This window comes from Aythya fuligula, chromosome 3 (genome assembly GCF_009819795.1).
Source record: "Aythya fuligula isolate bAytFul2 chromosome 3, bAytFul2.pri, whole genome shotgun sequence".
NCBI classification, from domain to species: Eukaryota; Metazoa; Chordata; class Aves; order Anseriformes; family Anatidae; genus Aythya; species Aythya fuligula.
The window spans coordinates 13250066-13318974 of NC_045561.1; the positions used below are offsets into that span (position 1 = coordinate 13250066).

General features: G+C 53.9%; 2 protein-coding genes across 4 annotated transcripts; one reads left to right on the forward strand and one right to left on the reverse strand.

The window, feature by feature from the left end:
• Nucleotides 1–12046: 12046 nt before the first annotated feature.
• DSTN (destrin, actin depolymerizing factor) lies at nucleotides 12047–22410 on the forward strand. The gene is made up of 4 exons (XM_032184976.1): nucleotides 12047–12103; nucleotides 19268–19575; nucleotides 19799–19875; nucleotides 21055–22410. The coding sequence occupies exons 1-4, from the start codon at nucleotides 12101–12103 to the stop codon at nucleotides 21162–21164; spliced, it is 498 nt and encodes a 165-aa protein (XP_032040867.1). The 5' UTR covers nucleotides 12047–12100; the 3' UTR covers nucleotides 21165–22410.
• A 1737-nt stretch (nucleotides 22411–24147) lies between these two features.
• On the reverse strand, nucleotides 24148–43982 carry RRBP1 (ribosome binding protein 1). 3 transcript variants are annotated; one of them, XM_032185083.1, is made up of 24 exons: nucleotides 43912–43982; nucleotides 38585–39289; nucleotides 37026–37174; nucleotides 36643–36765; nucleotides 36034–36186; nucleotides 35604–35722; nucleotides 34744–34897; nucleotides 32331–32469; nucleotides 31993–32180; nucleotides 31805–31842; nucleotides 31061–31151; nucleotides 30332–30424; nucleotides 29865–29957; nucleotides 29673–29753; nucleotides 29483–29572; nucleotides 28936–29028; nucleotides 28098–28169; nucleotides 27795–27890; nucleotides 27420–27503; nucleotides 26502–26594; nucleotides 25646–25729; nucleotides 25348–25446; nucleotides 24990–25133; nucleotides 24148–24726 (listed from the first exon to the last, which is right to left on the reverse strand). In XM_032185083.1, the coding sequence occupies exons 2-24, from the start codon at nucleotides 39267–39269 to the stop codon at nucleotides 24688–24690; spliced, it is 3000 nt and encodes a 999-aa protein (XP_032040974.1). In that variant the 5' UTR covers nucleotides 39270–39289; nucleotides 43912–43982; the 3' UTR covers nucleotides 24148–24687. The 3 variants fall into 3 exon arrangements, with proteins under 3 accessions (XP_032040974.1, XP_032040975.1, XP_032040976.1); XM_032185084.1 differs by lacking the exon at nucleotides 43912–43982 and adding an exon at nucleotides 43365–43407; XM_032185085.1 differs by lacking the exon at nucleotides 26502–26594.
• Between the last annotated feature and the right edge of the window lie 24927 nt (nucleotides 43983–68909).

The following is a 68909-nucleotide window of genomic DNA, read 5'->3' on the forward strand; positions in this document are numbered from 1 at the left end:
TCACAGAAATACTGACTTTTGATAAAAATCAGTGCTGTCTAACCAAAAAGAGACTGAATTCTGATTCCAAAATCACATGTGCCCTCCTGCCAGCAGTCAAGCCCCAAAAAGTGAGATATTGATACATTTCCAAATGGCAGCCTAAAGCAAGCTGAGGCTGTTTATCTGCCGTCTGGATTTTAAAGCTGTGAACTAAGTTTTCCATTGTGTTTGGTTTTGATTTCAACATCCTATCTGGAACACTCAGCTCATGTTCTCATGTTTTTCTAAGCAACCACAAGGTTTAGAGATTTACTTTTTTTAAATGAGAAAATGGAGATTCTTATGCAATATCTTCCTTCCAGCAGCTGGGAATTCAAGAAAAAATATAGATACAACATCCTGAGACTGCTAACAAGACCATAATGCTTAGTAACCACTACAATATGCCATTAAAAAAAAAAAAAAAAAAAATTGCTGTCCATTTCCCTTCCACAGACAACTCTCTTATTTTATCATTCATTCTCTCTGCCAAAGAGTTTGCTGCAGTCTTTACTGAAGCAGCGTACTGAAATGAACTATCTGTAACTTCTTAAAAGAATTTCCATTAAAGCCTGACTTGGATGGCTCAAAAAGCAAATATCACTGATACTGCACCTGTCACAGAAAAACAAACAACATCTGTGCTTGGATGTGATCAAGGCATTGTTTTATGGAGAAGCAGTGCTCCCAAGACCATCACAAATCCACATGGTGCCTGCGCGTGCCAGATTTTATGTTCACATCTTGAAGTCAGCTCAAACAAGTGGAAAATCACAAGTAGACACAGAGCCCCCGTAATGATTTCAACTGCTTAGAAGAGTCCTGTGCTGTGTTTGTTCTGGCAAGCACGTGAAATATCTAAGCCTCATGAAAATGCAAGTGTTGGACCATGTAAATAAATGAGGACGCAAGTTCTCCCACTCTGGAAGAGCCCTGGCTCTTTGTTGCAGGTGGACATCCACACACAAATGCACTAATATATGTCAATCTTGCTACATGTATGCCCCCAGGTGCACCCTAACTTTTGAAACACTTCCCCAGACCTACGCCAGGTTTACAACTGCAGGTGCCTTGCTATTTCGAAGTACTTTTTCAGAGCAGAAAGCCTTCCAGGATGCAAATCTCTACGCAGGGTTTTAGTGCTGTGATGCCATTGTGTTGCGGTTTTGTTGCAGCAGCAGGATTCCCCCAGGCTAAGAAGCCATTCTGGGATTGTGATGATCACCCAAGATACGCATTCTTTAGATATGCTTTTGGTGGAAAAAAAAAAAAATCCAGAGAGCAACAATGCTTCATGAAAACCTACTTTACCTTAAAGTGGTACTTGTTTAGCTCATAGCTACTGCAGCATTAGAGCCAACTCTCATCTATGCTAAAGATCCTTCATGCCAAAAACAGGACACTTCACGTGGCGCCAGAATAATTCACACCCCATTTAAAATCCCAGCACACTGGCCACTGGCGTAAGAATCAGGATCCGCACCCAGAGCAAGGAGCTCAGCAGGAAGGAGAGGGCTCTGCTGATGAGATCTCCAGCTCCAAGCCAGCTGGTCTGTTCTCCTGGTTTGCTTCTGATGGTTTCTGCTGGTTTGCTTCTCACCAAGAGAAGCAAACTTCTCACCAAGAACCTCCAAGGTTCTTACCAAGAACCTCCAAGAAAAGACATTAATTTCTTTCCCAAATAACCTAGTCCACTGGTTTGCTCTTCTCACCTTCAGAAACATCCTTGTAACCCCAAGTGTCCCTTTCTGTGATCTCAGACCAATACAGCTTGTCTTCAACTAGCATGAGCACAAAGAACACGTTAATTTTCTGCAGCTGACCCTCACATAAGTTTGGAGATTGCTGTGAACTCTTAAGTGCTTTCATCCTTAAACTAAGCAGCCTTCCAGCTCCATGCATATTCCCTTGAAGACCACACTTTCTAAACTAACGTGAGCTTTTACCTTTACCTACAGTCCCCAAGCTCCAAAATTCCTTTGGGATTTCTGTCAGGTATGGGACATCACAGATGAGGGGTGTCTAAGGAAGGATGGAGTAGATTGAGTGAATTGAGAGCAGTTGGAAGGATGGGCCCTTCAATCAGGAGCAGGCAGCTGAGACCCCTAGTATCCAGATTCGTCTCCCCCAGAACACCATGGGGAGGCCATGAAGCGAAGACCTGCTCCTAGACTGACGTCTCACAGGCTCCAGGGCTTCCTCAGGCTCTCAGCATGGGTAAGGGGCAAGGCAGACAGGCACAGAAGGAAGGCAAGACATCACAGCAGCCCCCAAAGAAGAGAGCGTGGTCATTTTCCAACCTCCATGTAGCATCTGGACTGCTCAGTCAGGAACAATTTTCAGTTTCACAATGTAAGCCATTCACCAAACTAAACCAATTACCCATCTTTTCCTCCAAAGGCAGAAGACTTGTCTCCTCAGCAAAGCAGAAATGGGGCAGGGGCAATACATGCTGGTTAAAAGAGCCAGAGTGGGAACAGGAGCCAGGCACTGGTAGGGAGGAGAGAATATGGAAAAAGCCAGAATTAGATTGTCCTGGGGAGTTAATGCTTCAACCCAGTAATTAAACAGGAAAAGTATTATCACCAGTGATTACGAACTCAAATTAGTACAAACTTAAACCTACGGTATGTGCCAACAGCTCTGTGAAGCATAGGTCACAGGTGCAAGGGGAAGTGCCACGTTCCTCTGTAGTGCTGTGTTCTTCTGTAGGGCTGCTTACAGCAAGGGTGTGCTGCAGGCAAAACCTTTCCATTCCTGCTATCCCGTCAGCAAGACTGTGCAAAACCACCAGAGAGGAAACCTGCACTGCTGCCACCAGATTTCCACCTGCTCGCTGTGTTTTTGCTGATCAGTCAGTCTCAACATTCCCAACCTAAATATTCCTCCTTCCATATGAAGCCTGAAATGAAGGTGCAAAATTCATCCAAGCAGTATGATAATAATAACAACAGCAATAATAAAAATAGCCATAATAATAAGGCAGAGAAAACGTGAAGTTCAGCCCTTGCTATAAGTGCTGGGATGTGGTGGAGGCAGTTTTCCCTTGTTGGTCAGCATTTCTTCACCCTTGGACTGGTGTGAAGGATGGGAGCTCTCTGGTGGCAACATGTGAATTTGCACAGGTGAATTTTCAGTGGCCCCACTGCTTTTCCCTGCTCATGGGAAAGGCACAAGAGCACAGCTGAAAAACAGTCCTGTGCTACCCTCTCCTAAAGGAGATCCACCCAGAGCACCTCTCACCAGAGAGCAGCCGAATGAAAGACGGGACAAGGTGATTTTTAGTGCAGGGAAAAGTTGTCTGAACAACCAGAAAGGTTGTTCCAACAGAGGCGTATGTCAAGATGTTCCTGCTCTGCACACTGGAGGCTGGTAGGCTGCTTAGCAGATCTCCTGCTGCTGCCTCATTGCCTTCATCCATCCTTCCCTAGGGATCTGCTGTCAGGAAGAGGACATGAGGCTACATGGACCTTTGATCTGACTTCGGGCAGCTCTGATAGACGTGGAGCTGTCACACCTCAAGTCCTAGCAGAGCCTGTCCTTAGATAACTCCCTCTGCAGCTCCTTCTCAGTCTGAGAAAACATGTCAGGGTCAACCAGGAGCTGATCAAATTTGTTAGCTTAAGCCTCTCTGCAAGAGGTGGTCCCATCAGCTGGGGAGAAACAAGCAGGTGGGGAAAGCCACAGAAAGGAGTAAAAGCCTCATTAGAGAAGCTGGGCTAGAGCAAAAAAGAATGCTGGCAACTACCACCAGGCTGTGTCTGGCTGAGAAAGTCAGGACCGCTCCCCTACAGCTGTGAGGACAAATTACTTTCGTGCCACAAGATGGTGCCCTGGCTTCACGGGAGTGGCCAGCCAGGCCCTGTGCCCTCTGCTCTAGCAGCATTTGATGGGTCCTGTCCTCCCCAGCAGCCACCTGAGGGCAGCTGGAACATCTCCACCCCGACCAGGCTGTCTGGACTCTGAGTCTGGGACCAGAAGGCTAAACTGGGAGAGGAAAGTCAACCGAGAGCCCGGCTGGAGGTGCAGCCAGGGAGGGTGAAGTGCTGTCTGTCAGGAGAAAGCCCTCGGTGACAGGGAGAGCCCGATCCAAGAACTGTGTTTTGGTTACATTCAGTGCTTATGAGCCTGGGGAAGCAGCAGGGCCCTGAGGAAGGATGGCAGGGGAGCCTGCATGAGGGAGAAGTTGTTCTGGCAGGCCAGATTCAGCCCACACACCATCAGCTGGCTGCCTGTGCTTCCTGGCCTCCCTTGGCAATGCAGCCACGGCCATGCCCTGTGCCAGCACCCACGTATGGCTGTCGTCACTGGCCGTCTGAGACCGGGCCACTCTGGCAGTGCTGTGGCTCAGAAAGACACTGGCAGGACCCTGTTTGTCTGTGTAAGCTTCCCCATAGACACTTCTTTGTACAAGAGCAGCCACAACAGGAATGTATAGCTCGCCATGGCCCAGCTGGCTAGCAGAGCAGTAGCTACCGAGCCCCTCTTGACCCCATTCTCGATCTACACATACAGACCACATCCTGCTGGCCGACGGTGCCCACAACACAGACAGAGGTCAGGGATACAGTCAGAGCTTCCCACCCCTGGACTGCTGTGTCCACCGTCTGCCTGTACACTTGAGAAAACACAGCCAGACCCTCATCTCTCCTAGCATCCGTCCCTGTGACAGCCGCCCACTCATCACTTCACACAGCCCATGTGGCAGAAGTGGTAGGAATGTCGTCTGTATGCGCCTGAGGCAGGTTCATGAGGAAAGTAACACCCTTTTTGCTAGCACAACCTGCAGGCAGATTTGTCCTGCTGCCCATGCTGGTTGTGTGCTTACCTCTCCACAGCTGCCTCCTGTAACCCTCCTGACTTCTCAGAGCAGCACCCCGTGCCCTCCCCATACAACAACACATCCTCAGAAATCATATTCAGTGCTCGAACACTGGTTTTGGACAGTTTTGAAGGGAGTTTGGGGGCTTTCATTACTCTCTAGCAAACCTCCTCATAGGCCTTCCCAGCTATCAGGCTGCTGTTGATGAACACCGTCATGCTGACTAATACGGTCTCATTGCTTCCTTTTTCATTACCCCATACATTTCTTATCTTATGGCTAGATAGTAAGCAGATCAGGGTGGGGACTTTCCAGTCAATGCCTGTACAGCACCTTGCACGATTGGTGATGCATGTCGTAGGGCTAATTCACATGCTGCCCGATCTTACCCTCAGAAACCCTCCTTGAAATTAGCTGCTAATTTTAACCACCCCAGCAACAAGAACCCCATTCCCAGACAGGTTCAACAAGTGGCCTCAACCCCAACAAACACAACCAGGCCTGGAGTTTCCAAGTCAGAAGAAACAGCCATCCTGCAGAAGCAACAAGCCGCCACAAGGTTTCGTCATTATTCTGAGGCAGCCAAGTGCAGACGCTATTGTGAAAAACAACCTGCTGCAAAAACCTTCTGCCTGGGTCACACTGTAAGAGTAGCAGGGGTTAATTTCATCTTGAGGAAGAAAAAAAAAAAAAAAAGTTTATTAATGGCATTGCAGATAGATGTCAGCAGCAACCACCTCCACACCTGGAACAAAGCCTACATAAGCCACAAATGCTTATTCTCTAAGAAATTCTTACAGCCATGCTGCCTTCGACAAACATGATCATCTTACAGGCTCAGAGAAGAAATGGCCTAAAGGTTAGTTAGGGTGTTACCCCATAAATGGCAGCAAAGAGTGCATCAGCCCTACCACAGATTTCCTGCCTGGGGCTGGGTGTCACGCAGCCTCCCACAGCTCGGCCCTGCCCCTCTATAAAAGAGGTTGCAGACACAGCGCGATGTCACAGCAAAAGCTCAGGAGCACAACCACGCTGGCAAGGCAAAGCATTCAGATAATACAGCCTGACTGCTTAAACCTTTACCCACAGTTTCGGAGCAGTCCAAGGCCTCAGTGTGCTCAACACACCCTTCCCTTCTCAGGCCGAGGGGGTTTAAGACAATTCAAGCGCATGCAGGAAAACCAACACATAATTTTAAGTGTTGCTTGTTGCCTATTTTGATGGTTTAATTGAGAGATGAGCAGTGGTTAGTCCTTAAGCTGATTCCAGGACGCATTTCATTCTCATCATATGGAGGACTTAGCGCAGGCAGTTGAGCGGCAACAACAGAAAAATAAAATAAAATAAAATAAAATAAAATAAAATAAAATAAAATAAAATAAAATAAAATAAAATAAAATAAAATAAAATAAAATAAAATAAAATAAAATAAAATAAACAAGCCAGTTACGAGATGACACCAAGCTGAGTGGTGCCATTGATACAACAGAAGGAAAAGATACCATCCAAAGGGACCTGGACAGGCTGGAGAAGTGGGCCCATGTGAACCGAATGAGGTTCAACAAGTCCAAGTGCAGAGTGCTGCACCTGAGTTTGGGGCAATCCCAGACAGGAGTGCAGACTGGGAGAAGAAATCACTGAGAGCAGCCCTGCAGAGAGAGACTTGGGGGTTTGGGTGGACAAAAAGCTTGACATGAGTCAGCAGTGTGTGATTGCAGCCCAGAAGGCCTACTGTGTGCTGGGCTGCATCACCAGAGGTGTGACCAGCAGGCTGAGGGAGGTGATTGTCCTCCACTGCTCTGCCCTCATGAGGCCCCACCTGGAGTGCTGCATCCAGGTTTGGGGCCCCTAGAACAAGAAGGATTTGGGTCTGTCAGAGCGAGTTCAGAGGAAGGCCACAAAGATGACCAGAGGGCTGGAACAGCTCTCCTATGAAGAGAGGCGGAGAGAGCTGGGGATGTTTAGCCTGGAGAAGAGAAGGCTCTGGGGAGACCTCATTGCGGCCTTTCAATACTTAAGGGGGTCGTAAGGACTCTACCTGGTTAGATAATGATAGGACAAGGGGGGATGGTCTTAAACTAAAAGAGGATAGATTTTAATTAGAAATTAGGAAGAAATTCTTCATTCAGAGGGTGGTGAGGCACTGGAACAGGTTGCCAAGAGCAGCTGTGGATGTCCCATCCCTGGAGGTGTTCAAGACCAGGTTGGATGGGGCTTTGGCCAACCTGATCTAGCGGGTGGCATCTCTGTCAATGGCGGGGGGGTGGAGTTTGATGATCTTTAAGGTCCCTTCCAACCCAAGCCATTCTATGATTCATTCTGTGAGAGTAGCCTGACAACATTCTTGCATTTTTAAATTAACATGGGGCTGTTCCATTCCTGAGCTGCCTTTTTGTTTTATTCCCTCCTTCATCTTTCTAGTGATGAAAATGCCACCAGGTGGTAATGAAGCACCTGGATACCTCTCCCATTATGCTTGATCCAGAATGGTTCTGATGAGGTTGGTAAAACTAGCTGGGATTTATAGCAGTAAGCAAGGTCAGATTCTGCTCCCGTTGTTCACAGGCTGCAGAGTTTTTACCATATGGGAATTAAGAGGACTGCAACCTGCAGCAACTGTGGAAGCTGAGAGCAAATTAAAATAATAAATTTCTGACATTCAATCTTTAGCAACTTGGGACAGCCTTTTCATTACTGCAAAAATAGCATGTATTTATAAGCAGCATCCAGCTTCAATATCCACTAAAAAATCTCAAATCGCAGTACAGTAACAAGGTTAACACTTCACAAATGAGAAAATAAGGCAAAGAGGTAAAACAGCTGGCCCAGCCTCACCCCAGAGGCCAGGGCAGGGCTTTGGGCCAGACTCCAGGCTCTTGGCTCCTATGCGCTGCCTGCTGGGCTTAACCATATCTTCAGAAAAGGGATGGAGCATCTTTAGGCTCACCTCCTCCCCTGAAATTTCCCTGTAAATTTTGATGCCAGCATATCTCCTAAGCTGAACGTTTCAGCAGTGCACAGCAATGGGTTTCTCATTGCTTTGTTTCTGCCAGTGAAATAGCAATGACTGCAAGGTTTACAGAGACTTTCTGTTCCTGTCTAAAATTATCTTTGCTGAGCCTTGCGACGCCAAGAGCACAGAGCCAATATTCCATAAACCCCGAGAAATATGGACTACTGAATTTCAGGCACGCAGAGCAAGTTAGGTTACAGCAGCATCCATCAGTCATGACCACGGCTCAGAGCCCCCGCCACGCCGTGCACAAGGGGACCACTTGTTTCTTTGCTGCATGAGAGCACACAAAGTCAGGGCCTGATCCTGCCACCCAGGGGCTCCACGGTTGTGGGGGGGTTGTCCAAATGAAGAGGAATCTCTGCAATCCCTGCTTGAAAAGCAGTGAACTGGGAGAGGGGGGCAAAAGGGTATGAAAAGGCAGCAGGTGGGTCTAGACAGATGGGGGAAACGTGGGGAAAAAAGGGAGACAACAGCAATTAGCATAAGCAGCAGCAGCCTCAGCTCACCAGCTGCTTTGCCAATTGTCTGCCTCCCTGAGTTGCAGCAGCAAAGCCAGTCAGTAGCCAAAACTGCCCCTCAGAACTGAAAGTATTGGGGGAAAAAAAATTGATTTCTATGGTACAAAAGCAAGGCTTGCAGGGCTGTCATGTAGGAGTTTGCCTAAGTAAGGCATGGAACAGGCGGCTCAAAACAGCTACCAAATACTTGAGAGCGAAAGGCTAAAAAAGGAAGGTTTTAGAGGAGGAAATGAGTCAGTAGCTTGGAGGACAGGAGGGGGAGTTCACATAGCTGAGGCATATAAAGTAAGCAAGTAGTCACCATCTCAACTGCTAGAAACACAGCGAGGTGGAGGTAGTATTGATCTCCAATGTCTGTAGATGCAGGGGCTCATCCCCAAACAGGAATCCGCAGACAATTTTTTCTATTGACCGTGCTGGGTTTTGAAGTGGCCCTTCAGCCGACAGAAGCTTGCTGGCTGCAGTTCATCCAGCGTTTCAGACTGCAGCCAAGGCAGAAAGCAGCCATGAGCAGCAGCAGTGCTGCTGAAGCTTCTCAGGCTTACTTGTGGCTGGGGGACAGATTTTTCTGGAGGGAGGTTTCAGGTTAATTGCAAAGGCAGCTTGCCTTGAGAGAGGGAGGGGAATTTGGAGGGGGGGGGGTCACATTTTGAGGTGGTTTGTCTGGACATCCAGCTGGAGCTTTCCACCTAGCTTACTCATAGCACTAATACCAGGAGAAAAGGACAGAGTTTATTCAGTGCTGGAAAGAAGCACATAAAAAAAAAAAAAAAAAGCGACTCCATTTCCACAGCACAGTTGTAGCAACTGACGTGTTAATTTCTTTCTCCTTAATAATTTTGCTCTGCATTTATGTCCTGGGGCTGAAGGGGAAGGCCTGGGCTCCTGGGATCATGGCCCACCCAGGCAGGTGAAGGGCACAGCTTCCTCACCTCTGCCCCGGGTATCTGTCCCATCAAAGGACAGGCCCGGCGATGAGGGAATCAGTAAAAAGAAGCCCCAAAATTCCCTCCCCAGACGCGGGAGCTTCCCCTCGGCTCAGGCAGCAAGCAGGCAGCTATGGAGCAGCCTCACAGGGCCCTGCTGCCAGGCCTCTGTGAGGAAAGCCGCAGCGCCGCGAGCATCCTGGGCGATGCTCACGTTCGTGGGGCTGCAGAGAACGGGCTGCTCGGCTGCCGGGCTGGAAAAGCAGACTCCCATTCCCCGTCACGGAAGGTTTCTGTGGAGCAGGGGTTCCCAAGCTGTGACAAACCCGAGCTGTGTTGCTCAGCGGTGCCTGTTCTGTCTGCAGAGCCAGGTCGTGCGCATCCAGCCTCCTCAGAGCACTGCACCTGCTGGGTTTACACCCCGCCGGGCTGCACCGTTTCGTCTTTTTGGGCACAAAGCCTTTAAAAAAGGCATCGTGGCTCTCTGTGACCTGCCCTTCACAGAGGGAGCACATCTGTCACACGAGATGGAAACAAGTGAGAGTCCTTGCAGAAGCGCTTCCTCGCTGAGGCGCCTTTAACTTGTCAGGTACCTTCTCAACCCGTTGCAACGTTTCCAAAAACACAACAAAACCCTCTTGAAACAGCCTGAGCCAAGGGGCCGGTTTCAATTCATTTTCCCTTATAAGTATACAGCATTGAAACAGCCCCGGCCCTGTTCTCATGGCCTTACATCATCCCTTCCCCTCCTCCCCAGGACATCTGACTTCTGCACCCCGCTCTCTCATAGTGAAACCGAATTATCGAGAGTAAGCTCAGAACAACGGCAGACAAATCACCCACATGAAGGAACACCGAAAAGCACAGCTGCCCCAGGTCCCAATCTCCTGCCACCAGAGATGGAGGTCTGCTACGACACCGTGCAGAGGCTCTGGCAGTCAGCGTGTGCCTCAATTTTCCCTCCCAATACCGATGAGCTGTAGCTTTCACCCTCACCTTGCCAACAGCTAGTGTCAAAATTCAGGACCTGAAAGGGTTGTCTAGAGAAACGTACTTATAGGTCTGGTGCTCTGTTACAGAGGCATTTTACCTGACTTGTTTTAGAACTATACATTTGAAAAAAAATGTTCCCACTCAATTCTTTTTACTTTCAAAGACAAAGACTTTGCTCCCAATTTAAACATTCCTTGATTAAATACATCAGAAAGGCGCACAGGGAGGAACAACCCACCCACTCCCATTTCAGTCTAGCAAAAGACTCACCAGTACCACTTAATTTCACCACAAATCTGGTGGAAACACTTGCAAAAGAGACCCCTTGCCAGCATAAGGCACCCAACAATAGAGCCTGCCAGCACAGGACTGCTTTTTCAACACATGCATTTTCAATATGTGATCTTTCAGCAACCCGTATCTTGAGTGAGCGGGCACAACAGCATCTAAAAAGAGAAACGACAGGGGTATGCAGCAGGGAGGTTAAAAATATATATGTGTGTGTGTGTAGCTAGAACAGAGGAATATGGATAAAAACTGTAAGGTACAGCTTACACCTTTGTTGTTGAGGCTTTATGTTAGATGTAAGCCAGAAATATCGCTGCCTCACACCCTGGCCCTGAAAACAGCCACACAAGTCCTGCTTTGTTTTCTGCTTAGAAGCAGGCACAGAGAGAGAGAGAGGCCCAACAAACAGGCGTGATGCTGGGGGTTCTGCGCTCATCGATTCCTGGCAGCACCCAGAAACGAAGCCAAACCACCGCTGCTTTTTTGCATTAGACGCTTCTGCAACCAGCTAACAGCCTGATCACAGAAACCCCGCAGCACGTCGCCCAGAAACGTTAAGGAAACGATGATATCTTTATTACTTTTATTGTGTTTTTTAGTTGTTTTTTTTTTTTTTTTTTTTTTTTTTTTTTTTTTTGCAGCATTTCGGGGCGGGCTCCCCAGCAGCAGCGGCGGGCGCTTTGTCTGGGCCGGGCGCGATGCACAGGGTTTCCTCAGCTCGCCGCGGCCGGCGCCAGCCAATCACGAGTGGCTGGCTGAGATCGCACCAAAGTAGGTAGTGAAAAACCCTGAAAAAAAAAAAAAATGTTAGAGAGAAAAAAAAAAAAAAAAAAAAGCGAGCGAAGCCACCTCCCCCTCACCGCCTCCTCAGCCCTCCGCCCCCGCCCGGCCTCGACCCGGCCGCCTCACGGTCGCTCCCTGCCCCTCACAGCTCCCTTTTACCCCCCTAAATCCCTTTTTTACCCCCTAAAATCCCTTTTTTACCCCCTAAAATCCCCTTTTTACCCCCCTAAATCCCCTTTTTGCCCCTTTTTGTCCCCCTTTTACCCCCTCACCCCCCCCATTTTTGCCCCCCCTCCCTTTTTTGCCCCCCCTCCCTCTTTTGCCCCCCCCCATTCCCTCACGCCCCCCCCCCTCCCGCTGCACACACCTTAGGGCAGGTAGCCCCGCCCCTCTCCCCCCTCCGCGCGCCGCCATTGGCTGGCCGCCCATCCATCACCCTCCAGCTCCTCCTCCCATTGGGCAGCCCACTCCCCACCCCTCCCACCCCTCAGCGGGCGCGCATGCGCTCTGCCTCGAGTGAAGCCATCTGGGCGTTGCCGCGGGGGGGGGTGGGGTCTCTCCCACCCATAGCAACCGCTTCCTCCTCCGGGCCCCGGCGGCCGTGACGTCGCAGCGTTTCCGCCCGGCTCGCGCCCTCGCCGCTTCCCTTCCTGCCGCCGGAGCCCGCGCCGCGCCCAGCCGCCGAGGGGAGCAGCCGCCGCCGCACCGCGCTCCGCCGCCCGCCGCCGCCGCCATGGTGAGGACCCCGCCGGGCTCCCCCTTCGCCTCCTCCCCACCTCCCCGCCTGCTCCCCGCCGCCCTCCGCTCCCTGGGGGCGCCGCGCTGTGAGGCGGCGAATTCCCCCCCCCCTCTATACCCCCCCTCATGGAACCTTCCCCCCCCCTTTAGCTTCGCGGTGGTACGTTCCATCCCCCCCCTCACCCCTCAGAGTGCGCCCCCCCCCCCCCCCCCCATGAGACGCGATGGTACGGCCCGCGCCGCGTGCGCGCGCGGGGGGCTGAGCGCGTCCATTGCGCGGCGCGGGGGGGGGGGACGGGAAGGGGGGGGGGGCGGGACCGGGGGGGCCCCTCCCAGCGCTCCCCGCCTGTGCCGCAGGGCGCGGCCGCACCCCCCCAACCCCCCCCTCACCCCCTTCCCTTCCCCGTTATGGGGCTTTTTTGTAGGTCGGGGGGGTGGGGGGGGCCCGGCAGGAAGCTGCGGCTGCCCCCGGCCGCATCCGGCCGCGCGGCGGGAGCCATCTTCCTCGGGGCTGGGGGGTGCTCAAGGCCGCTGGGGGGGGAGGAAGAGGAGGAGGAGGGGGGTGCGAGCCCTGCCCCGGCCCCCAAGGGGAGAACAACGCCCCCCAGAGCCGCCCAGCCGTTGTGTCCCGGCGGATTGGGGGGGGTGAAGGCGAAATTTGGCCCCCCACCCCCCCTCTGTGTAAGCCGCGCGGCTGAGATTGATGAATTCGCATGAATTAGGGCGTAATTATCTCCTTATTCTCGCGCACAAACGCCTTCCCAGCGCCAGACATCCAGGTCTCTGAGCACCCTCCGTTAGGTTGTTCACCGCCAGCTCTGAAGGGCATCGCAGCCCACCCGCAGCCTTCGCCCTTAGTGCCCCTGGCGCAGGGCGCAGCTCCCCAATGCGCTCCCCTCCCGCACGGCCCCGGCGCACAGGATGTGCTGGCCATCTCCCTGCTTCCTACACAGCGCAGCCGGAGCATCCCCGGGCCGCGGCGTGGAGCAGAGCTAATGGGAGTTGCAGATGAAGCTGCCGAAAGTCTGGCGAGACTTGCAGCTCTTGTTTAAAATAGGCTTGTCTGAACAAGCTAGCTACCACCTCTGCAGTACGCAAACCTAGTTTGAAATGACTCCTCGGCGCGTCAGGCTGCATCTTGCTTCAGAAGCAGGCAATTCCCAAGTTGGCCAGAACTCGTATTTCTCATAGTGATCTCCTTTTTGGAACAGGGTGTGGGGTTTTTTTTGGCTTTTTTTTTTTTTTTTTTTGGCTGTTACATTTTTAGATGCTTTCTAGTTGCAGCAAACGATCTTGCTTTTGGGCAGCGTGTAGGCCTTTTGGCAGAGTACCACAGCGCCAAGCAGCAGGGCATCACTTTACATCCAAAGAACCTGGGATTTGCTACTTTTAGCTGTCTTGCCACAAGGTTCAGATTCCTTGCTACTGGATTAAATGATTCCATGGTCTTTGGGGGACTGTGCAAATCATTTTTTCCTCGTTAGCCCCCAATCCGTGTGATTACAAGGTACGTGTGCCTCGTATGCGAGCTGACAGCCTCCTGACAATGGGTGGTGTGGGTGTGTGGCGTGTTCCTGCTCGCAGCGCCGGGATATCGCTACCAGGAGGCTCCGCTGGGGAGCGAGGGCTGAGCTCAGCAATCTCAGAGCCTGCGGACAGCCAGAACTTGCATCTGAAGCTGGTTGGAGCCTTCTGCTCACCTGACTGCTCGCTGCTGGCGACAGTCTCAAGGATATCTTGATAACCATTGTCTGGAGTGCCTAGAGAGGCCTTCAGAAGCTGTTTTTAAGGGTGATCTTCAGGTTAATATAGGAGTGCGGAGGACCACGAGGAAATTCTTGTGGACAGTTGGGCTCACGCTGGCTGATTTCTGTGCTGAATGTGCTGTAAGAAGCTTTGCTTTCCAGCAAGAGCCCCGCCGAGTGCCGGCTTATACCCGCATTACCTCACAAGCATGTGTTTCAGAGAGGAATGGGCGCTGCTCAAAATTTCTGCCCTCCCCCTGGCTGCCACGCTTCCTGTTTTTCAGCAGTGCTGCTGGGATTGCCTCTCTCCGCCGGCAGTGCTTGTTCTGCCTACCCGGGCGGTCACCGGGAGCTGAGTGCAGGGGATGCTTTCCTCAGCTTTCAGCCAGAGGAAATAACCTCCAGGAATTCAGCAGGGATTTATTTTTTTGTTCTGCCTCTCTGTGATTGCTCGCGTCATCTCTCCTGGTCCAGCGGGTAACCCCCTATTGGCAGGAAAAGAAATCGCTGAATAGGGTTTTGATTCCCTTCCCCGTGCCCTCCCTGCTAAAAAAGAGACCCAAGAAAGCAAAATAAAAGAAACTCGAGTCCAGCTGGCAAGGTCTGCCTGCAAGTGATATGCAAATAACCCCGTACTTCTTGCTGCTTTATGGTGTGTAAATAATGGCCTCTTACACAACAGCAGTAAAAAAAAAAAAGGCAGTTACATTTCCTGTTGTGCTTCAGGTCAGAATTGAAGCTTCGGGCTGCTCCAGGTGCTCAGACTGCCCGGTGTAACGTGGGTGTCCGGCTGTGGGGCCGTGGGCAGGGGGGGGGAAATCGTCCTGCTGGGATTTGGAGGTCGCCGCCGTTCCCACAGCGGTGCCGGGAGGGAGGAAGTCAAAGCAGTGCTCCTCCTGCTGCCTCCTCCCTGCCCTGCAAGGTGGGAGTGCTGCCGTCCTGGGGGTTATCGTGGCAGCAGACGAAAAGCAAAGCAGTGTTCAGGGCCCAGCCGTGTTTAACTACCCGTGGTTTCGGGCCGTTTCTCGGCTGTGGCTCGCACCTCAGTGCGGAAGCAGGCCCGGGAGAGGCGTCAGCTCGTCTCCTGCTGCCTGCAGCCAGCCCGCGTGGCCTCGTGGCTGCCCTGGCTGCCTTCACGCAGCGAGGGCTCGCTGCTGGCAGCATCCCAGGGCGCTGCGTGGCAGCGCAGGGGGCGGCTTCGGGAAGGCCGCTGTCCCCGAGCGGCCAGGTGCCAGCAGCTTTAATTGAAAGCGGCGTTCGTGGTGACACGGGACTGAGTCAGGTGGAAGCGCCGCCTGCTCCCCCGGGCGGTTCTGGCGGCAGGGAGGGGGCTGTAAGGGAGATAGGAGGGGTGGGGCGCTGCGCCGGGCCCAGGGAGGGGTTTGCTCAGGGCATTGGGAAGCAGACGGCTGGCAGCGGGGTGAGCAGCAGGCGGGGAAGCGTGTGCTGCTCTCACATCTCTGCAGCTGAGGCGGGCACACCTTGGCGCTCCCGGTGGCGGTGGAAAAACTGATGGTGCTCCTCTGCGAAGCACAACTTTCCGCTTCAGAGGCTGTGGGCAGGCCGTGCCGCTGTGTGCAGGGCGTGCACGTGGTGCCCAAACAAACCAAGCCCGGGGCTGGTTCCCGAAATGCTTCTGTAGATAACCGTGCGCGGGCATCGCTGCCGGGGGCTCGTGGGTATCAGTGCAGCGCCTAAAAACAAGTTGAATCTACCCAGCTTGTCGTGAGACAAACCGGGCAGTCGCTGTCCTGTCTGCCTTAGGGGTGAGGAAGGAGCAGGGACTTGTTTTGGGTGAAATATTTTAACTATTCAGGGAAAATACTGGAGGCCACAGGGCTTTTTAACAAAACCTGGAGCGATTTTCATCGGCAGAGTTACGAACCCGGTCTGTGGAGGCTCTGATGCGTCTCCCTCTCGAAGCTGCCCTGGCGAGGGCTTTGTGAGGGGAAGAAGGGGCGCTGTGTTAGCGCGGCGCACGCTGACCATGCAGTTAGAGCACCCAGCGCCTCGTGTGCTGGGGAAACACAATGGGGGCACTGCTGGGAGAGCTGTGGGGCGGCGTGGGCGGCAGGGCACGTTGCCCTCGGGGTAACCGCCTGGAAATATGGGGGGGGAGCTCGCTTGTGGCCAGCCCCGCAGAGGAACTCGCACGTTCTGCCTCGCGGGTCGCCCTGGCTGTGCTGTGGTGTTGTCATCTCTCCAGGCTGATGGTTCGGTGCCGTGCCTCCTCCTTTCAGCGAGGTTGGGCGGCCCTGGGCAGGAGCAGCCTGGCTGTTCGGCCCCGCTGTTCTCCCCCGCTGCCCCCTGAGCACGGTTTTAAGGGATTTTTGCCCGTGTCGAGGGGTCGCTGCGTCCCCTGCAACGCTGTGTGCAGCCCACAGTCAGGCAAGGGCTTCTACAAGAAAAAAGAGCAGGACCAAGCCCTCTCTCTGAGCTCAGCAGTATTCCAGCCACTGCTCACACACACACACACACACACACAAAGAATGTGCTGCATTGAGGCCTCGAGCAGCGTGGTACTGGGCCAGGGAGGGAATCCAGGCTAACAAACAGCCGCTTTATTCGCTCGCTGCTGGCGGGTGGAGGCTCCCCGCCAGCTGTTCTGCAGGACGGGCCAGCAGGGGCAGGGTTAAAACGCCAGCTGAGAGCGTGGAGTTGGGAGCCCGGCCTTCCCAGACCTCCCCCTGCTGCCCTGCGCAGTTACAACACAATTGCAATTAAAATCACAACAAAAGCTGTGCAGGGTTTTGTTTTTGTTCCCTTTTTAAGTACGTTTACAGCACTCCCATCGTGGTGCAAGCCCCGTGTTGAAGCCCTTTGTTCCAGGCTTTTACCTCCTTTCAGGAAGCAGTGAGCTGCACTGGGGGTTGTGGGTTCATTTCAAGCCGTACTGGGACACAGCTGTAAGGTTTCTTCAGGCTGAAGGTATCTGGTTTGTTCCTGGCAATGGAAGAACCGCCAGCATCAGCCTGTGTGATGGCTCCAGAGGCTGCACAGCAGCTGGGAGAAGGAGCAGCACCAGCTCCTAACAACCTCCTGCTTTGGAAAGTACAAAACAAAAAAAAAATCCAGTCTTTAACTGAGTCTCTCCGGGCTCTGCTCAGTCCCAGCAGCAGCCTAACAGTGGATTTTGAGTTTCCAGGCCGAATGCTCCCAACATTTTTGGAATCTGAACCGAGTTGCCAGCAGCGCTCGGTTCCTTTATAAGGAAACGACTCCGCTCCCAGCGTGGGGGCACGCTCCTGGCCGGGCAGCAGCGCCAGCACACGCCAAGTAACCATGTCCTTCTGGAGCAAAGAGCAGGAGCTGATAGCGGTGGAGGTAGCTGATGCTAACTGCTTTGATAGCATCACTCCCCCGCACTACGTCAGGCTTCCTGTGCATTTTCTACACCAAATTTTAAGGTTTTTGTGAATCTGTAAGCCGAGTCTTCAGTCTGTTATCAGCTGCGGAGGTGCCGTTAGCTAGAAGACAAACCTCACAGAACAAGGGGGAAAATAAAAGGGCTGAGGTCCACAGTGAACTCGAGACAACCTTAGCTAATGATGCAATAGTCCCTGTTGCTGTGCTGTTTGCTTTATTAGGGCAGCCCCGTATCGTTTCGAGTCTTCCTCTTGCCTGCACCATCCTCAGGGACAGGAGGAAGGAGACCTTTACCCCTCGGTAGTTACCTGACAAAGTGCAGGCCCTGGGGATGGAGGAGGTGGCGGGGCAGTGAGTCACTTGGCGGCGATGTTTGCGCTTTTGCTCAAGTTTATCCTTGAATAAGCTTTATCTGCTGGCTTTTCTTGTGCTGCTGGGGACGGGCAGGAGGGTGGCCGCCTGCCAGGCAGCTGAGGCGCGGTGACTTCCTCCCTCTGCTGTCTGCCTGCTGCTCGCTGGAGTAAACGCAGGGGGTGCCAGGTAGATCTGTGGAGGAAACCCCTAAAGACAGCTTCCAGCTCGGATTCCTTGCTGTAAAGGATTGGCAGCCAGATCTCCCAGCTCTGGAGGGAGAAAATCAGAGAAAATCAAGGTAAAATCCATGGTCATTGATGGTGCCAGCTGCGTGTGCCTGGGACAACCTCTGCTGGCTTAGCAGGGCTGTGCGAGCTCCTGGAAGGTACAGAAGGAATCTCGGTGGAAGAAAATCTGAGGTCATCTGACTAGTGATGCACCAGAGGCTTTGGGGGAAAAAAATGTGTGAAGTAGCCACCCAGTCCTTCGCCTCTCTGAAAGACAGTGAGGTTAGCACTGTGCAGGTCACCTTCATCTCCGGATTTCCCTGGTTTTGTGCCCAAACTGCTGCTTGTTCACACCTTGGTAGAGCGGGGATGTTCTCAGGGTGGTTTTTCCTTCTGAGATAGGAGTTGCCATGTCTGAGCATAAAGCCACTTGACTTTGGGAGCCCCAGAAGCAACAGGGGAAGAGGCAGCAGTAGAAAGGAGCTGTTTGCACTGCGTGGTGTGGTTGGGACAGGCAGCTGTGTGTTGGGCTTTGCACTGCTCTGGCCGTGTTCCTCCAGCAGCGACCAGCGTGGTTCCCGTGCTGCAGTGTTCCCTGCTGCACAGCTGACTTCAAACTCTCAAAATGTAGTGATTCCCAGTATAAAACCCAGATATAAACGCTTCTGTCCTGCCATCTCTTCTCTCCCTTTGCATTTGGGAAAAGGCAGCAGCCTGAAAATGCAGTTCTGCCTCTTGGCGTTCCTGCTAGGCCTTGTCCTCAGTCACTGCTGCTGCCTTCAGCTCCGGGTTGGTGCTGCAGGCCCTGCACTTCCTGCCACGATTGGCACAGGAGGATGCCGCTAACGAACTGGGATTGCTCATCAGGAAGGGGGGGAGGGGATTAAAGCAGGCTGCCTTTTTACTGCTGGAGGAAGTAGACTAATTAATGGCGAGACTTGCAAGCTCTCCCTTAAAAATGCTGAATCAAGAGCAACTTCTGTTGACCTCTAAACCAAGTCCAGGTGAGGAGCATGGAGTTTGACCGTGTTTTAACTGGGTCTGATAGCAAGTATGCTAAAAATGGCCAGGAAACTGAGTGGAAGTGATCCTGGTAGCCCAGCCCGCCTGCAGAGGCTAACAAAATCAAGTTGCTGCGACGCCAAAGCGTCTGCCACAGCTGAACCTCAGAGGACAAGGGGTGGATGTGCGTGTCAAGCTGCTCTGAAACAATGTGCTAATATTAGTAGGATCGGGCCTTGTTGGGAATAGTTTTGGTTTGGCAGCTGGCTGTGGGCAGCATCGAGGCTCCAGATTCTTTGCTTGGGCTGCAGAAGAAGGGCCTGCAGCCTTCCCTCACTGGGCTCTGGAGCTGTGGGTGACTGTTGCGAGCACTGCTCGTCTTCTAGCCCCAGATTTAAGGCAGTACGGTAATGTAGCCGTGAAAACACTCAGCGGTGGCTCTAAAGGTCTTTGTTCTCCTCCTTGCAGGCATCTGGAGTACAAGTCGCCGACGAGGTATGCCGTATCTTCTATGACATGAAAGTGCGGAAGTGCTCTACGCCTGAGGAAATCAAGAAGAGGAAGAAGGCCGTCATCTTCTGCCTCAGTCCAGACAAAAAGTGCATTATCGTGGAAGAAGGCAAAGAGATTCTAGTGGGAGATGTCGGCGTGACAGTTACCGACCCTTTCAAGCATTTTGTGCAGATGCTTCCTGAGAAGGATTGCCGTTATGCCTTGTATGATGCAAGCTTCGAGACCAAGGAATCCAAAAAAGAAGAGCTGATGTTCTTCTTGTGGTAAGCAGGCTTGCCAGCTCGCTCATTCCTAGCGTGAGGTCCAAGACTGGGCGAGGTCTGGGAGCATTTGTTTTGCTGGGGCCTGCAAGATGGCAGGCTTGAAGTGCTCAGAACAGCCTGATGTGAGCCACGAGAGGTTTCACCTGCTCATAATCGGCAGGTTTTCTGTCCTTGCTGGGTAATAAATGCCACTAATTTTGCTATTTTTGGTGTTTTCCACCAGGGCGCCAGAACAAGCACCTCTCAAAAGTAAGATGATCTACGCGAGCTCCAAGGATGCAATCAAAAAGAAGTTTCAAGGTAGGTAGTGCAGCCAACGCTCCTCGCTGTGCCATGCCCTCCGAGACACTTACACAGCAAGGCTTAACCATTGACTAATTGGCTTTTTTTGAGGTGCTAGTGAGGCGAGAACTTCACGGGTAAAATGCCCTGTGACAGAGCTGAGTAAGCTCAGGTTAAAACTTAAAATATTCGACTGTGTTAGAGGGGCTAGAGGACAGGAGCAGGCTTCACAGTGTGCGATGCTGCTGCACGGAGCAACTGGTTTGCACCACGCAGCCTACAAACCCTTAGATCCTTAACACCGAACTGGATTTCGAGTGTGGCAGAGGACTTCCAGGCCTGCGCCTGTTGAAGTACAGAGCCTCGTGGCCTTAACCGTGCTGCTCTAGTAATTAACAAGTCACTCGATTTAGCCACGCAGCTGTGGTTACTCATTCCAAAGGCATCGCAGCTCTGAGTGGGGGAGCAGAGTTTCATTCAGCCCGTCAGGCACCGCTAACGAAGGAGTAAACACCTTGCTGCAGCGCTAAGAATTTCATTCTAGAGAAACGATGGCCCCTGGCCAGGCAGCGCTACTGCTGCAGCTCTGTGTGCCCGGGCCAAAGTCTCGCAGCGCGTAGGGCTGACAGCAGCAGCACGCAGCAGTGCCAGTCCGTCACAGGACAGCTCACCAGTGGGTTGGAACTGCTCAGGAATAATGTGGCGTGCTGCACATGGCCAGGCTGAAACAGAAAAGGAACAACGTGCCTTTTCTGCTTTTCTCCACATAAGGCAGTGTTGGGCTCCCTGCCCTCCGAAAAAGAAACCAGCGTTAACTCTGTGTACAGGCAGAGGCCTTGCAGGGTTCCCACATGGATTCTGTCAGCCATCTCAGCGCTTGCTTGTAGCTCCCTCAGCTGCCACCTCCTGGGTAGCACTCGAAATGAGACAGTTCGCTCATGGATGCTTAGAGAAGACTGAAAGTCTGAGCACTGAGCTAGAGAAAAGCTTCTCCCTGGTATTTCTGTGGGGATGTGTAGCCAGATGTCCCCTGTCACATATCGGGGAGGGAAACATCCAAATTCCTTTGTTCTCTCTCTGAGGCAGGGCTTGAGCGAGCAGCTTGCCTGTTCTAATATTTCTACTAAATGTGTTTCTTTGGTTGACTACTAGCGTGTTGAAATGCTGCATTATTGAGTGTGTTGCCTCTTTTTTTAGGCATAAAGCATGAATGCCAAGCAAATGGGCCAGAGGACCTCAACCGAGCTTGTATTGCTGAGAAGCTAGGAGGCTCCCTAGTCGTAGCTTTTGAAGGAAGTCCCGTGTAGATGTCATACAGTGCCACAACTCTACAAGCATTCCATGTTTTAATATATCAGTTATGTAAAACATCCATTCTAGGCAAGGGTTTCACTAACTGTAGGGAAGCTGTCTTAGAATAAAGTAGATTATGAAGATGTAGCTTGTATGTACAAATGACCATAAATAAATCAAATTAAGGATTTATCTTGGTGTATTAATATTTGCATTGGTTGTCCAGCCCAATACTGTCCCCAATGGATTAACACTAAAGGTCTCCAAAAGTTTTGGTCCAATGCAGCAGTGTGTCGTGGGATGAAAGGGGTGGGAGGTATGAGAACAGCCTGGTTCCTGCTCTTTTCTACATCGTAATTAAGGTAAATTCAGGTAGTCTTTTTGAGGCTACTGGCCAAATTGCCAAACTCAAAACTTTCCCCTGTAACTGTGTAACGCGAAACTGAAAAGCTGCAAACCTGTAGTTAAGGGTAGGCTGAAGCAACCTGCTAGCACCAGAACAGGGTTAAACTCTCGAGTGCTTGCGGTTGCAGGGCCATACTAATTAAGGTTAATTATGAAGTTAAAATAGAGATAAAATAGACACACTTTTCTGGAGAAAGAGTCCGAATCACTCTCTCGTGAACTCACTATGCAGTGATATTTAAAGGTTCACTTGTTCTACCGGTTCGATTTCCTTGTTATGAAGTGTCTTGAGGCCTCCTCCAAGCCTGAACAATTCTATTAAATCTGCTTTCCTTTTGACATAGGTTAATTTAGAACGACCTTAGTTTCACTAACACACACTTGTAGCGGATCAGATGCTTCTAAGGCTTTTCCAAGTGCAGGTTCTTCTATCAGAGCTCTCCAGCTTTGGGTAGTACGACGAGAAGGAGCCACTTGAAAAATATTGCGAGATGAGAAGTGGTGTTCTCAGCCCCAGTCTTTGGTCACTTGGTCCATTTGTCCATAATTACTCTTGATTTAACTTAGTAGAACCAATCAGCCTGACTAATACGGCTCGATCTGGGCTTTTTGTCTGTTAGCTTCTTTAATTCTGTAGAAATGCATGGAAATATCACCTACTAGAAAGTTTGACCTGAAATGCCTTTTGTATGGGGGGGGGAGGGGGGTAGAGAACATTCCTGTGCCAGCTACAGAGATCTGAAAAGCTTCCATGTTTCACCAGTGGTTGATTAAAGCTGTTTCCTTTGTGTAATGTGTACATGGGAGTTGCATAGAGTTTTCCTGTATGTCTGTAGAGAAGAAAAAAAAAAAAAAGAAAAAAAAACAAACCCTTAGCCTCCAGTGCGTTACTGTGCTGTGTTCTGTGCGTGCCAAACTCGAACAGCCTGAATCCTGAATCCACGGGGTTTTTTTTCCTTCCCCTGGGTCGGTGGGGAGAAAGCACTTTGGTTTCTCTGCAGTCTTGGTGCCCTCTTTGGCCTCGTGCACCACCCTGTGCTGTTTGCTCCCTTAACCTAGAGGCAGGCGCTGTCTGTGTGCTCTGTCTTAGCACCCAGGGGTGGGAGCACAGGTTGCTGACGTGATCCACGGCAGCGAAGCTTTCTGGCTGTGAGGACGCTGGGCTGGGACCCGTGGGTGCTCCCGGTCCCTGCCTCAGACCTCGCCCAGGTGGGTCATCGTCCCCATAAAGCGCTTGTCCTCACTTCGGTGGCTGCGGCGCTGCTGTCTGTCCAAAGTCCGGGCTCAGATAAGAAACTGGGAGTGACGGGGTGGGAGCGGGGCCTGGGAAGGGAGTTCCTGGCCAGGAGACAACCAAAAACGGCGCCTGCAGCCTGCCAGGAGAGGTGGAAGCTGCTGGCTCCATGCAGGAGCCCTCCTGCACCACAAGGGGAAGCAGCGACCACGGGCAGCCCTGGGGCACCCAGCAGAGCTGCTGATCTTTACAAGATCAGCACAAAATGCGACAAAAAAACCCTGTGGTGCCACTCCAGGAGCTGAAACGGGGCTAAACATCTGGTCCCAGAGTCACTTTTCCACCATCACCTTCACCAAACATGACCAGCCCCTCTCTGCTGTCCAAAAATAGCTGTCTTGGTGCTGGCCTGAAGGAACAGCAACGTGTCCCTTGTGCCAAGGAGCCCCAATCTCCTTTCACGTGGTTTTTGGAGCCCCAGCGGTGCCCACCCAGCCCTGCAGTGCCTGCATCACCATCCCATCCCCTGGTTTGGGCTGTGTTTGGGGGCGCGGTTCCTGCTCTCGTGAGCGTGCTCTGCCTTGCACAAGCGAGCACCGTGAAGGAAGCGGCTGTTGCAAAAGCAAGAACAGAGCAAACCAAAGGGTTTCATCACATCGCTCTCGCTGCTTCGGGGCCCAGCCCCACACCTGCTCTCTGACCACCCCCAGCCCCTCAGCAGCTCATTCCAGCCTCTGGGTTTCTTGGTAGGGTGGGTTTGCTTTTGTGGTTTTAATATATATATATATGTTTTTGGGGGGTGTTGCAGCCACCCAAGGGGCTGAGGCCACCACCCTGCAGCAGGAGGCAGCCACCAGCTCCCCTCCAGCCACGTGCCTGAGTCCCACCACCCCCAAAGCCACCGCCCCACCCCAAAAATCTCCCCTCCAGCGCCCCAGCACTGGGCTGGGCAGCGCTCAGCCCCCAATTCCGTGTGGGAGCAGGAGGAGCAGGGCGAGCAGTGGCTCTGCTCCTGAGCTGCCCCCCTCGGGGGAAGGCAGCTTTGTGGTTTTCCTGCAGGAAGAGGCAGCGTTGCGCCACGGTGGGGAGGTGGAAGGGGCACCCCGCAGCTCTGGGGCCTCAGAGAAGGCCCCAAAGGCTGTGGGACCCCAACCACTTTAATCACAGCTGGGGCACCATGGCTGCAGCTCTGCGCCTCCTTCGCTTGCACTGGAAGAAAAGCAGGGGCCAGCAGCTGCAACACAGCAAGAGAACAAAGCAGCCACCTCTGGGCAACGCAGGGTCAGGCTTCAGTCGTCCCCAAGACATTCCTGGCACAGCAACGTCGAAAAGTGACCAGAAAAATAAAGCACAGGCGCTTCGCTACGACGTCATTTTAATTGCATCGACACCCAGAAAATACACAAAGGATACGCGCCGCGAGCCACCCGTCAGAGAGAGGCTTCCTTCCACTGGTGGGTCTTACTTTCACACTTCTCTCACTCCAAAAAAAAAAATAATATATATATATATTTATATATATAAAATAATAATTGCACCGGTTGATGTACAAACACAGTCTTCCCTTTTCACACATTCGCGAGTTCTGCCGCTCCAGCAGGGTCGAGCCCCGGCACCTGCCCCAACGTGTCGGGAGCAGCACCCACGGGAACGAAGGGTTGTACAAAACAGTATGAAGGTTTTCCTACAGACGTACACCTGCAGTGTTTACTGGTTGGTGGTGGTTTTTTTTTTTTTTTTTTTGCCTTTTTTTTTTTTTCTTAAAGTTTCAAAACTAGGTTTTGGGTCACTAATGGCTTGTATTTTATCTACAGTAAATTCAGCATATACTTTTTATTTTTAGGAATGTGTAAGGCATTTTGGTAAGTTGAAGGGTTAAGTTCTAAGTCACAGACTCATCAAACTGAAGTCCCTTCCTTTGAACTGTCCTCTTCCCCCTGCAGAAGAAACACAGGAGAGCTCAGTTACTCGGCGGGCTCTCGCTGCAGGTTAAGCAGCAGAGCATTTCGCAGCCTGGCCACACCTTCCCTCCTGGGCAGGGAAGGACCGTGACCACCATCCAACACAGTCCCAGGGGCTGCCAGAAGCCAGCCAGGTGGGTTCTGGCAGTGGGTGCCCCACTGCTCCCATTTTAAACCACCACATTTCCCCGCCTGTATCAAGGGAAGGCCTGGCTGCGGCGGGTGCTGGCAGCAAGTACCGTTTCATGAAGCTGTTCTTTCAACTTCTTCACCGTTTCTCTCTCTTTGGCCAGTTGGTCCTGGGTGACCTTCAGTAGCTCCTGGAGTTTGGTTGCTGCTTGGCCCAAGTCCTTTGTTAGTTTTTTTTCTTTTTCAAGTCTTTCCTACACGGGAGTAAAAAGAAGCCATCTGCCTGAGCCCCTCCCTGCAGTCTAGGCTGCTCGCAGGGGACCCCCTCCCTCCAAAACACACCTGCACCTTCCTTGGGAACCATCTACCCTGCCCCACCATCCCCAGGAACCACAAATCACGCCCACAGTCCTGCTGGGCAAAGGCTTTTTTGTGCCTGGTGCTGAGCCGAGGCAGCAGCCAGATCACCTTGAGATGCTGGGCCTCCTCCGTGCCTGACGCTGCTGCGTTTTCAGCCACTCTCAGCTTCTCCAGCTCCGCCTGCAAGCTGCGTGCCGAGCTCTGTGCCTGCAAGGGGGACACACAACCTTTAACAACGCACCAGCGGGCCCCTCCTGCACCCTGCAGTCGGTGGGTTACAGAGCCACCGTCAGGCAGCTGGCTGCACTGCCCCAGCGTTTTTTGGCCGCTCTCCAGAGGTGCTTTTTCGCAGCCCCAAGGCCCTCCAGGGGCAAACCCTCGCTCCCCGCTTGCCCCCGGCACCTACCTCCTCCAGCTCCAGCACCAGCTTCTGCCTCAGCGCTTGCTCCTTCTCCACCAGCGCTTCGTTCTGCTCCAGCTGCGTTTTCAACTGCATGGAGAAGGGGAAAGTGTCCAGAAGAGAAAATAAAAATGATAATAATTTAAAAAGAAAACAAAGGCCTAGACGAGGAGCTTCTTCCAGGACCAAGGAAGCTGGGCTACACAGAAGAAACAAAACCTGGAGCTTTGTCCAAGGCACCGAGGGGCAACGGGTACCATCACTGGCCTCTGCACGAAGCCGGGAGGATGCTGATGGTGAGCCCGGGGTTGGTTTTGCACTGCCAAATGGTGCTTGATTTTTTGGGCAGCACAAGCTGGGATTTGGACAAGAGGCACAACAGAGTGAAGGGTGTATCGGGCAGGTCCCCGTGCTGCAGCAGACGAGCAGCGCCCAGGAGAAGGCTCCACGGTTAACAGGATTAAAGGAGAGAGAGGCAGAGCCCAGCTTGGGGCGGCAGCTGCCACCGCCAAGAGGTGTTAGCCTGCGGGGAGCAGCCGCTGCTAATGCCTTCAGCCCGGCTCCGGCGAGATTTGCAGGGCCTCTGCCCCTGCGTGAGCTCTGTAATCCTAATCCCAGCCCCCGAGCAGGCCTGAGGCCGTATGGCAACCCTGGCTCGAGGCAGCGCTCCCTGCCTGCCTCCCCAAAAACATCCCCAGCCTGCTGCTGGCACAGGGGGCTCCCGAGGGAACAGGTGAAGGAGCGGGACGTGTGTTTGGAGGGGCTCCACGAGCCCGGCACAGGCCAGGAGAGCGAAGCCTCGTGCAGTTGGCCATGCGGGACGGGGCGCGGGACTGCGAGCCAGGGCCTCACCCCCCCTAACCTCGAAGGGCTCGGGATCGCTCGGCTCGGCTCGTGACCCCACGACTTCTCCGTCCTGCACGTGGCTCTTCATCTCACCCAGCTGCTGCCTGACCTGCAAGGAGGAGGAGCAGCGAGGCCGGCTCGGTTACACGCCCCCCAGCACGGCCCTACACAAGGAGCTAGGGAGCAGTTTGGGCAGCCTTTGTGCCAGCACACAGGAAGAAATGGCCAGAAGAAACTGAACTCCCAGCTCACTGTGCTCTGAGCACTCCTGCAACCCAGGGATACCACCCAGGACTTTAAAAAATAAACCTCCTGACCCTCAGTTCGCTGCAGCAGGGCTCACAGGAGTGCTGAAAAGCCGGAGCCCTACCCTAATGCAGACTCCTAAACCTCACTGGTGAGATATGCCTCCGAAGAATGAAGCCTTTAAATATTAAAAAGCAAAGCCGCGACTGCTGTCTCAATCAAAGGATTGATTTAAAAAGCAAAAGCCCTCATGAATTTGGCAGGTCTGATGGCTTTCCTGGCCCTTTATCCCAGGCCTCTCTCCCGCTTACCCGCAGAACCCTAGCCCCATCTCCCAGCCATCCAAGCAACTCCCCCACCCAGGGGACACACGACAAAATTCAGCCCACCCAGAGCTGGCTGGCTGGATGCTTAAGGCACCCAAAAGTCCGCCCAGGGTGGTGGTGGGGGCAGTCAGTGTCCATCAGGGGGACAGCTGGGCTTTTGTGCTACACACCAGCTCACACCAGCTTTGCTGCTCTCCGTTCCTTCCAACCACCATCAGAGAGGAAAGAAAGGCAGGGAAAATCCCCCACTGGGCCACCAATATCAACCCTGAAACCCTGGGGTCGCCCTTTGTGAACTGCCCCCAGGCCAAGGAGCTGCCCTGCGTGCAGGCGGGCGCTGCACCCCCAGGGATCTCCCTTACCAGGGCCAGCTCTTGGCTCTGCTTCTGCGTCTCTGTCTTCGCCGCCTCCAGCTGCTCCTGGGACTCTGATAAGAGCTGCCTCAACTGGCCGGGGGAAACAGAAAGAAACAGAAAGCAGGGGGTGAGGAAGAGCGTTAGGGTTGGGGCTTTTTCTTTTTCCCCCCCCCCCACCTCCAAACCACCCTGGTGCCCTGTAGCACCCTGCTAATGCATCTCTTGGCATTAGGCATCCACAACCCAGACTGCAGCAACCATCCCTCTATCTTCTCCTGCTTCGCAAAGATCCAAACCCCCAGGGCACTCGTCAAATCCCCGAAACAGGACGGGTGGTGGATCAGAAGAAGAAACACTGAAGGCAATGGCTGTCGCACTTACGACTTCAACTTCTTTTGTGTAGTTCTGGCGCTCGGAGCTGGCTGTCTGCAAGTGATTTTCCAGTTGTGCCTCCAGAAGAGAGATGTATTCCTTCAGCTGGGTTAAAAGGGAAGAGCACAGAGGGTGTTTGAGGTGCCGGGCATCCCAAACGCACGCCACGCTGCAAGCCCACCTTCCACAGGGGAGTCAGGAGGTGGGCTCTGGTCCAGCCCAGGCACAGCACACCTCTGCCTGCTGCCCGAGCAGGGATTTCCCAGAGTCCTGGCATCACCCAGCTTCTCCCAAGCACCCAGAAATCCTTACCTGATCCGTGCTCTGCAGCTCTGCTTTCAACTTCTCTACCATGTCTTCAAGGGATTTCAACTGGAGTTGTGACTAAGCCAAAAAATAAATAAAAATAAAAATAAATAAATCAAAAAGGGGCAGTAAATGGCATTTCACTGTGGTCCTGAACACGCTTTGCACAACCAGTAACCAGCTGGTGGTTCGCTCCCACCTCCCCCACTTTCTTCTGTCCTGCACAGAAGGATCCTGACCCCAGCCCGGAGCTCCCCAGCCTGCAGGCAGCAGGAGCATTTCCCCCCAGGAAGGGGCAGTCCAGCAAGCCCAGGCCATAAATCGTGAAGCAAGGTAACAGCCTTTGCCTGCTGGCTGCCAGCAGCTTTCAACACCCAAGGAACTGGCCCCAAACTCGGCTCAACCCCTGCTGGGAGCACCTTGGGTCTGGAAGCAGCGGAGCAGTTTTTCCAATGAGGTGTCCCTGGCTTTGCTACGAAGAGGAGCCAAGCTATCCACGAGCTCAAAGTATGCTGTTTGCATTCAAGCCTGGATTTATTTCCGAGAAGGACTTCAGGCTGTGGAATTCTCCACAAGGGAGGAATTCAGCTCTTCTCCACGGAGAGGCAGCAGCCACCTCAGCACGCCAGCAGCCACCTCACCCCCCTGTGCTCACCACCAGCCCCCACACCAGCAACCGGCTGAGAAATTCAACATTTCTTGTATGGGAGCTCCCCTGTCAGGCCTCAGAGCTCAAGGCTGGCAGGAACAGTTGGGGTCAGCATCTGCCTTACAGCCACCAGCCTCCCTGCTCCAGGAGCCCCTGTCCATCAGCAGCCAAGCCAGGCGTGCCCCGCACTCCCACCTTTTGGAGTTCCTCTTCGGAGACCGTGAGCTTTGCTTTCCACACCTGCTCCTCCTCCTCCACGCTCTTCTGTAGGTCTCGCAGCATCCCCTCCTGTTGGCAAAGCCCCAGCTGAGCCCCAGCACCCTCCAGCCCTCCGGAGGGGAGCACCACGGCTGCTGCCAGGGCTGGGTGCCCTGGAATACCCAATTCTTCCCAAAGGGCAAAGCATGAGCAACAGAATTGGGTGTCCCAGGTGGGGTTAGGGGCTCCCAGCTCCCAGGCTAGCTCAACCACCCTGCTTAGTGGAGCCCTTGCTTGTGCCACCATGCATCAAACAACATCCCATGTCCACCAGAAAGGTTTCCAGCATAATTAGGCTGAAGAAAAACTCTAGAAATTCATATTTCTTCTCTCCCTTTGTCTCACCAGCAAATAATTTTGTCCACGGCAGCCCCAGCATGCTGTGTGATGCCCACCGCAAGCCCACCGGCAGGATCTGGGCTGCTGGGAGATGGAGCTGAGTTCCTACCAGAAGACCGAGCCGTGGCGAGGAGCTGTAACTCACCGTCTCTGCGAGGATGGCTCTGTACTGCTCACATTCTGCCTGTAAAGTGCTCTGCGCTTCCTCTGCCTCTTTTAATTTAAGTGCTGAATCCTGAAAGGGGAGGAGAAGGATGGAGAAAAAAGAGAGATGAGGGAAAGAAATGAGACTTAAACACTCCCTTGCCCCTCCACTTTCCAGCCCCTTCACTCACCGCGGGCTCTGTCGTACTGGTGTGCTGCTTTAGCACATTCGCTGCCTGCTCCTTAAATTCTTGTAGCCACGTATCATAATCCTAGGCGTGAAAAAAGGACAAGGAGGGGAAAAGAAAGGAAAAGGACGCTTAGATGCCTGACAAACCTGCATGGCAGAGGCCCTGCAGGGGCCTGAACAGGCAGGTGCCTACCTGCTGCGAGGACACGGTGACCTGTGGGAGGGCAGAGAGCAGCGTCTGCTTGGTTCGTGTCTGGAAGGCGTCGAGCTGTTGGGCCAGCTCCTCCTGTAAGAGGGACAAATTGGTGTGGAGAGGAGGTCTGAGGTGCCTGTGGGGCCAGGCTGCCTGTACCAGCCCTGCTTTTCTGTGTCTGCATGGGTAAGCTGGCATGGGGAAGCCAGCAAGCAGGGAACAGTGCTGCTGAGAGTCATGGAAATCTCCCTCCCAGTTCACCCACGGCCCCAGTTCCCCAGCTGTGAGCTGTCCTGTGGTTACACAGCCCTCGTGGCAAGATTTGGAGAAGCTGTCAGCTAGGATAGGCCAGCGCTGCTCCCAAAATGAGGCAGGAAACCCAGGGCAAACAATTTGGGAGGCCTGGGGAGTGTGACTGCTTCCCCTGCACCACCAACGTCACCACTGAGGAGAAATCCCAGGCTCACCTTCGCTTTTGTAGCAGCAAGGAGCTTCTCCTCACACGCCTTCTCCACCGTGCCCAAGGCTTCCATCGCTTTCCAGTTCTTCTCACGAAGGTCCTGCCACGACCACACACACGAGGCAATGAGCCACGCGGCGTGCTGAAGGCCACCGAGCTGCCCTTGGAGGACACCGAAGCCACGGAAAAACGGGCAGCCCATGGCTTTTGTCGAGGATCTCCCACCCCACTGCCCACGTGCACTCCTTTCTCCTCTAACCCTGCGGCCACCCAAGGCAGCACGTTGCTCAGGCAGTGCCTGAAGGCTCGAGCCTTCTTCGAGCAGAGCAGAGCTGGGTGGAGACAAGCTCCAAAAGCAGCCCTGAGCTGCCTGAAGAGGACGTAGGCCTGGCAGGAGGCTGCAAGGTTGCCTCCAGACAATGGGTGCAGCCTTGCAGTAGAGGGAAAAGGAGCAGAGAGGCAACAAGGAGTGAGGGACCACGAGCAGGGGTTCCCTTGATCTTGCTGGAGAGCATCTCCCTGCTTACCAGGCCCTAAGGCTCCCAGGAGGACAGGGGAGGGACACCCCACCCATGCAGCCCACCAGCTCGAGCACACGAGGCGTACACCCAGCTGGGGCCCTCCTGCTCTCTGGCAGACAAGGGGACACCCCCAGAGCTCCACGGGGCTGGCAGAGCCTGGTGCTGCACCACGGAGCGATCTGAGTGGCAAATCTGTGCCCGGTTCACTCACGTACGTTGTTTTTTGTCTTCTGTTGCTCCATTGCCTCCCGCAGCTCCGCCGCTTCCCTTTCCAAAGATGAGAGCTGGTCCGTTTTCTCCTGCAGCCTGGAATGACACGATGCAGGGGTGAGCTTCCACCTCCACCTCCCACCCGGGTGGGACTTTGCATTTGGGGTCTGCTCTGGGAAGCTGCACCACCAGCTACACCGCTGAGCCCACAGCTTCCCTCCACACCCTCAGATCCGCCAGCTGCCCTGCAGCGAGGCTCAGCTGGATGCAAGCCCTTGATGGGAACCACTCCAATCTCTTGGGGTCCCAGGACCCTAGGTTGAACAAGTGCCCTCTTTTAGAGGAGCACCGGGTGCCTACTGACAGCAAGGGCATCTGAAAAATTCTCCTGCCATGGACAGAGCCTGAACCTCTTCAGAGGTGCCCTGAACAGGGGTAAAAGGCAACAGACACAAGTTGTGAGTCTCCATCCTTGAAAATACCCCTAATTTCCCTAAAACAGCCCCAAAAATCTTACTCTGGATGGCCCAGCTGTGAGCACAGACTTGTATCAGAGGCATCCCACATCCCTCTCCGCCCCCAGCACCCACACAGATCGCACAGGCAGTCTTACAGGAAGAGTTAGCCTTCACGTGCCTGACAGCAATCAAAGCGCCACCTCAGCACGGACTGGCTGTTATCTGGGGTCAAGGAGCAAGCTGGAAGAGAGAGCAAGCAGCTCCTGTGTGCTAGGCAGCGCTTAGACCTACCTTAATTGCGTCTGCTTCAGTTCTGCTTCGTTGGCTGCCTGGAAGACAGAAACCACTTTCATTGCCTGTCCTAAACCAGGGATGCAGATCAGCCATCTCTGTGGCACCCCACAGGGAGATAACAGAGCTAACACGGCCACTAACATTGACATTATCCTCCTCCCACCCCGATTAAAAACGCCCAGGACCTGCAGGTCTCTGTCTTTTTCTGCCTCCCTCATCTGGCCTGCTTCCAGCAGAGCTTCGATGGATTTGATCCTCTCCAGGAGCTTGGTGTTCTCCGAGCTGGCATCCTGCAGTTTCCCCTTCACGCTGTCCAGCTCCGACAGTTTGCTTTTAAGCTCTGCTTCGGAGCTCAGCAGCTTGGCCTGCAGATCTGTTGGAGGAAGGGGAGAGGAACACAGTCAGGTTAGGCGCCAACAAACTCAGAGACCCCCCATCCTGAGGAGTCAGGGTCTCAAACTCAAGCTCTGCCCCACGTTTCAGCTGCCCCACGGCTCTCCCTGCGCTGTTTCGTGGTCCTCACCAGCGATGCTCTGCTGCTGCCCTTTGGACTTCTCTGCGTCTGCTAAGAGGCTCTTGTAGCTGGCCTGGGTTTTGCGCAGCTCGTCACCTACTTCATCCAACCTCTTCTGCAGCGTCGCCTCCACCTCCCTTTGGGAAGCCTGCACAGGGGGAAGAGGAGGCTTTAAACAGCACGTTAGGTGTCCTGGCCAACGTGAGGCAAAGCTCAGTGGCACGTGGCGTGATTTTCAAGCTGTGTTTTGGGGGAGTGGGGCTGTCATGCTTCCCCTCTGCATGAAGCCCCTCGTTTTGTAAGCAGGGGGCAATCAGACAACACCCTCACGTCTCAGTTCTGGGTCAGCACCACCACCAACCCTCTCTGTTCCCCTCCAGCCTGGAAGAGAGGAGCTGGATGCTGAAAAAAACCCCGACCTCCGGCCCTAAAGCACAGCCCTGGCCGGGCAGCCCCGCAGAAAGCTTCCCCTTCGCAAAGCCCCAGCCAGCGCTCGGAGCCCAGGCGACGTCTCCAAACCCTTTCTGCTGCGGGTTTGTTCTGGCAGCCGCCCCGTGGCTCCATTTCCCGACCCCGTTCACAGCTGCCACTGTGCAGGGAGGGAGAGGGGGAAAACGCCCTGCCAGCAGGCGGGGAGCGACACGTGCTCGTTACACCAGGGAGAGTGGCCTCGGTGTTTTTGGCTCCCGACGAGCAGATCCCGTGCAGGCAGCTGGTGCCCCAGCCCAGCACGGAGAGGTACCGTCAGGGCGATTAGCGGGACGCAGCCGGCCAGCCACGTGTTTCCACAGGCGGTGGAATTTTCTGTGTGGTTTGGGCCAGGGAAGGCTTTTTTCCATCTTCGAAAGCAGCAGAGGAGAGGCCTGGCCAAGGCGTGCGCTTGGAGGGGGGGAAGGCAGAGCGAGGGGTGTGAGGCGTGCTGCGAACCAGCAGCTCCACGAGCCACACCATCACAAAAGCTTTGTGAGAAGGGACAGAACGAGGCCAACGAGCAGCCCAGTCCCTGTCTGAACGATCCTCCCAGAACTGCCAAAAAAAAAAAAAAAAAGCAGTGCTTCTCCTCTTTCTGAGGCTTTACCACCAAGTCCTCTGCTCAGAGCTGCAGGAGTGACCATGAAGCACATTTTCCCCATCCCCACAGGCACCTTAAACACATCCCTGGCTTTAAAGACCTGCAGCTTATTATTATTATCATTATTATCATTATTATTATTATTATCATTATTATTATTATTAGACTAACATTGAGGCACGCAGCAGGCTGTCAGCCCTGGAGAACTTCTCCTAAAAACACACCTATCAATTGGGGTTTTAAGGCAGCTTCTGCCCTCGCACCTTGCCCAGATCACCCCTCAGGCTCCTCACTTTCTCTGCAAAAGCAGCAAAGGCCAAAACCAGTCTGCTGGAAGAAGATCTACGCCCTCAGGCACCCCAAAAATCAAGAGCTAGGAACCTACTGCCTCCAAGGCTTTCTGCACCATCAGGAGGTAGCAGAGCGGGCTCGACGCCTGGCCACATTTGGGACAGCAGGGAGCAGCAGGCACGGCCAGCTGCAGCCTGCCAGGTCAGGCCCAGGGCATTTGGCAGCAGCAGGCACGCCGAGCAGCGCGTACAGCCTAGATTTCCCCCAACACCTTCACGCCAGGCTCAGAGATGTGTGAGGAGAATGGTCTTAACTGGGTCTCGTGCTGCCTGGGCTTTGCTGGTGACAGATGATGCAAGAAAGCCACAATGCGTGAGACGAACTAACACGGGAGAGGTGATTAAGAGATCTGCAAGGCAGTTTGCCTTCCAGCTGTGGCTGGTAAGCTCTCTCCGAGCTCCTTCCAAGGCCAAGGCCAAGCAATTCAGCTCCCCTTCAGGACATCAGAGCCTCGTAGCCCCTAACTAACCTGGAAAGGGACAATTTTACTGAGGGGGGAAGGTGTGTGTGCAAAATACTCCTGCATCAGGAGCACGCATGCAGCCTTATCTCTGGAGAGCTGAATTAACAGAGCCCAACTCCCTACAGGCAGTGTCCCTTGTGAGCACCCCCCTGCAGAGGGGGGAGAGGCAGGGGGTGACATTAGCACCTTCCAAAGGGTGCCGAGGGAGAAGGGGCGTTACGGGACACCTTTCCTCTGAGCAGCTGCCATTTTCAATTTCCATTGGAAAAAAAAAAATAATAATAATGAAAAAAAAAGACCACCTAAGGTCCCAAACCCAGCACACCGCGGGGCTTGGCTCTCCCGGTGAGCTCTCCCTCTCTCCGTCCACCCTCCTGCGTGTGCTTTTCCGAGAGAATGACCAGAGCCACACGGAGATGAAGCAACCCAGACAAGATCAGAGGGAAAACATCTGGCAAAGCCCCGCGCTCCTGCTTTGCCTCAGCCAGCTGTCCCCTCGCCACAAGCCACCGCGGCCCTGCCAGCGCCTGCCTGACCTGCAACTGCTCGAGCTGCTTCTCGGAGGCCACCGCTTTCATCTCCCAGCTCTTTCTCTGCTGCTCCTCCTGCTGCAGCACCTCGGATTTTTCAGACAGCTCTTTCACCAGCTTGTTGCATTCCTGCCGCAGCTTGGCCAGCTCAGCGTTTTGCCTGGAGCAGAGAAAACAGGGTTATTTCAGCCCGCAGGACGGCCGAGTGTCCTGGGCATTACGTACAGGGGGACACGGCCCCCTGCGGGCCTGATACGGGACTCGAAACATTCTCGTGGCTGCATTTTCCTATTTCTAGGGCACGCCTGCTGCTCCAGGGAGGGGGTGGAAAGAGTTGACAAATCTCCTTTCAGAAGCGGTATTTCAATCACAGGAGACATTCCTTTCGTATGAAGTAGAGGACATGAGGATCTGTGTTCCCAGACACCAGAGGAAGTTCTCTAAGCATCTGGAGTCCAGTCTGTAATTATTTTACCGCTGTTAATCACCAGCTATTTCGTATTTTCTATAAAAAGGAGTGCGAAATTCTTCTATCTAGCTCGTATTTGTTCTACAGGCATCAGGCACGTCTCGGTTCTTTCTCTGCAGCATCACTCGTTTCCAAGAGCCAGCTGGCTTTCTTCTCAAGCCAGGAAGCAGGAGCTCACCTAGGCAGGGAAGGGCCTCGCTACCTCCCAGGCCCTTCTCCTCCCACTGCCCGCTGGCTCCAGCATCAGCACAAGTAGCCCTCGCCTCAGGGCAGGGAGGGCTTCCCCTGCCCTCCCACTTTGTCACGAGCCACAGCATGGGAAAAACATCCTCATTTCCCCTGCCAGTCCCAGAAGGGCAGCCCCAGCCTCTGCCCCAAAGCCCAGCCGTGGTCTTACTTGCTCTCCGTCTGGCTGGTGGCCTGGTTGAGCGCATCCCTCAGGATGGAGTTCTCCTGCTGCAGGCGGGCGAGCTGCGTGTTGGGGCCGTTCTCCAGCTGCTCCTGCAGGGTCCGAATCTAGGGGAAGGCAGCAGGGGTTACGCCACTTGGTGGGGAGCAGGCGACACCCCAGCCCAGCCTGCTGGGCACAGAGGGACATGCCCACAGGAGTTTCGCCCCCTTCCTCAGTCTACAGACACTGATGGCCCCCAGGAACACGATGTCTCATGAGGATGCTCCCACACGCCTGCACCACGGTCCAGGAAAGCCCTCACAGAGGAACCGAGCATCACAGGGTCACCCCCACCTCCCCACGCCTCTGGTCTCCCCGCTCTCCATCTCTGTAGACTCCCAGAGGCTAAAATCCGTCAGGATGCTCCGGAGCCTACCTTTCCCTGGAGCTGCTGCGTTTCACTGACGTGGTCCTGGTAGCTCGCCTGCATCCGTGCCTGAACGGCGGTGATCTCCCGCTCGCGAGCAACCAGCTGCTCCTTCAGCTTGCTCTCGCTGGCCACCGCCTTGGCCTTCTCCGCTGCAAGTTCCTGCAAGGAGAGGAGTCACCTGCTTAGTCCTCAGTGCTCCAGTTCCCTCGTTTCAGGGAAATGCAGAACTGGGCTTTCTAATTCAGAAGATTTAAAAGTTCTGCCTTGTAAGAGCTACCAGCCACCTGCGCAGCACAGCCAGGCCAAGTCGCTTAGCGCTTCGATTTCCTTTTGCATTTTGTTTTGGGCACTGTGGCCACTGGATGCCACTGTTGTTCCACACTGGGCCAGCAGTGAGGAAGGAGTAAGACAGTCTAGATATTTTTTTTTCTGGATCATCACACAAAATTTGGCACGAGGCAGGGAGGAAAAAAAAAAACAAACACCAAATACCAAACACTAAATACTGCACTTCCCAGGGGGATGAGTTGTGGGGGAGCAAGAGGCTCGTGGCACTGCTGCTTTGTCAGAACAGTGTGAGCTACCTTGACACCAGGAAAGCTGTGCAACACCTACCTTGCTCAGCTCCCGCAGCTTGTTTCTGGCAGCAGAGACGTCCTCCTGCTCAGCAGCGAGCTGCTTCTCCTTCTCTTCCAGCTGGCGTTTCAGGACGGTGACCGGGTCCCCCTTCTGTGTCGCCTGCGAGCGCGAGGCAGCGCATCAGTGGGGCCCACCACCTCCAAACCCGCCCTCTTCCCCCACAGGCAGGAGCCACCCAACATGCAGGACAGGATCCTGCCCTCTCTTTCCAACAAAAAAAATCAGCTCAGGTCTCCAGGACTGGCCCTCGGGGTTAGCAGGGCCCCAACCTGCCAAAAAAACGTGGAGCTCTCCCTCCCAAGGCTCGGCAGAGAGGCAGGGCCAGCAGTAAATGGCCACCAAGGTGCCGAGAGCCCTACCGTGTGCCAGGTGTCCTGGACGATGCCTGCTTTCTCCGACAGGATCTCGATGAGCTGCTGGGCCTCTCCCTCGCTGAACACCATGCTGCTGATGCTGGACACGAGCGTCTTGTAGGGCAGGTAGAGGGGCCCATCCGCGTCCGCAGGGGCTTAGGGAGGAAAGAAGAGGAGCTGGGACCACTCAGGTTATGGCAGAGCATCACCTGCTCTTAAAACAAACACCCGAGGCAGGCTCCAGCCCCACAACTGATGTTTTAATTCCTTCCCCGTCTGGGCAAGCAGCTCTAGGAGTCCCTGTGTGAGCAGGGGCTGGCCCAGACGGCCTCCAAAGGTGCCTTCCAACCTCACCCACCCCGCATTTCCATGATTCCCTATCCTTCTGCTCACGTGTGGCACCGGAGACGTGAATTGCTCCTTCCCTGGAGGCCCAAAGGCAGGAGCTGATTCAGCAGCGCAGCCCTGAGCAGGCACCCACGCGCGTTTCAAGGCAGAGCCCGGCTCTGCTCTCAGAGCTAACGACCTGGGACCCAAGTCCACATTAACCACCTGCAAGCAAGCGGTTTTCGCAACGCCAGAGACTGAAAACAAACCACACGAGACCCCCAGGCCGCTCCCGTCGGGTTTTGCCATCTGTTCCAGCGCCGAGGACGCGCCTGTGAGCACCCCGGGTTTTTATCTGCCGCGGGATAATTTGTTGCTCCTGCCTTTGCAAAGGGGAGACATCGCAGCCCGCACTGACAGGCTGCCCACAACACTGCAGCCAGCTTCGTGGTGCAAATGTTGCCAGGAGCTTTCCTTTGAAAAATCCCGCAGGAGTGCCTCAGACACTCTCGGCCTCCAAGACACGCGGGATCTGTGCTTCGTACCTGAAGGAATGGATGCGCCCGGCAGCCAAAAACCTCCCCGCGGTAAACAAGAGCTGAGGGTTTGTCTCCCATCCACGCTGCCCCAGCTGTTCCAGCTTGGGTTCAGGGTGATGTTTGTCAGTGCTGGAGCAGCGGTGCTGGATCCCCAGGTGGCCGTGCCAAACCAGTCACCCCCGGCATGCCCAGCCACCTCCCATTTCCCTCACTGCTATACGGAGCCGGCCTTTAATAAAATCCTTTCCCCAAAGGAGCAGGTCCAAGGGCTTTAACCCGACCTTGGAGACCAGACGTCCTGCTGAGTAGCAGGTCCTCTCCCAACACACAGGTGCACGGGAACACAGGCATCACATTTTTGAGAACACCTGAGAGATTTCTGCCACATGGCCGTATGGAGACACTTCCACAGTATTTATACCCTGCAGAGTCCAAGCCTCTGATTTTTTTTCTCTCTTCTATCTCCAAGTCAACCAAGTGAAGCTTGACCTGTGATGGGCAAATGTCCCTTTGCCCCGACACATCCCGTCACTTCTCTCCAACCACTCCATGATGAGTCCCCTGCAGTGTGAAACAACCTCATTCCTCTCTCCTCCACCAGGCAGCTTTTTTCACCTCCGCTGAACGCGGAGGAAACTTTTAGAGTCACCCACCTTCCCTGCTTACTCAGCGGGGATACACACCAGAATTTGGCCTTACCTGGCTCAGCCTTCTTCTTGGACGCGGCCTTCTTCTTGGCAGGTCCATCGTGCTTCTGCTCCTCGGGGGCTGGAAGAGCCTCGTTTTTTTTGACGGGGACAGAGCTGACAACGGGGGCACTTTGCTGCGTGCCCACTGGTGGCACGGCCACAACAGGCACCTCCTTGGGGGTCACCTCCAAGACGGGAGAACCTTTGGGAACGCTGACGGGAGGGGAAGCCAACGCCGGGCTAGGAGCAGGCTCTACCTTTGCCACCTTCTTCTCCTTCTTCCTCTTCTCCTTCGGAGACGGAGCAGGTTTCTCCTTTTCCTGGGGGGGCACCGACACCACTGCGATCGGAGGCTCGACGGGAGTTACGGGCTCAGGCACCACAGCAGGCTCAAGAACCACGTCCTTGGAAGAGTCCGTCCCTTCCTGAGGCAGCTGCTGCTCCGGTATCTTCCCATTCGGTTTTTCTTCCTTTTTCTTTGCTTTTCCTTTTTTCTCGACAGGTTTCTCCTTCTTCTTTTTCTCTATTTTGTGCTGGTTGGTCTTCTCAAGCTCTTTACGTTGCTTTGCCAAGGCTTCCTCATAAGACGTCTCCTTCATGGAGAAGGTGGACACCAGAAAGATCCCAATGGCTGATATCACCATAAAGCCTCCGAAGACCACAACACCCAGCGTCTGGGGGTCATACACATCCATCCTGCCTTATTCTTCTGTGCCTGCAAGACAGGAGAACAGCAGTTAGCCAGGGGAAGACCCAAAGACGCGATCACCTCGCCAAGCAGGGAGTTTGCAAGGACATTTGCATCTCCAAACATCACCTTGCAGTGACGGCCAAGATTCACAGACCCCTGGTGAGGGCCAGCAGGACACAGACATCACCAGCTTTTGCTCCTCCACTACGCTGCCTATCCACAGTGCTTGTCCCAAGCCCCTAAACCAATCCCTTCCCTGCTGTCCCACTCGCATTTCTCCTACCAGAGGATAACCTCCGCGTGGTCGCGATGTGGCTCGTTAGCCCCCAGCTGGGGATGCAGGAGCTGAAGAGCTGAGATGCAAAGGAACGCTTTCCAGGAAGGCAACGAGAGTTTCTCGTCATTGAGCCTCAAAAACATAATCAGGAAAATGCAGAAAGTCCTTGGAAGTTCCCATCCCCACACTTAACTGAAAACATTATCAAGTTTCCTTTCTAAGAGGTTGCGGGTTGAGGAGGGAGGGGAGCAGGCAAAAATAAGAAAAACTAAGGAGATCAGCATCTTTTCAAAACTTTGCTGCTCGAAGGGGAGACCTCAGAGGCTTTTTCTTGCTACCAGCTGGAGCAGCAAACTCACACCCGGAGCTGAAGCCCAAGCCACGCTTGCAGCTAGCGGGTGACAGCGCGATGAAGAGAGCCACCACAACACACACCACACACATCAAAACCTTTCTTCATCGCTAAAGAAGAAGATGCAGAGCCAGGAGGAGCCACAGCCCGGCCCTCTCTCGCTGCAGACACTCACCTGCCCGGGGAGGAGCACTGCCACCAGGAGCCCAGCTCTCCCCGAGCATCCCGGGAGAACACACATCTCCAACCTCATACCGGTTTCAGGGTTACGCTGAGCTGTTGAGCTGCTTCTGGGGACAGAACACGGTGCCCTGCATTTCTCACCCAGCAGCCGCCGCATGTTGGTAAGGCCCAACCCTTCCTGACCTCACGCTGTTTGTACCTGGAGCAAACGTGCTGCTCCAGCTCGGGGCCAGGGCATCACCGAGTGCTGGCAAACCCCACCAGCTGCCACCACCGCCTCCAAAAGCAGCTGCACGGAGCCCGGGGAGGACAGGAATGGAAGAAAAAAAAAGGAAAACCAACAGCCTGGCACCAGAAGCACCTTTCCAGGGCAGTGCCCGTGGCAGGGTGCTGCAGAGGGGGCTCCTGCAGCTCCAGCCTCTGCTGCGGACACGTCCCACGTGCACGGGGAGCCCCAGGAGGCAGGATGGTGTCAGCACGCAGGGGTTGGAGCAGTGAGGGGGTGAGGCAGGCAGCTCCTTGCCCACCCCACGTCCCACCCCACGCTGCTGCCCCTCCGCGAAGCCCACGCGGGGACCCGCAGCGGGGTGCCCGAGCCTCACCCAGCCACGCCGCAGTAAAAGCCTGGACCTTGCCTCCTCGTGCACTTTACAGCCAGGGCGAGATAACGGCGGAGATTAGCAGTGAGAAGTCCTTCCTAGCTAAACCAAACAGCCCCCACCTCCAAAAAAAAAGTACAAAAAAAACAAACAACAAACAAACAAACCCACAGCACCAGCTGTTGCCTGGCACGAAGGGTCCTGATTTTCTCCCCCGGGGCTCCAGCACCTTCAGTGGTTTTGCTGCTGAACGAGGGAGAAAATCTGACCTGGCACGTCAACATCCACGTGGCAAAGCTGCGGGGATGGGGCAACGTTAAGGGGGTTTTGCTGAAGCCGTGAAGCCTCTTTGCGAGGAAGGAGGCAGCAGCTTACCCCACTGACCTAGGAGGATGCCCTGAACCCGCTGGCAGGGCGGTCGCAGAGCTCCTCGGGAGCTCCCGGAGGCAGCAGAGAGGAGGCAGATCCCGATGTGGCCCCTCGGCTGCTCCCAAGGACAAAATCCAAAAGGAGGACGAGAAACACCAAGCGGGCAGCAACGCCTGCAGGCGAAGGGGATGTCAGTCCTGTCACACACAGCCTGGGCTGGGAGTTTTCTTAAAAAGGCTTCCCCCAGGATCTCCCCGCTGCACAAACATAAGACAAAGCGCCAGGATCGGGAGCAAAGCTCCGCTTTGGCATTTCCTGAGCTTGCTGCCTGCCCCAGGAGCTCCAGCTCTGCCTTTGGAGGGCTCAAAGTTTGCTTCTGGGTTTTCACGGCACGGCACAGCCCCTCTCACGAGCTTGGTGACAGAGGAAAGCCTGCCCGCGCTTTATGTCTGCACAAAGCCTCAGCGAGGGCAGGGTTGAAATAGGGCACGGGAGGCACCATGGCTTATCTGCTCGCAGATGCCTCGAGCGACATCTCACACTTGATGGCCTTGGCTCAACGGCCGGGCTCTGAAGAGGCTCCAAGACTTCAGCATCTTCCCCTCTGTACCGGCTCCTTTTACCACCACCAGAGCAGGAACAAGGCAGACAACCGCTATTTTGCCTTTTCACCTAAAGGAGCTACCTGCGAAGTCATCCTCTACCTCCTGCAGTCCCTGTGGCGTTTTCTAGCGACCCACCAAACTTCCCAAAACCCCAGCTAACAGCCCAGGAGAGCAGGTTTCCCTCAGCACCCCGCACCGCACAGCCACCTCTGTTTGCCCCGAGCAAAAGTCCAACTCCCCACGAGGAAGTGAAAGGAGCAAAGCTCTCAGCCTCGCGGGCTTTACGCGCAGCACAGCCTCCAGGAGCTGTGCCCACACACGTGTGCCACGCGGGCCACGCTCGGTGCCTTGCACGTGCATTTGCCAGGAGCAGGGAAGAGCCAAAACTCCGGCTGTGGAGGCAGGAGAAAAGGGAGAGACAGGTTATGCAGCAACCACAGAAACCTTATTTCCCCTACAGCCAAAGGGAAACGCACCTACCATGTACCCTGCTTTTGAAGGGAAAAGATGCTCTTTGCAGCCAGGGCACGGTGTCCCCCTGCAATCCAAAGCTTGCACCTTGCTCCAGTGCCAAAGCAGCGCCTCCAGCTAGAGTAATGCAGAAAAAGCTGTGAACGGGTGTTGGAGGGCAGGGAACGGGGTTTGTGCAGCTGGGCTCTGCACAGCCCAAAGCCACATCTGCCTGCACGGCGCCTGCAGCTCCCTTTGCTCGACAGCACCCTAACCACACGCAGGTGGGTCGAGGCTGGCTGAGCTGGCACACAGGTTTCCAGGCTGAGATTTCAGCTCCTGCTAAAGGGCAAAGTTATCTCCTGGGCCGCCAGCCTGAGCAGGGGACAGAGGCATCCCCAGGGCCAGCGCTCCTCCAGCATGAAGGAGCGAAAGGGAACTTGGAGGCCAGATCCTGCCGACAGCGGGGCAGCCTGGCAGCAGCAGAAGGCAGCGCTGTCAGCAGATAAAAGACGATCACCAGATCCGTCTCCTGAAGCTTCTCCCTCCACCCGGCTGCAACAGACAGAGGCAAAACTGAAAGCCCAACCAAACACAGACTCCTCAAGTGGGATCCTACCCACGTCCCTGGGAGCTTTGGGGTAAACAGGCTTTCTGAGTAAGTGGCCGTGCACTTCTGGTCTCGCCTGGCACGTGGCACTCATATATACCACACGTATACGGACTGGAAGGAAGCACAGCGCGACATGTAGCACAGCTGTGGCTTGACCCCTCTCGGTGGCAGCTTTTACACCTCTCTCTCCTCTCCCCAGCCCGAAGTGGCATTCAGCCGCTGGGTCTCGACCCTTCTGCGATGTGAACAAGCAGCAGCCACAGCCTGAAAGCCGACAGCTCGGGCACGGGGGTGGCCTCGCAGACGCTCTCCCCACCATGCTCCTGCCCCGGTGGGACGTCCCGCTGCGGGCACCACATGCAGGACAGGTCGTAAGAGCCAAGCTGGGAATGCCGTGGTGCCCACGGGGTGCCAGCCACCCCGTCCCACCCCACCTTCCCCACACCTCTGTCCTGCGGTCCCCTCCAGCATCTCTCCCGTGCCCGGACCCTTCTCCGCGACACGTTTCGCCTGGCTGCAGAAAAAAAAAAAAAAAAAAAAAAAAAGGAACAACCTCCTCGCAGCCGTGACCTTTTTTTTTTTTTTTTTGGTTGTTTTTTTTTTTTTCTTTTTTTTTTTTTTTTTTTTTGCAACCGCGCTTCATCAGCTTACGGCATTTCCTACGGCCGGCTCTTGGCAATTTCTTCGGGACAGCCGCAGACGGGGCGAGCGGGGCGCCAAGTTATAGGGGAAAAACAAGGGGGGGGGGGGGGTACCGGGGATGGGATTGAAAAGGGGTGGGGGGGTGGAGGGGTAGCAGAGGGCTTGGAGGGAATGGGGGGGGTGTCCCCTCATCCGGAGGGGGGCTGGAGGGGGAGGAAGAGGAGGCGGCGGCTTCGTCCATCATCCGGCGGGGCGGCCCCTCCCCGGCCGCCTGCACACGTCGCCATTCCGCAGCGCCCTGCACGCCGCGGGCCATTCATCCCCCGCCGCCCCAAAAACCGGGGACACCCCGGGGACACCCCCCCGGACCCCTTCGTCCCCCTTTTTCCCCTCTCTGTGGGACTCAGCATGAGCAGGAGGGGGGGCACGGGATGGGTGTCCCCCCCACGCACACTCCCCATTGCCTCTCCCCGCTCGGGTGCCCCCCTCGCACGGAGCCGCAGCCCGGTTCCCCGAGCCCCCCCCCCCCTTTCCCCGCTGTCCCCCCGGTCCCTACCGGCGCCGTGTCGCGGTCGCTGCCCGCCGCCGCGGCCGTGTGGAGTCGTGGCACTTTCTGCCGGGCCCGCCCCGCTCCCGGCCGCGGGGCCACTCAGCGAGGCGGGGCGGGACGGGGACGGGACGGGACGGGACGGGGAAGGGAAAGGAAGGGAAGGGAAGGGCCGCCACGGCCCCTGGGGGCTGTAGTTTCGCCCTCCTCCTTCGAGCCGACCCGCTGGGCAATGGGGGAATTGGGGTTGGGGGAGGCGAGGGGGTATCGCCGGGAGGTGGGGGTGGCCCGGCTCGGGGTGGGGTAAGGGGGTGTGGGGTGCCGCGGGCACCTTTTGGGAGATTCTCTACCCTGATGGGTGCTGTGGGAGCCATCCTGGTATGGCCTGAGGCTTGTCTCTGTAGGACTGTGTCTCCAAAACCAATCCCCCAAACAACCAACCTACCAACCACCCCACCTCCCCAAAAAACAACTACCTGCTCAACCAACCACCCAATAAAACAGCAAACGACCCAACAAACTAACCATCTGCTCAACCAAACCCCCAACCAACCAGCCCACCTCCCCAAAAAACAACTACCTGCTCAACCAACCCTCCAACCAACCACCCAACAAACCAGCCATCTGCTTAACCAACCTCCCAACCAACCAACCCACCGCCCCAAAAAACAACTACCTTAATGTACATATATATGTATATGACCATATATCTGTAAAACCTGCTCAACCAACCCCCCGAACAACCAACCCACCACCCTACAAGCCAACTACCTTCTCAACCAACCCCCCACCCGACCAGCCAAACCAACTGGCCACCCAACCAGGCAGGAACCACGGGCTGATGAGCATTGCAAAGGGCCAGAACAGAAGTTTGCTGCCTACTCTGTAACCCAGGAATTGCGTTATTTATGCTTTTCACCCAAAGCTGCACAAAAGGCCTGGAACTCAGGTGGGAATGCCCCTTGTGTCTCCACATCTTCAGCCAAGCTCAAGGCCATCTCCTGCCTTCTCCTGCTCAGCCCTGGCCATGTTGTGGTGCACACTGTGGCTCCTGCACTTAATGGGCACTGAATGTAGAAAAAAAAAGTTCATTTCTGATGGGAAGTGGCTGGGAGGGAGGGATAATTAACATTATTGCAGGGAGTTGTGATTATGGAGGCAGCAGAGCTGGGTCCCAGGGAAAATTCAGCATTTGGGCAGAAGGAAATTTCAGGTGATTGAAGAGTGAAGGGGGATAACAACGTTAATGCATTTCAGTGGACAGAGTCCCTCACAGGGTGGCAATCCCTGGGATTTACATCAGCTGCCACGGCATCGCCACCCCGTGCGCAGAGAACAAGCTGTGCTATTGAGGCCGGGCTGGGCCGGGCAGCAGGTCCTGTCCTCAGCCTGGTACATCTCGACACAATGGCAAGGAGAATAAGCGACTGTTTCATGCAGGCTGGTGTGAGGAAATTTGAGGAAAATATGCTAATGGGAGAAACGTTTCGGCTAATTACGATAACGCAGCTTCTGCAGAGGGACCTGAAATAGGCACCGACACTTCCATGCTCAGCACTCGTGAGATCTTGGAGACTTTTGTGGGTTTTCTGCCTGCTGCAGGCTAAGTAGGTGGTTGGGCAAGGCAAGGCAGGGCTCCCTGCCATGGGCTGGACCTGGACTGGCAAGACCCACGAGCACAAAGGATGGAGGTGGGCAGAGAGTGATCCAACTCTCAGCCCTTCAGGCAAAGGCATGGAAGGTATGGACCTGGCTGTCCTCTGCCCAGCCCTTGCCCAGAGGCAGCACCCAGCCCAAATCCAGCCCCACCAGAGCCCTGTGTACCCTGTTGTTAAAATAACCAAAGTGCTGGCGACTCTCCACGGTCATCCTCACCGCTAGAAAGTTTTTCTTGGGTTCGATCTGAAACACCCCCGCTCCAGCTCAGGTTTTTTAGTCCCTAGTTATTTTTGCATCCACAAGTCCTTGGCCGCCGGTGAAGAAGCTGTTGTTTAGCCCTGGAGCAGCTCCAAATCTTCCCGCTGGATGTATTAGTTATCCTAAACTCATAACCATCGCGGGGATATTTTTAGCTCTGCGCCTCGGCCGTCAAACAAACCCTGCTGCGAGGCCGGGGGACGCTCCGCAGGGCTCCCCGGCTCCCTTCTCCTCCTGGAGGGCCAGGCAGGACCGAGGCCTGCCTCGGGGCCGGGGCTCGGCTCTCACACAGCCTGTGTTGTGTTACAGGACCTGGTGGTGCCCACGGGGACGTGGGGACGTGTCTGCCACCCGTGCTGCCATGGTGTGCCAGTGCAGAAACACGCCGCAAAGGCTGGCAGGAGGCAGAGGAGAGGCGGCCTTTGACTCGGGATGTGACTGCACCACAAGCACTGCTTTATTTACCAGCCATGCAGACACACGGAGCTCACAGCAATCGCCTCTGGATCGCTCCTGCCCCTCCTTGCAGACATTTCTGTGGTGGTGTGGCCGAGTTTTGGGTTGGAAAGATCCCCGTGTCACTGCAGAGGTGACCAGGCCTGCTTCTGCAGCAAGGTATTCCCCTGAGAATAGCACAGCTAGGAAGAGCAGAGCGTTAAGTGAGGTGTTACGAGGCTGTTCGGGCAGAGAAACAAGCACTAAACCCATCCACAGATTTTCAGCCTGCAAAACAAGGCACCTGGCACGGCCAACCCATGGCGGGGGTGAGCACACAGCCACAAAGCCCAGCCACAACAGAGCACGGGGAGGTTATAAAAAGGGTGTCACAGCACAGCTGTCCCCAGGCGAGGAGACCACCTCGGCTGCGTGATGCTGAGGCTGCTGGCCGGCCCCTGCTCTTGCAACATCTCCACTAGCCTGCACCGAATCACAAGCCACACGTCTGTATTTTAGTTTGTGCTTTTCCTCGTTTTTCCAGGCACTCCAGCCTGCAGAAATGGCAACCAGGAGCCAAAAGTTCTTTAAGCACTTTATCTTTCAGACCTCTGACAATAAAACCATTAGAGAAGTAGATGGCATTGATGGGGAGCCTGGAGCTGAATTAGCTGATGAAGTGATAAAGTTTTGTACCAGATAATCTCTTTCTTTCCTCCCCAGCTACTTCCCGCTTTGCCCGCTGACCTCATCGAGGACATCACATTTTTGTGGTGTCCTTTCTTCTGCCTCCCCGGCCATAACAGGGCTCCCCCTGTGTAGGCCTGCCTGAAGTCTGGTGTCCGATTGCTCCGGGCCATTTGAAGGCACAGTGACATGTGCTTTGAAGCAGGGCAAGGTCAAACGTCCGTGTGGTTCCTCAGTGCCTTCATCTGTCTTCAGAGAGGCTTTAGGCATAGCACATTTAAAATCGTGCTGCTGCTGGATTTTCTTGGACAGACTTATCTCAGCTGAGAGGGGGTTGTGAAACTGCAATGCCACCAACTCAGCCAGCTGTGTTAGCTGATTTGGGACCCCTGGACACACCTTCTGGGGACAAGACTTGGCACCAAAGAGACCTGCCAACCACTAGCTTCAGCTTCCCAGCTGCATGCCTGACCAGAGCTGCTCTGCAAGCAGGTCCTGCTCTCCGTGGCGCTCAGGGGTCCCTGATGGACCACCACGAGCAGGAAGGGGGCTTTGCACGCTGATTTCTCACATCTCTAGTGCCAGTGGGACCTGTGAGCAGGAGATGTAGCTCCGTAGCTGCTCCCTTCCTTCTCTGAAGACATGTGGGGAAGCCAACAAGAGGGATTTGAGGTTGGCAGCAGCAAAATGAGCCATCCCAGCTGCATTTGCCTACAGACATTACCCAGAGCCATGGCTTTCAGAGCAGCTAACATGGTTTGCAGGCAAGTCGTATGTCTCCTGTGACGTAAATTGTAAGCCAGCATATTCTCTCCTGCTTCACTTTCCAGGCATGCGTCCTGCTAGGCCGGATCCTCCTCCTGAAAAAGGGTCACTTGGTCTTCTCTGGGCTTAAATGATTTTTTTATTATTATTATTTTTATTTTTTTTTGGAAAAGCAACAACCCTGGTGGCTTATGAACTTAAAGGGAAAGGGATGACCGCAGAGCTGAGGAACAAGATGTGCACAGACCTGGTGGGATGACGCCTGTGGCTCTGGAGGTGAAGCACCAACATGGGGTGAAGCACCAGCAGGGCCTAATTTCTCTGCAGGAGAGCAGAGAAAGCCTAATTTCCCTGTGCCAGGCACTGGAACAATGTGCAAGGCAAAGCAAGGAGCAGTTTGTCTGTAGGCACATGGAGAGAGCCCCGAGGAACAATGGCAGGTGTGGTCACTCGAGGAAAACAGGGGTAAGGGAACAAAAGCCCTGCAGGGGCCGGTCAGTGTGCCTGTCTGGCCATGCTGTGTGCCTGATCAGCACAGTCTGTCCTCGCTCTCCTCTGTAAACTCTACCTCCAACCCTTTCCTCCATGTTCTCTCCGATGCCATGGCAGAGAAGGGGATGCACCTTTGTGCCTTCTGCTGCTGGTCTCAGCCCAGCACTCGCCATGGTCCCACAAGCCTCACATCAAAGCCTGTTTGTCTGAAAGCTTCAACACACCTGTCCCAGGCACTGGAGAGCAGCAGGACGAGCTTTTTGTGGTCTCACCGTGAGGTACATGAACTCTGGAAGGGCATCTGTTGGACGGGGCATAGCCAGATCCATCCTGATCCAAAAGCTGATGGCTCACGGGGTGTCTCAGTGAATGATAGGGGCAACATAGGCACACCTGGACCAGGGGACCTCCCGAGGTCCCTTCCCACCTCAGCCATCCTCTGACAAGCACCAAGTCTGATCTTCTCGCCATCTTCATCTAATCTTCATCTTACAGCTGTGCAAAGGAAAGAAATGAATCGCTAAGAACAGCTGGATCCACCTTTATGGCCCAAAAGCACCTTTTCCTGTTAAAATGTCTTCATTTCGTGTGTCCTTCTGGCAGGGCTGCAGGACTCCCAGCTGTTGTACAGCTTCTTCTGGGCAGCCTGGCAATGACAGGCCTGAGGAAATCTTGGAAAAGCTCATCAGCGACCTCAGCATGGTTTGTGACTGCCTATGTGTAATTCAGACAAGGAGAGATGCCAGCTACTGGCATGACATCCGTCCATCCACCCCATGCATGCTGACCCTCTCGTCTCATCTGCCAGCCCCCGAGGCCAAGGAGGACCAGGGGCTGCAGGCAGTTCATCTTTGCTTTGGCTTTATCAGGATCAGGCCCCTGCCTCCCACCCTATGCACCAGCAGTGCCAGCGGGGTGGCTGGGACGTCAGCAGCAGGCTGGTGGAAAGCTGTATCGCAGTGCCAGAGCCTGCTTGTGACAGGAAGAGCCAGCCTAAAGGCAAAGCCAGAGACAGGAGCTAATTTGGGAACACAATGGTCATGCTAATCAAAGCACCTTCCATACGGGGAGGGAAGGAAATTACCTAATCCTTCGCCATGCAACCGAGGGCTGTACGCAGCTTGGAAGAAAGGGCATCCCCCTCCGGGCAAGGAAAAGGTAGTGGGAGCTCCTCCAGGGGCCCTTCATCCTCAGGAGGGGACATTCATGGAGGGGGAGCATCCCATCTCCCTCCCAAACCGCCTTTAGGTGCAGGTAACTTTATGCCTCTCCCCAAAGTTTGACTGGACAGAAGCTCTGTGACTCCGAAATGAGAAACACCAAATGCTTCAGGACGTACAAAATCTGGTGAGGTGACTCAGGGACAGGCAGCTTGTTTCCCTCCACTGCTGGCAGATGGTAACAGGGCAATCACTGGTCATAAGGCCAAAGAGAAGAGGGAGCTGAAAGCGTGGCTGGCAGGCAAATCAGGACAGCCATCAGCGTGCCACACCAGCTCCCCATACTCTTCTCTCCAGCCTGTTTGTTTTTGTTTATTTTTATTTTCCTGGAGCCAAAGGGAGAAAAGTTTGAACCACCTCTGTGGTCGGAGGCTTTGGTGTACCTGGAGGGATGGCGAAATGATGGCAAAAGGGAAAGCGAAGCTCTGAAGGGGTTTCTGCTCTTCCGTAATGCAATCAAAGCTGCAGGCAGAGATAACGCCTTCCACCCGGCCGCTCGCCTGCAGACAGGTAATTTGGTTTTACGTCTTTATTTATAACCACCACGTCATCCTGGCATGCAGCATTTACCATGTGTGAGGCTCTCCTACCCTGGGTCCTGCTCAACAGTGACTAGTGGGAAAGGCAAACACACGTGTCTGAAGGCACCGTCCTGGGCTGCCCAGGGGCGCTTGGGCAGGAGCCAGCAGGAAAATCTCTCCCTGAGGCTTTGGGTTGGGTCCTCACGGACACGCTAGGAATGCCAACTTCCAGAATGTGACACCAAGCAGCTGTGAAGCACTCGGGATAGAAAGGCAGCAGCATCCACCCTGCTTTTTAGGAAAAGAAGCTCAGTCAGGAGAATGCAGCCTCTCCTAGGTCTCTGCTGGGCCAGTGGTGGAGGGATCTCCTACGTCCTAGCTGAGTGTGCGGACTCCCCTTTGAGCATGTCCCACCATCTGTGCTTGGGAGACCTCAGGGAGACCTCAGCGAGGCCTTTCAGTACTTAAAGGGGGCTTTTAAAAAAGGATGGAGAGCGGCTTCTCACCACTGCGATGGGGGCTAGGCAAAAGGGCCGGCAGTGCCTCTCCGTCTGTGCAGGAAAAGCCTGGCTGCAGAGCTCCTGGGATCTGCCACATCAGCATGGAAATGTGTCCAGACACACCTAGGGATGGTTATTTACCCAGCGAGGCAGAGCAGCTGCAAGGGGAGCGCTCGGAGCACACGACCTCCGTGACGGCGCCGGGGAACCAGACCCCGAGGGGAAGACGAAGAAGTAGGAGAAGGAGAAAAAGAAGAGAAGAAGTTAAGAGAGAAAATGAGAAGGAAAAAAAAGGGGGGGGGGAGGAGGAGGGAGGAGGGAAAATAAATGTTAAGCAGTTTTCCTTCCAAAAAATCCATCGGGGAACGTCAGGCCTTGGGAGAGGTTAAACCTGTGTGAGGTGGCACCAAGCGATGCCAAGGTAAATCCCAGCTCTGAATTGCTCTTCTTAGGGCAGCGCCGCGTACCTGCGCCCCGCCGTCCCAGAACACGCTGTGCTCGCCTTTCAGCCTCAAAACAACGCCTTGTGCTCAGGGGTTTTTACCTTAGCAAATAAGGCAGACCTCTCCCAGTACGAGCATGATTGCACCCTGGGCCCAGGCTGATGTTTGAGCCCGGTGCGGGGTCCTCCCGACCCGTGGGTGAGCGGCGGGGAGCGCAGCGGCACGGAGGACTTTTGGCCGGCGCTCGCCTTGGCAAAGGGGAACATTTTTCGGTCTTTGTCCACGGCCTTAAAAATAAAACCAGGCCACGAAGAGGCCGAATGAGGGAAAGCTGGGGAAATAAGGTCATCGCGACATGTGTCAGTTTGAAGCGCTCTGACACGGCAGCGCCGCGCCGCCCGGGCTCCTCCTGGGACCACGCAGTGGGAGCAGTGGGGAGGTTTCAGGCAGCCCCATGCAAAGGGAAAACGCCTCCCAAAGCACTGTCCTGCTCGGGGGATGGCTGCAGAGGGGACAGCAGGGCTCCACCACTACTGTTTGGAGACCCGTGTGCTGTATCCCTGCTTGCCAGGCTCGCGTGCCGCTCGGGTGCCAGGGAGGAGGAGGAGCGCGCCCAGGCAGAGCCTGTGTGCAGAACCAGCTTGGCTCCAGCCCAGCCAGCAGGAGCGGTTCCTGCTCCCACTGCCAGAGGCTGCGACTCTCGTAAAGTTAATTAATCCCTTCATACGACGTAATTGAGCTGTGGAAGTCGCTCGCAAAGAACAACGTGTCGTAAACCCCGAGCATTATGATGTGACATACGTGCCAAGATTATCTTAAAACAAAGCAAAACAAAACAAAAAGCACTGGATCCCTTCAAATAATTCATTTGGGGTCCTTCTGACTCAGTAGGACTTCGTGGAGGGAAGAGGGTCATAGTTTCTAGGCTTTTTCCCAGCCATCCGGGTTAGAAATGGACACGCAGGCTTTCTGACAGCAGCTGCAATCTCCTGTGTCTACAGGACGCTGGAGGAGCAGACTTGGGGCAGAGCTTCACAGCAACAGCAGCCCCTGCTATAACTGCAAGAGGTCGCAGCACCTGGGCAGAAGAGGGCCGTGCCAGCACTGACCCAGAATAAAACAGGGATATTCGCTGCTGGAAAGCTGCAGCGTATCCCTGGTTTTATATATATGCAAGCTGTACTTTGGCTCTGTGTGCTCAAGGGAAATATTTACCTGGAGCGTGGCAATGTAAAGCTGCTCTACAATCCACCTCTGCTCCTAATTGTAGACTAACTCATCAACTTCTGAAATGAAAATCACTAGTTAAAAATAAATGAACGAAGCTCAAAGTAGACTCCAAGCCCAGCTGAAATGGCAGTCCAGGGTCAGACGCTCAGGTTGAACACTGTCTCCAGAAAATACACAGCATGTGCAGACAGGCTGTCCCCCACGTAGGAGACCAGGTCTACTTGGAGGGCTTAGAAATGCTTGAGGGAAGAGGGGGTTGGCTTAAAAGCTGTTCTTTTTTTCTCATTTGGTGCCCAAAATTAAAGGGCTATCTCAACTCCTGGATGAAAAACAAATGTATTTTCCTGAAAGACTGAGATTTCCATCAGCACCTGTATCAGCACAGTACAGTACATCACAGCCTGTACTATGGACTGCGCAAACTCAGGGCCTTGCTTTCGCTCTCACTGACAGCAGGCAGGTCTCCGTGCCTTGGAGAGAGAGGGTCTGAGGCTCCAAAAGAAAAGCATCATAATTCTTTCTGACACTCCTTCAGCTGCTTCAGGAGGTTCAACCCCTCCTGCAAGAGGGAAATTCAAAGCGGATCTGACTCGGTAAGGGTTACACGGAGCCAGCCAGGGCAGGGGACACCCAGGGACCTCCGTGGCGGATTGCGAGACAGCGACGTGGCCCCTGCAACCAGCAGCTGCCGGGAACTTGTTGCAATCCAACTGCGGGAGTTAAAGAAGAAAGAAGGCTGGCAGTAAATATACTTAGCAAATTCAAACAGCGAACGAGTTCCAGGAAATTGAGATAACCCTGTAGGCACAAAGATCCCGATCCAAAGCCCACGGAAGTCAGTGGAAAAAATCACGTTAGCTTTAGCAAACTTTGGATGAAGCCCAAAGAAAGTCAAATAAGCAATCCAGTCCCAATGACTCGGTAATTCTCCCCAATTAAATACCCACCCAAATCTCACACGCCTCCCCTGGCAGCTCCTCACCTGCAGCCTGGCCCCACGCTGGGAGTTTGCACCAGCCTGCACGCATTGTGCATAAGCATCTCTTCTGGAGCAGCTGCCCCTATGAGAACCGAAATCACTAGAAAAAGTAAGAATAATCACAACCCCTGCCTTTTGGTGTCTCTGTGCTTTAGGGGTGCAATGCTCTGGTTTAAGCAGGATCCTTAATTTGGGTGCTCAGCAGCTGGCAGAGCAGGCGTTGAGCCATGGGCATGGCTGGAGGTGGACAGGCCCTTCTTATTATTATTTTTGGTGATGGCCACAGAGGCACCAAGGTGGGCAAGGGGGCATCTTTCCCTCCCCCAGAGAATCACCCCTCCTTTATTTACCTTTAAAATGAATGTGTTTTTTTTTTTTTTTTCTTCAGTCCCTTTAACCATGATCGTCCGTATAACAAATAACAGCTACACAGTGCCTGCTGCCGAGACCACTGACATCAGCAGCAAACTGCTCCTGCCTTCAGTGGGCTTTGAATCAGATCCCAAATATGCAGCCCAGCCCATCCACATCAGCACTGCCACAGTCAGCAATGAGTTCAGGCATCCTAGAAACCCAGAGAGGCTGGGGAGGCGGGGAGGAAACCCAAGGTGACATCTAGGAAAAGAAATGTGCCTTGAGTCAGCAGCTGCAGTACAGCTTCGGGGTTTGCTCGCGGGTGGAATCGCTCAGCACCGGTGCAGCGGAGTCAGAGGAAAAGTTTCCGGTGCTGCCATGAGTGCTGTTCCCCTCTGGCCAGGCCACTCGGTTTCTCCACGCTGACAAGTTTTACCACCAGTTTCAGGTCAGGGCAGAGCTTAGAAAACCACTTTCCAAAGACCTTTGTCAGAAAAAAAAAAAAAAAAAAAAAAAAAAAGTGTCTTCATAAGAACAAGCTGTGAGAAAGCACAGACCTTTTTTTTTCTCTACATCTGCCATTATTTCTGAGCACTCCCTTCCCCCCCAGAATTTACAACATTAAAGTGCAGAAAAAAATAAGACTGTTGGTTTTGTATATGTTTTTTAATTTTTTTATTTTTATTTTTTTATCAAAGAGCAGCTTTCATGACCCTGGAAAGGAAATGAAGCTGAGACTTTTGAAAACTTTTCCTAGAAATAACTCTTTTTTCTTAACTTGTTTTTAGCACGGGTCCTTAAGGCCGTAAAAATTAAGGAAGAGCTGCATCTGCTCCTCACTCCCCCTCTTCTAACATCTTAACCCACCGAGAGCTTTCAGATTTGGCAGGGTGTGAGAGCTGTTGAAGATAGTTAAGTTCCCATGAGTTTTCTGAGGACAAGGGAGATGGAGAAGAGCTCCTACAAAGCCCAACAGCAAGGAACATGAGTTCAACCACCGTCAAACATCAGAAAAGCCATTGCCAGGCACAGATCCCTAGTCCCAGGCATCAGACAGGCACAACCACTTGAGGTAGATCCTTGTCCTGAGGGACGTGAGCCTGATGGGCTTCGGTGCCAACAGCTGGGAGCAGCTTTGCCACCCATGAGACCCACAGCTGGCATCTGCCCGTGGGCGAGGAGAAAACCAAGGTGGGATGATGTGGCAGCGAAGTTTCAGGTTTTCCATGCCCCCCTATCTGCTTCCCGGAGGTCACATCCTCGCCAAATGAGGCAAGCAGTGTGTCACCACCCACGTGGTGCCACCCTCTGTGCCGGTGACAGCACAGGTCCAGAGCTGGCACCCAAAATTAGTGACATTCAGGATCACTGGTGGTGGCGTGATGCACCCCACCTCTGTGGTGTGACCTCTGAGGGCCTCTGGAAGGTGTGGACCATGCCCTGTTCTCTCCCTTCTGGGCAGTTTGGGCTCAGTAGACCACCTCGGAGGTCCAGGCTGTGTCCTGCTAATGGTTTAAAGGTGCTTCCAGGGGACTTCCCCTGTTGCCAACTTGCATGTCTCTTCCCCTAGTTTTCTCCCCGCCGCAGCAACCAGATGGGTTTCCTTTTTACGAAATCAAAGGCCAGCAGATCAGGTGCCCGTAGTCTGGCCAGGTCTGCTTTTGCAGAAGATGTCGGGCACATGGCTGAAGTGAAACTCGCCTTCCCACCCACATCGCCTCCCAGCACCAAACCTCTTCCAAGAGCCAGAGAAGCACCTCAGACATTAGTGCCATCATCAGCATTTGGGGATTTTCGTCCTTTACTGAGGCACAGTATGATCTTCTGGCATTTGTGAGTGTTACAGCTGATGTTCCTATTGACTTCCCTTTCTCAAGTGGAATTTGTGACTGTGCCAGGGAGGGTCAGGACACACATTCTCAAGGGCCATCAGCATTACAAAGGCATCTGCCTCCATGCCAATCCCTAGAGCTAGAGATACCCAACTGTTGTTAGAGGAAGGGCCTGAAGGATCCATGTCCCAGCCTCTTGGAGCTTTGTCCAAGGACTAGAGACATGCTGCTCAAGGCACAGAGCTAGCCTAATACTCTGACAAAGCAAAGCAACCAATTTCTGAAGTTTAACAAAGACAAGTTAAGTCCTGACTTCCACAATGCAGACAGAACCAGGCAGAGAAATGCAAGAAGACTAGCCAGAAATAATGAGAACTGCCCTCTAATGGTCCAGAAGGAACAGAGAGAGATCTCATCTCTCCATCAGAGGACAGATGAGCCAGTTCCCGTGCTAGATTCAGCATCACCTACCAGAACCAGCTCTGCATCGACCCAGATGAGGTTACCATCTCAGCAGAGGCTCAGATCAGGTGCACAACTTAACTTCTGGATAGGCTGGACCGATGGACTGAGGTCAACTGCATGAAGTTCAACAAGGCCAAGTGCCGGGTCCTGCACCTGGGGCGCAATAACCCCAAGCAGAGCTACAGGCTGGGAGAGGAATGGTTGGAGAGCTGCCAGGCAGAGAAGGACCTGGGAGTGATGGTGGATAGTCAGCTGAATATGAGCCAGCAGTGTGCTCACATGGCCAAGAAGGCCAACGGCATCCTGGCTTGTATCAGAAACAGCGTGACCAGCAGGGCTAGGGAGGTGATCGTCCCCCTGTACTCAGCTCTGGTGAGGCTGCACCTCGAGTACTGTGTTCAGTTTTGGGCCCCTTGCTACAAGAAGGACATGGAGGTGCTTGAGCGGGTGCAGAGAAGGGCGACGAAGCTGGTGAGGGGCCTGGAGAACAAGTCCTACGAGGAGCGGCTGAGGGAGCTGGGCTTGTTCAGCCTGGAGAAGAGGAGGCTCAGGGGCGACCTTATCGCTCTCTATAGGTACCTCAAGGGAGGCTGTAGCGAGGTGGGGGTTGGCCTGTTCTCCCACGTGCCTGGTGACAGGACAAGGGGGAATGGGCTAAAGTTGCGCCAGGGGAGTTTTAGGTTAGATGTTAGGAAGAACTTCTTCACTGAAAGGGTTGTGAGGCATTGGAACAGGCTGCCCAGGGAAGTGGTGGAGTCACCATCCCTGGAAGTCTTCAAAAGACGTTTAGATGTAGAGCTTAGGGATATGGTTTAGTGGGGACTGCTAGCGTTAGGTCAGAGGTTGGACTCGATGATCTTGAGGTCTCTTCCAACCTAGAAATTCTGTGATTCTGTGATTCTCTGCAGGTCAAGAACCAGAGGCTCCATCCCTTTCCCCCCTTTCCCCAGGTCACCTTACACTAGAGGACAAAGACCTGGTCTCTATTTCCTCACAGTTATTTCCTTCTCATCGTAGTATTTTGAAGTGTCAAAAGGTCTTTCCTACATACAACTTAATGGTATTTCCCCAGGAGCCTCTGCTACTCATGATCTCTCCTGAGGCTTTCAAAGACAGCCTGGAAGGCCTCCTTGCTGACATGTGTGTTAGCCAGCACAACCTCTTGGGTCTGACACAGGCTAACTATGATGTTCAGGAGTATCTTGGACAAACTCATCATGGACAAGATGACATGAAGAGCCCTGCTAGCCTGAAATGTGTGACCAGGGTGCTAAACCCCTCTGTGACCAGGGTGGTAAACATCTATCCCAGGTAGATGGTCTCACCAAAGCACTAAGCAGTGTTGGGATGGGTCCGTGAGCCTGTAGGCTATCTCACGAACATCGGCAATGCTCTTCGACGTTCCTTGGACACAGCTTGTCATTGGGGCATAATAACAAGGGCCTGTCCACCAGACGCTGCAGGCTCTGGGAGCCTCTGCTGCTTGAGGAGCATCAGGCGATATTTTTGGTGCTCTGTCCCTCTGCTCTGAGTCTGTCAGGGCTTTTGGTGGCCAACCTACCAGGCCATCCTGCATGGGAATTTCCAGGGCCTGTGCAGGAAAATGACACCTTCCCCTCCACAGCGGCCCACCACAGTTCACCCTGTCACGGGTCTGATGAGGGAACAGATCCAGCTTAAAATAAATACACAAATAAAGCGGATAGTGGGCAGACAGAGGATTATTTTTGGAGGCAGGACCTGCCCTGGGTCCCAGCACTGTGGTGGCATTGCTCCCAAGCAGGCTGCAGCTCCAGGAGATGAGGAGGGGCAGCCAGGGTGCAAAGAGTTCCCTAAGGCAGCAGAGCGATGCCGAACACACAATGAGTTTGTGCACATCCTACCCCAGCCCCCAGCTCTGCACCCTGCCGTAAATAAATTAAAAAAAAAAAAAAAAAAAAGAGGGACATACAGTAAGTCTTAGGAAACATCCTCTCTGACCCGCCAAGAGGACTACAACTACAACTACAGGCCAGTTGTGCCTGCTCCCTGGTGCTCGGCTCTATTTGCCTTCCCAACACGTGGAAAGAGCCTTTTGGCCGGCATGGCGGTGTTTTAAAAGGCTGAGCTTACAGCAGCCCCGAGCAGGGAAGCCCTTGACCCGTGGCTGGCAGCGGCACACGGCTCCTCCTCACCCCCTCGCACTGCATGGCCTACAGCTGAAGCGGCCCAGGGCAGCTCCATCCCCGGGGCTGCAGCACTGTCCTGTGCCAAACCAGGGGTTTCTCTGGCCCCACTTTACCTCAGAAAAACCTTTCTGAAGAAAAGAGCACTTGGGAGAGCCCTGCCAGAGGGCACTGGTGAATTTGGCCAGGGCCTGGCACTGGGTGCTGCAGGAATGAAGACCTCCTGGAGGAACCCCGCCTGTGAGGATTTCTGTTGACCTGCCCTGCTTCCAGGTCCCTGCTGCAATCCCAAGTGGCTGCCAGCGTAGCTGCAGCCGAAATCACCCCCATGATGGGAATGCCGGAAGGTCACAGATGCAAACAAATATTTGACGAAGCGATAGAAGGCAGCCTTGAACACTGGAGGACCCCTTCCTTTGTGTCTGCATGTGAACACCTGCCAGCATGCCACCCACGCCGTGTTTGAGCTGCTCCGCTGTGTGCACACCGCTTGGCTTGTTAATGTTTAGACGTTCACTGAAAGGCCTGTCTAGGCTCGGTGAGCAGGAATCAGCACCGTTAAATAGCTGGAGACAAAGCATTTATCTCCAACACTACTGTCATCTCTCTTTTCTGTAGGCAGAAGACCTGTAGGTTCCTCCTTCAACCCTCCTTCCATGCCTGACCAGGCTCAGCCCAACTCCTTAACATCCGAAGGGCATTGAGGGACAAGTGTGTCTTCTGCTCTCTCAGAGCAGAGCAAGGCAACCAGCTGAGTGAGAGAAGCAGGCCCCAGCTCTGTGTGAAAGCCCTGGTCCTCACAGTAAAAGGATGTGAGATTGTTCGTAAGATGATGGTCCTGCTGTGCTGACGCACATAACATTGCCCTCAGGATGCATGGGGCTGTGCTAAAAGGATTAAGAGGCACCAGAGCAGTCTCAGGGTTGTACTCACCTGCTGTTGTTGATAAACCACGGATATTGCCTGTAAAATCATGGGAGGTTGTACAAGATGCCAGGGAACATGTTTTTGACATGCTCACTAGCTTTTAGCTACATTTACATGTTGATCATCTCAATCAGCCTGTCTCCTGTCTTTCTCCATCTTCTCTTTGTCTCTCCCCTCTCTGTTTCCTTCCAAGTCCCGTGGGATTTCCTCCAGCCATGTCCCAGCACCATGAAAAACCAGCAGCCTCAGATCCTGATGTAGGAATATCAGCCCTACGGGTTTAGTACACCATTGGGTTTAGACCTTTTGCTCCCTCAGGACCCGGAAAACTGGGGGATTTCCTTCCCCTCTAAATTTCATTGCAGGAGGTCTGCAAACTGCATGGCACAGTGCTCTCACTTAACAAGATGTTCTTCATGGGGTAAAGAAGAAACCAGGGACTTGGTGCGATGTGTTTTGTGTCTTGTCTCTGGACTCAGCAAACCTGGATGGACCCCCGCCTACGCCCCAAGTGACTGCTCTCCTGGGACTTTTTCTCCTTGATTTTTCTGTAGAAAGCTGGACAAGGAAAGAAAGAATTTTAAGGGTTGTTTCCCCCCCCCCCCCCCCCCCCCTTTCTATTTATACATATTAAATATAAAAAAATATTTTATATATATATATTAAATTAAAAAAAAAGGCTGGCCATCCCACAGGCCCTCCAGCCAAATTTATTGCCCCATAAAGGGGTGGCAGGAGAGCATGAGACCCACCAGCCCTCCCAGCTCCCTGCCCAGCATCTCAGCTCAGCTCATCCAAACTGTGATTCAAGACAACGGGAAACGTCTGAACACAGCCTGCACTGATTCAGGCCTCTGCTGTGGTTATCCTGAGGAAAGTCTGGTTTAGAGGGAATTAAGAGGATGTTGCAGCATTTTTACAGGATTAGTTCAGCTGAAATCTGTGCCACAGACAGAGGCAGCACAGACAGCCAAAAGAGGACTCTGTAAGACAGATCTTTCCACAGATCTCTCTCTTATCCAAAAGTCAGCTCTTTCCCCCAGAACGTGTTGGCAAAGGCGAACCATTTCACGGTTCCTGATTAAAACCCCCCTCTTCTCTCAAGAGCTCAGGTTTCGTTGCCCAGACACCGTGCACCACCCGACCCCAGAGCACTTCAGTGGTAAGAAGATGGCATTAATCCTGGCAGACTGTGGTCCCTGTCGCTGCAGGAACCGGGTATTTCTTTTCACCAAATCCCCCCAAACCTTCTTCGCAGAGCAGCAATGTTCCTCAGCGACCATTTTCTCCCCAGCCCCACTGCATCTCCCCAGCTGGGGAACCACGACAGCTTTTGTTTGAATTCTCTAACTACGTGGCTTTTCCTTTCTCAACGCCTGGCTGCCCAAGCGCAGCTGCTTGGTTTGGCAGGGCGGGCTTGACTTTCAGACTCCGAGGTGTTTTCAGGCTTAAAACACCTAAAACCCTGGTGCTAAAAATACACCCTGGGACTTTCAAGAACTAAAAGGGTGGCTAGTAGTGGTGTTAATTCACCTGTCAGGCCAACTTCAGTGTCCCTGTTTGGCTGCTAGCAAGCTATTTCCCACAACAAAGAGGCGTACTATCTTTTTTCGCTTTACATCTTAGCTCATAGTGCCTGATGCAGGGGGCATTTAAAACAGCATCGTGCTCTTCTGCCGCAGTTTCAGGTGCACTGGTATCTCCCAGCCCTGCAGCTGCATGGGTTTCTGGACAGAAACACGTGCATAATAGTGATTTCTCTCAAAAGTGCTAAGGGCTGGCCCAGCACTGATAATTCCCGGCCTACAAATGCACAAGGTCCCATCCTGTCAGCCTTGAGCACCCTGGGGCTGGGATCTGCTGGGCTAGGCATGCTGTTGGGCCCACGGGCAAACCTGTTGGTTACAGACCCCGTCTGCTCCAGATCTGGTCCCAGATCCCAGAAGGGCTGAGGTGGGGAGGGACCTCTGGGGCCATCTGCTGCACTCCCTGCTCAAGCAGGGCCACCCGGAGCTGCTTGCCCAGGACCACATCCAGGTGGGGCCTGAAGATCCCCAAGGAGGAGACCCCACAGCCTCTGTGGGCAGCCTGTGCCAGGGCTGCATCACCCGCACAGTGAAGGAGCATTTTCTCCTCATGACACTGCTGACTTGCTAACACACACCACACAGCAGGTGCACTGACATCGGAGGCCACACGAAAGACACACATCCTGCCACCAGGCCACGTGCTCATCCTGGTTCTCCTTATCCATAAAGCTGCATACAGGAGCATTGAAGCCAGGTTTCTTCTCACTTTTGAGGAGCTGTGGCCCTGTTATATGTGAAATGCAGACTTCTGTCCTTCCTCCTTGGCAGCAACTGCTTTCCAAAGCACTGGTCAAACATCTTGCTGAGCACCCTTCTTTGGGCTCAGCAGCATCCCTATAAGAAAAATACCCAATTTTAGCTGTAACTATGTATGTTTAAGGCTGGGCTCACCTTGTGTCATTCCAGACTTTCAGCTGTGCAAATGCCCTGCAGCCGATGAGGTAACATGCCAAAAGTGGTGGAGCCCTAAAACTGCAATAAAGCTATGGTCTCAACCTGCACTGAGGAGGTTTAGCTTGGGAATTAGGAAAAATTTCTTAATGAAAAAGGTGATTATAATGGGAATGGGCTGCCCAGGGTAGTGGTGGAGTCCCCATCCCTGGAGATATTCTAGAGCCATGGATGTGACACTAAGGGACATGCTTATTTCCAGCAGGTACGCTGCAATAAGCCCCACCAGCAGGAGGAGTGCCCAGCCCTCGGGGAAGGAGAGGAGCCAACCAACCCTGTGCAACGCAGGCGGCATCACGGGACCCAACGTTTACAACCTCCGTAACACCCTGAGGCTGTGAGGATTTTAATAAAGCTGCGGCTTGGTTTCCCACAAATGTGGGAGCTGTGTGGCGGGCAGCGGTGTTGGGTGGAGATGAGAGAGCACAGATTTCCCACTTCTGTTACCCACAGAAGTAAATGGGCGAGGAAAGAGTGAGAAACTGTCTCCAGAAACAGCGTTGGAAACACTCGACTAGCAGGTGGGAAGCACTAGGCAAGAACGGCAAACAGAGCTGGTGCAATTATTCAGGTGACTAATTCCTGTTGCCAAAATATGCAGCTCCAGCTGAAACAAGTGTTTGCAGATTCACGCCATAACCAGTGAACCGTTCTGCCAAAAAAAGAAAAAAATTCCTTTTTTTTTTTTTTTTTAATGTCTAAACTTCTTGTTTGAGAAGGTGTGAGAACTCTTTTCATTTTGAAACGATGTTTTAAGGTTTAAGTCCTGCTGGGAATATTAGAAGCAAACAAATCCTTCCATGCTCAGCTTGTTTTGTGGCAAGTTATCAAAACCTTCTTTCGTCCAGGTGAGCCCCAAATCAATATTTTGGTTTGCGAGCCAAACTGCCAAAACACTTATTCACAGTGCTGTCCCTGCAACCGAAAGAGACTGCAGCTGCAGAGGGGGGTTTAACACGAAACCAAGCAGCAGAAGTGGGAACAAAACCCTCGCAGCTCCGAGATTTCACACATTTACATGTAATTAGGAGACTTGGCAAGGTGGGTGTTACTAAGCCCTCCCAGGCCGTTTCTGAGACCTGCGATGCTGATGTATGGCTGGGGATGTGGCTGGGGGTGCCGCAGTGCCTGCAGCCCTCCGGGGACACCTCAAGCCCGTGCTTCGCCTCCACCCCAGCCCCACGTCACCCCCACAAAGAGGGTCCTGTGCGGGAGCCGGGGTGCACGCCATGCCCAGAGGAGCCATAAAGCTCCTTTAAGCCGGCCAGCACAAAGCCCGGCCTGTTCAGGCACGGGTCGGGGGCCGCCTGCCCTCCCTGCCTCCACCAGGCACGGAGTCATCCCGCGGGCACGGGAGATGCTTCCAGCAGCTGACGGCAGAAGAAAGGCACCGACCGGCACGTAGGCTTTCCCCATGGCCACGCCACACCACACGGCTGCCCACAGCCCCGCTAGGCAAGGCAGAAAGTTTGCCTCCAGGTGTTTCTTTGTCCCAGAGATGTGGATGCTCTCCCAAACTTGAAATGTCGTGGAAAATGCCCACGTCTGCCAGGAAAAGGGGCAGCCACAGGGAAGGTGGCGTGGGGGGGTCACGTGCGAGCTGCCTGGTTTTCAGCTGCTGCCTCAAAGTCCTTTCAAATCTCTTTTCTTGCATAAAGAAAGAAGCGAGGCTTTCTACCTGCTTCCTCTTACAGGCCAAGGAGGGAAAGTGGAAGATGTTTTCCAGCTCGCAACGCTCGTGGCTCTCATGATGTCTGGCAGGGGCTTCTCCACTGCAGATGAGTCAGGAGTGCGAAGAAATGTCAGCTTTTGTGCAAAGCAGCACACACACAAGACACACGGGCTTCTGCTCTTTTAGGTCATGGAGAAAAATATGTTAAAAGCGGGTTTCGGCACTTTTTCATTTTTCTGAAGCACTTCTGGTTCCCTCCTTTTTGACACTGAGCTGGCAGCAAAATGATGCTCGCGGGTCAGAGGCTTTAATAGGATCAAAATGTTGGTTCTCTCTCCCTGGAAAAGTGCAGCCCAACTCCCTAAGGGTAAACGGAGACGTGTCCCTCCTCCGGGGATCTGATCCACATTACTAGCAGGGAAGGAGGACAGCCAGAGATACGCATCGTGCTTTCAGCCTACCATCTCTGAAGACTTAGCAGTATAAAAGGAAAATAAAAGGCAGAACGTCCTAAAGCTGGGAGAAGGGTCCTGGTCAGAAGGCAGGAGTACGTGTGGGCTGCAGAAGCATCCTGCTGACCCCCTTGCCCTGCCCATGCCCATGACGCAGGTGCACACTCCCCTAAAGGAAAGCTCAGCAGCCAGTTTGAAATTGAGGGAAATGGGAGACTTCGGGCCAAAAAACCAAAGCCCTTGAGCACTCACCTGCACCCGACCGTGCAAGCTGAACAGCTGAGAGCACCGGGCACTCGCTGTTCCAAAGGCTGAGTCACGCTCCTCAACACACCCCAGCTGCTGGTTTTGCTTAGCGATTGCCATTTTACACTGAAGGGGAAGAAAAAGGGAGGGGGGCTGGTGTAACCACACAGCTGATAGGTCTGCAAGTTGAGAGAAAAGCAACTTTTGCACCCCAAGAAGAAGTCAATGCAGGCAGGAATTAATTCTCTCAGTTTATGATCTGAGTTCCTAACCTCGCCTTTCCTCCTCCCATCTCTTTCAGGTTATTCAGGGCACCCTGACCACAGAGGCTCGGCCAGCATCACCCCAGCATCCTGCTGAGATCCTAAACCAAGCACCGAGGACTGACTTGCACACGGCTGACTCCACAAGAGCTGGGTGAGAACGAGTCTCACCAAACGAGCAATTTTCCACCAGGCTCTCCTTTGATTTCCAAGGGCCAGACCCCCCCCCCCGAAGGATGCTCTGCCCACAATGCACCCCAGAAAAAGGCACGCTGAGGAGGAAGCACGGTGAAGCAGCTTGGCTCTGATCTTGGCTCCCGCAGCCCCAGCCCCAGCCCCACCACGTGTTTTGTTCAGAGCTCTGGGGACAGAGCTCAGGCTGTAGACACACAGCCCAACACTGTGAGTGATGGGATAAAGCACAATATTAGCCCCTCCACGCTCACCAGGCAGAAGCAAATCTGGCAAATCCATGCTGGAGAGGTTCACACGGACCAAACCAGGATTCGCCATCAAATAGACCTTTTGCAGAACAGCACTGCAACGTGCTGCAGGCATTTAAGTGAGGGAGGGTCCAGCTGGATCCTCCCCTGAGCTAAGGCACCTCGCTGCAGTCCTCACCTCCCTGCGAGGTCTTGGAGTCACCGTGCTGCTCCTCTGTCCTGGTGCCTGCCTCTCCCAGGGCTCCTCCTGAACGGCATTTCCTTGCAAGGAAAAGCCCAAGCACACCACAGCCCATCCCTCCCGTTAAACACACTCCTGCTCAACTTCACCAGGCTGTCGGTGCTGGCTGTGCTCCACAGCAAAGCCGGGCAGGTATTCCCACTGCTGCAGGACAGTCTGCGGGCAAGGCACAAGTGTAATTTAACTCACAAATTAAACACACAGAAGTCAGATGGGAAAGTGCTCGAGGAAACACAGGGCAGTGACACCCTGAAATCTGAGGACCTGACCTCATGGAAGTGCTGCCCAGCATCGGTTGGAAACGTGGAAACTGCTGGAAACATGTTGGGGAAGGACCCGTGGCTCAGAAGCCCTGGGTTTGGCTTCCTATGCAGGTGGCCAGCTTTTGGAGGGTGAAAGCCACCAGCAGATGTAGGCTTGGTGCTGAGAAACTGCCCAGGCCTGGCATTTGCAGCAGCCACCAGGAAGAGCTCAGTCCTTATCCAACCAAGGATAGGATCAGCCAAGGAGGAAGACCCTCTGCCTCTGCTCGGGATGCCCAGCCAGGAGCTCTGTCCCAGACGTAAATCTCAAAGCAAAGTCAGCCCTGCCTGCAGGGATGAAGAAACCTGGTCTCCAGCCCACTCACCCAGAGAGTCGTTCTGCCCAAAGGGAACAAGAAACTCCCATCCCGTGACTGAATCATCCTGAAGACACCTCCTCCACCTCCCCTCAAACCCCCAGATTCCTTCTTCCCCTGCTTTCTCTCCTGAATTCCCCATTTCACACAGTCCCCTAGCCTGGGACAGAAATTGAGAAGAGATTTGATGAAAACCCATCTCAAAATAACAGGATCCTCCATGTGGTGTAGAATGGGGGAAACCTCTGCTCACAGGGCTTTGAGGCTTTAGGTCATTTAGCGGGGATTTAAAAGGGATGGGATTTAATGCATGTTGCTTAGTCCCACCTATGTCCTGTGATTCATGGCTTACCAGGGATCTTTCTGCTTATTCCCTAGGGCAAGGGTGGCTCTGTTCATAGCCCAGCCTCCCTAAAATCCTGCTTTTGGGCAGCCAGGAGCAGGCAGGCACCTCTCCAGCTCTGGACCTGTCAAGAGGGGGAGGCAACAATTAATCCACAACGAAGGCTTGTCCCATGCTATCAGCATCTCCAGCTGGCTGGAGATGGGAAGAAAAGACCACAACGCAGTCACGATGTTCCTTTACTCTTCATTTTCCTTTATTTTTTAAAGCTTTTCCTTCCCCCTCATCGTGTGTGTGCTGCCAACCAGCCCTCACGTGTGTCTGGCCGCAGGCAGGGATGCAGCAAGTGCCTGCGATCCCGGTGCAGTGCAGCCAGCACAGGCCGTTTGGCTGCGGACGGATCACAGGATACATTAAAGCAGCTTATTAAACTAGCTCTGGTCACGCTCCAAAGTGCGTTGAAAGTCACTGGAAAGTCTCCCGTTGACATGAATGGGTTTTGGAGCCGGGTAGATCCCATTAACCTGCGCACTCGGGAGCTGCTGCGAACCCAGCTGAGCCCTGCGGTTATTGCCGCACGTCAGCCATCCCCAATAAAATACGGGAGACAAACTGCCCTCCTGTGTTTAATAATCTGTGCTGACTAATGGATCGCTCCTTAACGTCCATCTCTGACACAGCCTTGTCTTCCCCAGCTCGTCCTGGCTTCCCTGCAGAAGGTGAGCTCCTCCCAGAGCCACATGGAATTTGCTGCAAGCTACCCCTTTAAATCCGGGCTTTTAAATCTAATTACTCCAGAGAATATGAGGAATGCCTCCCTGGTTTCTTTAGCTGAGCCCATTTAGCCTTTTTTGGGCAGAGGGAAACATCAGTGAGGGAGGGCGCATTTTTCCCCCTTTGACTCACAAAAGGAGCACCAGGGCTCATTCCTTGTGTCCACGCCGCTTAACCCTTCAATATCAAAATGTCTCTCCATGGTTCCTCCGTTGGCACGGGATTGGAAGCCAGGTAAACATGCTCATTTCCACCCAGAAAAAAAAAAAGAAAAAAAAAAAAAAGAAAAAAAAAAAAAAAAAAGCGGGGGGCTCAGCCATCCTTTGAGGGCTGCAGCCAAGACCATTACTCCCACCTGGGTCCCACAGTAAAACCCCAAACCTCGCTGCAGGGCCCTAAGCACAAAACACACAGAGATTTCTCTGTCTCCGAAACAGGGAAATAGTGTTTTTTGCTCCCTAGCCGTTTACCCGCTGCCCCAGCAGCTGGTCTCCCAGGCTTACCCTACAGCTCCCAGGCTTAGCTCAGTCTCCAAGCGCGCTAAATTCGCCTCCACGCCACATGACCCACGCACTAAGCCTGCCCGCACGGCTGGCAAACAGCTCGCTGGCACAAGTCAGGCTGCAGGGGCTGGCTTCCTGATGGTCATAACATTTTTAAGAGATTCCCCAGCCCCGTGCTCCTCTTCACGCCCCCGCGGGACAGCAGCGCGCAGCCGGCACCACCTCTGGGGTTCACGCTGTATCCACAGGCAGAAGGTGCTGGAGTAATTTTGATCTGGTGTCTGAGAGCAGGTTAAGTTATCCCTGTAGGCATAGCCAAGAAGGATGAAAGCAAATCGGATCACAGCTTCTCTCTGCCACCACCCAGGGAGCGAGGAGAGATGACCGCATTTTTACTGTCATGTAGACTGATTTTTTTTTTATGCCTTTTTTTTTTTTTTTTAAGTTAAAACATTCCCCAAAATGACGTTAGGAAAGCTGACCTTTAGGCATGCTTTTAAACTGAGGTGGTTATTGAGATGTTCGGTAAAAGCCCACTTCTAATAAAAATCATACACAGAATGCTGTCAAATGTCAAAATCTGACAGATTTGCCCATCCGGAAGGTTGCAACATGTAATTACACGGCAACAATTTTACAGCAGGAAAAAAAAAAAAATTGATTCCAGACCCTACAAACTGTGAGGACTTCATGAATGAGCCGCATAACCACGAACCTGCAGCCGAGGCTGTGGAGAAGACCGAGCGATGGAGCAGCATCGCCCACCCCGAGACAGGACCACACCGGGTCTCCCGTCCCCGCGGGCTGCGCTTCCTCGCTCAGCAACACGACATCTGTGCACCAGAGCGCTGAGAAGCACACATTTAGTCTAGGTTTTGCCCGAGCAGAACATCTAATTTCTGCCTGATTAGCCACGGCTGTGGGGTTTACGCTGTGTGTGTGCGGGCACACAGGCAGTGCGCGACCCGACACGCAGGGCACGGACACGGGGAGGGCAGCGCCCGATGTGGCACAAGGCTCTCCAGTCGGCCTGCCAGAAGTATTTAACAGATCCGAACCAGAAAAGTGAGTTTGCATTGGTAATTAGAGCCTTGCGTCACGGGGCCAGGATACTTTTGATGTGGTTATCAGGAGCCCTGAAACCACAGCCTCCAGCCTGGGGTGAAACCATGGCAGAGGGCAGGAGGCGGCACAGGACGCGGCGCGTGATGAGCAGCGCGCTCGCCTGGCTCTGGAGAGGGTGCCGGGAGATCTGGTTAAGTCAGGACCACACAGAGGCACAGGCACAAACCTCAGCTCCTCCACCATGCTCCCAGAAAAGCAAAAAGTCCAGGAAACTCAGGATATGGCAGTAAAAAAACAGCATGGAAAAAACAGATCCTGGAGAACAGCGTGGTTTAACCGCACCCACGATGCGAAGGCAGCAGCAGTAAGGGGATGGCAAACACCTCCAAAGCGAGCAGACCTAATTCTGCAGTTGTGATGGCTTCTGCACATGGCTGAAAGTACAAGAACACGCCATTTCCCTCGAGAGCTTCAGCAGCCTACGGCCATGCCAGGACACGCAGGCACTTCACCAGAAGCTTCGTGTTGTTCTTGTCATCGCGCCCAAGGCCAGGACCCCTTTTCTGCAGCGCTGTTCAAACACACACGGCAATGACAGCCCCTATCTCGAGCAGCCCGCAGGCTGAGAACAGATGGGTTGTGTTTTAAGGAGTTGGTGGGTAGCTCTCGGAGGGCGGGGAGCAGAGCAGAGCAGCAGTTTCTTCGCCCAGGCCTGGCACACTCCTGCGGGGACGCCTCAGATGCAGCCGGTGCCAGCTCGCAGCAGCATGACACACACAACATCCCGAGGAACTGAGGATGTCCCAGCCCGGCCACCAGCAATGTTTTGCACGTTTGCACACACACCGAACGTTTACCATGGCAGAAAACAGGCAATGACATACTCCTTGCCTTTATCCAGGTGCGGAAGGTGT

What these genes read in the sequence shown, in the direction of transcription:
- DSTN (XM_032184976.1), top strand. An exon ending in GAGCTGATGTTCTTCTTGTG is followed by an intron (nt 19,576 to 19,798) that starts GTAAGCAGGCTT and finishes GTTTTCCACCAG; the next exon opens with GGCGCCAGAACAAGCACCTC. An exon ending in AATCAAAAAGAAGTTTCAAG is followed by an intron (nt 19,876 to 21,054) that starts GTAGGTAGTGCA and finishes CTCTTTTTTTAG; the next exon opens with GCATAAAGCATGAATGCCAA.
- RRBP1 (XM_032185083.1), bottom strand. Translation starts at nt 39,269, where the DNA reads ATGGATGTGTATGACCCCCAGACGCTGGGTGTTGTGGTCTTCGGAGGC. An exon ending in ACACAAAAGAAGTTGAAGTC is followed by an intron (nt 27,504 to 27,794) that starts GTAAGTGCGACA and finishes TCCCCCGGCCAG; the next exon opens with TTGAGGCAGCTCTTATCAGA. An exon ending in AGAGCCAAGAGCTGGCCCTG is followed by an intron (nt 26,595 to 27,419) that starts GTAAGGGAGATC and finishes TCCTCCTTGCAG; the next exon opens with GTCAGGCAGCAGCTGGGTGA.